Source organism: Hyalella azteca, unplaced genomic scaffold, assembly GCF_000764305.2.
Source record: "Hyalella azteca isolate HAZT.00-mixed unplaced genomic scaffold, Hazt_2.0.2 contig12764, whole genome shotgun sequence".
NCBI classification, from domain to species: Eukaryota; Metazoa; Arthropoda; class Malacostraca; order Amphipoda; family Hyalellidae; genus Hyalella; species Hyalella azteca.
The window spans coordinates 73,202-145,290 of NW_025942712.1; the positions used below are offsets into that span (position 1 = coordinate 73,202).

A 72,089-nucleotide genomic window follows, 5' to 3' on the forward strand; every position below is an offset into this window, starting at 1 on the left:
AACCCTTCTCTGCAAGGAAAGTCTTCATTTTATTGGACATGTGGCAGGGAGCCTTGTCATGCATGAAAATTGATGTTCCATGAATTTCATAGGGCAACAGCAAATGATCCTTTAAACACTCGATGTAGTGAACACCATTCATTGTGGCGTTTTTTGGGAGGAAATACAAACCCCCTCTAACCATAAGGCCACTGAAACAGCCCCAAACCATGACAGATTCAGGATGTTTCACAGTTTTAGATGTGTACTTGGGGCAAAAGGGTCAGAGCCACTAGGCCTACGGACCCTTTCTCTTCGGTTGGAAAACATCTGAAACGTGCTCTCGTCGCTCCACATCCCTTTTAACCATTGCTCAGGTCTCCAATGAAGATAACGACGGGACAGATTCCATTCTTTGCTTCACCATACACCATTGAGAAGGGGTTTACGTGCCGCGACCCTGCAAGGTAGGCCTAGGTCTTTTTGCAGGCGATGCTGCACAGTACGGACAGACACCTGCTGAAGCAACATCGGATGATAATCGCCGAGTGACTGGCAACACTCATCAGGGTCTCCGTAATTGCCAGAACCCTCCTTTAGTAGATTGCGATATTTACAGCAGCTTAAACGCAAATGAAATTGACCGCGCTAAAACAGTGAAAATGGATGGAAGGGTGCCAGTTTTTATTGCGCTATCTGTAGACCTGTATTTTGCATGTTTCAATTTAAGTTTAACTTATCTAGTGAAAAAATGGCATCATTTTGAAAAAAAAGTTGTCAAAGTTACCCCATTTTACGGTACCTGAGATATGCATTCATGCTAAAATTATCTGAATCAGTAATTTTACTAATGCCCATTTTTCATTTTCCAAATTATTATGCTTATAAAATTTAGTAGAAATACCTAATAGTTAGTAGACTTGATAAAAACCTATGCAACTATTTTGCCCCCACTGTGCAAAATGAACTCTGATTTTTTTTATTACCGGTATGCTGCAAGATTATTTCATTAAAATTTTTATCACATTATGCTGCACTCTCTGTTACTGCTCTGTTGAAAGGTTTCCACTCACTCTCTGTAGGAAGGTTTTCAAGGACACTGTTATTTTGAATGGGTCATTTTACTGTACCAGAAAAATGTGTTCAGTGTATTTGACTCAGTCCAATTCTGTAAAATTATTTTTTAATGCAGAAGCTTGTCAAAAGCTAGTTCATGCCTTGTACTAAGCCAAGTGTCCTCATATCGACTATTATGCACTATAGGTATTATGCACTATTCAATCACTTGAGTGCAATTTCATGTGTCTTTGCTTCCTGCAGACGACTAAATAATAATATTTTCTCTTTTCAGATTGACTATATTCAGTGTATTTAGTAACTAAATTACCATGCACTCTCATTTTTCTTTTATCAGGTGCAATTGTCTATAGCTCAGTTCCAATTGAAGAGTTTCTCTAACTATGCCTGTTGGTGCAGATGGCTTCAGATTGCCTACAGTCACAGAAGAGGCATCCAAACCTAAGATAGAAGTGGTGAGTGGCAATAAAAATGGGAAATATAATCCTCCTGGGTTAATTAAATGAACAAACAATAACTATGGAACTATGGTACTATTGTTATTATATTAATCTTGTCCATTGTAAGCATTCTTAATGCTCACCCATAGTACCAGTACCAATTTTTGGCTAATTCCAAGAATGCTAACATCAAAGAATTGTCTATCATGTGTGCCAAATAAAAAGTTGACACATTATATAATAATATAATAATCATTATATAATTGATGATTCTGATAATTTTTCTTGACATTAATTTGGTATAGCAAAAGCTATGAGAGCAAAAGGTTTTGCTATTATTACATGAGCTTCAAGCTCACAGGTTTTGTGTGGTTGATTTTAGCCATCTTGCTTTATAGTTCTAGAATGTTTTTTTACTTCATATGTTTTGTTAACTAATTTTATAACCTACATAGGTATATGTGCAACATAACCTGAACTTTATATTTTTCATGTCTGTATTATCTTGCAGTAAGATTGATATGGAATCATATGGTTTATTTATATATATAGTTATATATACTGCTGTTGAAGGCATTAACACAAAAATAGACAATTATTAGCATAAATTCATAATTATTGGCATGAAATTGTGAAAATTTTATAATAATAATGAAAGTTTTTAGTCTTCACTATTAATTGTGAGCCATGTGTAATTTACCACTTACTGAATACCCTGGTATTCTTGATAAATTTAGCATAAGGTAATTAATTTTATTGAACATTGAATTAGATGAGTCAGCATTTCATAGTGAAATGTGTAGTTCTGTACCTAATATAATTTCGTACCTAATATAATATAATTTTATTAGGTATATAATAATATAATATAATAATAATATAATAATTAATAATATAATATTAATAATAATATATAATAATAATAATATAATTTCATTGTGCAGCTTGCTGGCCCGAGTCAGTGTGATACTTTTCAAACATTTGTCATCCAAGATGAGGATCACACACTAGGCAATGCTCTGAAGCACATCCTTCTTGAAGAGTGAGTTTATTTTTAGCCTTAATTCTTTCTTATTTATAGTTTAGTTTGTTTCATTGTCAACCACAATAGTATGTCTACGTAATAGCAAACCAAACTGTCTCCTAAAATTTTTCTTTTAAAGTTATAGTCATAGATATACTATTGTTTTCTTTTGAAAAGTATCTTGTGCTCATGAATTATTGGTTACATTATATTGAATGGATTACTGAATTGGCTCCAATAGTAAACACAAAAATCCCAACTGATTCAGTCTATGTTATGATGGCTATTAATTTTTGAACATTTCTTACTCTATGGCTGACATATACTTTTATTTTTCGAAATTGTAATTTCCATGTTAGTCTTATGATGCATGATTAAGATGTAGCATAGAATTTAAATTTTTGTCTAAGACAGTCTATATATGTGACCGGCCAAACCAACCCACCCGCAATGCAGAGAAAATTTATTAATGAAATATGATGATTGATCAAGATCATTAGTTAGGATAAGTCTTTTCTAATTCAACTCCCAGAACCTCGACAACAAATGGTTGAATGAAATGTGATTTATTTTCATCATAACAATTTGTCTGGCAATTTACTTGTTCCATTTGTATACCTAGGCATTCATCAGAGACTTGTAGTGCTCTCTTAAGAACCTTTCCTGAACCACTCACTGTAATAAAAGTACAAATTTAGGGTTAGAACGAAGGTAATAACTCAATCGGGTTCCTCACCAAGCCAGTTTAATAACAGTTTTCTTCGGAGTATTAATGAAGACTTGTTCCCACAAGCATTTATTCAAATACAGTTTATTTACAGCACAGATGAATAATAGGTTGAAATTGGCATACGGGACACGCATCTGAATAGGCAGGAGGCTAACTAACCCGTTGCACACACTACCACCTTCGAGGTAACCTTCGGTCTTGACACTACATTATGGAAAACCCGCTATTTTGTTAGAAATAGTACTTACAACGAAACACTGATATCATTTTCAACTTATACTGCAAACCAAACCGAGTTCACATCAAGTAAACAAAATTAAAATTAGTGGAATAGAAATGGGGAACCGAAAAATATGAATCAAAAGTGGAACATAACTTTTTATCACTAAACTACCTATTTCCCTAGATAAATGCTAACCCAAAGCACTATTCCGTACAGAGGCACTGTTCCCATGCCGTGACGTATCAAAGACGGACGTTCTTTGACTGTCCTGATGAAGTCGCTCGGTCTTCTTCATAACTGTACTTCCGTCTTACTCCAAGAGATATCTCACGCATAACTGTACTTCCGCCTCACTCCAAAAATTTCTCACGTCCCGCATGCTCCTACATCTACTAAGAGCCTTAATTTGGAATAGTTGTAATGGGCTCTACTCTGATGACGTTGCACCCATCTTTTTGCCGTATCTCTGCAACTATGACTGTCCTTTTTCCAGACGGAGAATTGTTAATCGGTGCCCGTTGATTGAATGATCTGATGGTTGGCTTTATAATCGCTGGATGTCTTATAACGTCTTGTGTTGCCCCGCGGCTCAGCCACGGCAGGCGAGGTGGATGCCTTGATGCTGATTGTACATAAATGTAGCTAAGTTGCCATTGACATCTGTGAGTTGTTGTTCTAAAGCAGGAGTCAAATCAACGATTTGAAATTTCTGCGGCTAATAATGTTCGAAACCAGGTAGCTATTGGCCGTAGCCGTCACTGAAGTCTACTAAGTTTGATATCGTATGTGGGTGATGGGTACCATATAACTCCAAGAACCTCCCCGACGCGCATTTTAAATCTTTAATTAGGCAGTCGTCGCGTCTACTTAAGCCTAGCCTTAGCTACAATTATCCTTGCACTGCATGCGGCTGATGGAAACAAACTCGCTCCCACGCTACGTTGTTCCTATCTTTGGGTCTCTCAACCATGCTTGACTTCAAATTTCACACAAATCCATGCTTAGTAGTATCATAATATTAAATGAAATCAGAATTAACAAATTCTGCAAATATACTACCTATGTATAATATTCTCTAACAAAATATTTCGGCTGTGGACTATTAGTAGTCATTTTCTATCCATTTGAACTGGTAGCTTAGTAATGAAGGGTGCTTTAGTTGGCTTTTTGTGTCCGTAGTACGAGTAATTTTAAATTTACTTTGTTCATAACCATTGTATTCAAATTGTGATTTACATTATTTTGAGTATTTTTCATAATAAGTACACAACGGATTTTTAGGAACCTCTCTGATATGGTAGCACACCATTTTAAAGTCTGTTTAGGCTATAAATGCCATGTACACTGTTGCAATGTTTATTGAGCTTGCAAGAAAGTTTTATACACGGCATGTAATGTGTGCATTTCTGTTGCCATGTACACTGTTGCAAGCTTGCAAGAAAGTTTTATACACGGCATGTATAATGTGTGGGCATTTCTGTTGCCATGTACACTGTTGCAATGCTTATTGAGCTTGCAAGAAAGCTTTGTACACGGCATGTAAGGTGTGGGCATTTCTGGTGCCATGTACACTGTTGCAATGTTTATTGAGCTTGCAAGAAAGTTTTATAGACGACATGTAATGTGTGGAAATTTCTGGTGAGCAGCCCGGCCGTGTTGTTTGGAGGCTACGTGGTCCCTCATCCCATGGAGCGACGCATACAAGTCAGGATCCAAACCGTTGCCGGCGAGTCGGCAGTCAGCGTTCTCAAGCGATCCCTTCTTAAACTCAAGCAGCAGAATCTCGCCGTCAAGAAAATGATTCAGGTTAGGAAAATAAGCAATTGTTAATGAATTGGTGTGTTGACCAAAGTCTGAAATAAAAACGTGTCAGGGTGTAATCAAATCTACAGTAATTGTCTGAAGGAATCCCAAGTACTCGTCCCTAAACGCAATATGTATGCTGAAGCTAATATAATGCGATTATTGATGTTTGGATCGTCAAGTAATTCAACATTCAAATTGAAGAATTCCTCAACTTAACTGTATTTAAAATCTATTAACTTGAAAACTTGACGATGCAAGTTCTTAAGCTTGGCAAATACCGTATTGATTTCTTTAACTCATCATTATTTAGTATTCTTGCACCCTATTCTCCCTCAAGTTTCAACTCAAAGTTTCAGGTTATTTTTTGTGTCCTAACGAACTTTATTTTTTTTCGCGCTATTTAATTTAATTTTTTGAATGCAGCAGTATGGGAAGATTATGTTATCATGCGCTTTATTATAAACCAGCAAAGGGTGGCAAATGTCACCTCAGTTGCTTGTAAATATAGTCCTTAATGGTATATGTCTTCAATGATTACCTATGTTTTAGCTTCCAATGCATATATTTGAATACGATGAACTTCCACACTTATTTGTTAAGGTTGAAGTGCACAATATGATGCTAATTTTTGATCGACAGTATTATGATAATGTGCTTTTAGTTGTGACCTTCAATTGCTCGAAGTATTTTTTTTAGATTATACGCCAACCTTATTTAATCTCAATGTAAAACCTTATTTGTCCCCAGGAGGAAGTGGAGCGCTACAAGGCAGCTCATCCCGACCACGTTCAATAAATTATTTTTGTTTGCATGAGTTTCATTTTGTTGCTTCCTTGTCGGGACCTGCTTGTTGATGCCCGAGCCTGCTCATCTGTATTGGCTGACGCTGACCTCTCCTGCATGCCAGTAGTTAATCTCATCAGTGCAGATTTGCTTCTCCCTCTTATCAGTTTGCTACCACTCAAGATTCTTGTATTTCACAGGAAATACTTTTTCTGAATGTTCTCGAGTTACGCCTGTGGGCATTTCGTTCGTTCAACTCTTAGCTTTTTCACATATTTTATTCCTGAAGATAAACGTTCAACCTATTTCCAGTTAGACGCCCTGCATGCCAGCATCTATACAATCAAATTAATTCGATAAGGCCCAGTTTAACTAGTCGTTTGATGTGCATAGATAATATTTTTGAAGATTTTAATCGACATTGTTAGCAAAGTTTAACTTCCATCCTGCTCCGTCTATTGTAGCTCCGATTTATTTCTCGGTCTGTTGTCTTCCCTCCTCTAATAAGAAATGAATTCGAAACTTCTCTCCAAAATAGTCATAGCGACACTAGTCGTTGTTGCACTTGTGACAAGTAATCACTGCGATGCTCTTGAGGAACGTAACGTGGACGTCGGGGCGCTGTGTTCGAGCACCAGCGACTGCGGCAGCGACTTGCTGTATTGCTCCTCGGAGGGCGTGTGTTTGTGCGACGCACAGCGCGCCAATTTTGTTTATGAGTACCGCCAGCACTTCACGATACGCGAGCCCAAGTGCGAGGTGTTGCCTTGCACCATCGCCAAGGAGGAGGAGAGGAATGAGTGTAATTTACGTCACGCGCGCTGCTTGCGGCATCCTGATGGCGACGAGTTGACGGGCTTCTGTAAGTGTCCTGGTCAGCAAGTGGGAGCGCGCAGAGGTAGCGCCTTCACCCTCAGTCACTGCAAAGACGTCATTAACTCGAATGTAGGAGAGAAATGTATCTCGAACCTCTACATTTGCGAGGTCAGTAAGAAGCTCAAGTGTAGAGATGGTAGTTGCGAGTGCTATGATGGTCACTTGTTCAGTTTCGAAGAAAACATGTGTATAAGAGAAGAAGAATACGTCCAAAAATACGGCTACGACCGACTGGGTAGTTACGGTCAGTATTGCAGCAGGTCTTCGGACTGCATGAGTGGAATGTTCTGCCAGAACAAACGTTGCGACTGTCCCTTATTTTGCCGCAGTGGCGAATACATTAAAACTCCAGAAGTTTGCTACTGCGCCTTCGACATGACGCGCCTGGCATACATCATCCCATGTATCGTGATCACCATCCTGTTCATCCTTTTCTTCTCGGGATTGTGCTACTTTAATCGCAAATACAACGAATCTCTCCGAGCTCAGAGCAATCTAGTTCTAGTGCATGGACGCGGCGGCAATACATGTCGGGGATCTCCACAGTTCATCTACGGTGACTTGGCCAACGAAGTTAGGCGATCACCAATGAGGTCTCCGCTGCGGTCGCCGCTACGTTCGCCTATGATGTCCCCCATGCGATCTCCGTGCATAGCTCGCCCCTCCCGGCCCTACTCTCTCCTGTCTGCACAGGCCAACGCGCAGCAACGTCCGCTGCATGAGGAACCCGTGTGGGATAATACGAACACCGCTTCTCCTTCCGAGTCTCCGGAACAGACGGTCCCGGGTGTGAACATAGATGTCCAGCAGCTGAGCGTGGGTAATTTTAACTCCTTTTACCCACCTCCTCCATATCAGCTGAACGAACTCGTTGCCGCAGGTGTGGTTGAAGCTCAAATGCGACAGCCAAGTCCTGTTCTGTCTCAGTACCGCGACCGTGACTAATAACACAGACGCTTTAATTGTGGTCATGAGTTAGTTTGTTCGGACCCTCGTCGGTGCAATTGAATGTAGTGAAATATAAATGTTACATACAAAGGTCTCAGGCGCAGAGGGTTCCGTGATCGCGAATCTACGAATTGGAAATTGTTGATTGCTGAATCTAAGAACTATTCATGTGAATATGTCTGGCTCAAGCTTTGACAATTGTGCATCTTCCTCTATGCTTGAACAATTTAAGATTTCGACATGTGGAGTTGTTTTTCATTCGGTGCGTCGCTGAAATCCATTTTCAAAATATCGTTTATTTTATCGGATTTTCTCATGGCTTACTGCATTTGATATCTGTATTGGACGATAATCTTGTAGAGCAGTGTTTGCTATTTAATCGTAAGCTTCTACCATCGTTATGGTGTCCTCGAGCTGAAGCTTGGCTTTTTTAGGGTAGTATGTGCGTGATCCTGTAGCTGTTATCAATAACTGGAGGGAAGTGACATTTTTTCGGTCGGTATATTTTTGACGGTACGAGGTTAGCAGGTTTTTTACTTAGATATAGAAGAAAGATTTCAGTAGATAGATGGGAGTTAATTAAGGTACACTGGTCTTCTTCCGACTGCAAATAACATTTTCAATATGCTGTGTCTGAGTAAGAATTATTATTTGGTATCATTTATTTATGGAATAGTAATATAATGTTAACTTTGTAACGAAAAGTTGACAATTTTTTGTTGAATTTTCATCGAACTTACAGATATAGAAGTTGTTTTCTCGTACTGGATCTCAAACCATCCAATAACAAACGTCGGCTACGTTAAAAGTTGCTAATTACGATGATATTTAGCGATTACCAGCAAATTTGTTGAACACCTTTATTATTTAAATTGTGCAATAGGAATGCAAACGCGGTTATAATTTTTTATGTTTACTGGTAGTGCATTATTTATTTACGACAGGTGTTTGTTTCCTTGATTTATAAGTTGAGGTGCTATCGGTTTTTATGTTACCTATCTGTATTGGTAGCACGATAACGGTCACCACGAATGCTCCGGAAGACAAACAAAGAAAAAGCAATGGTTTTTATGTTACCGGTAGATTGTTTGCTATCGGTTTTTGTTGAGTTGAGGTGCTATCGGTTTTTATGTTACCTATCTGTATTGGTAGCACGATAACGGTCACCACGAATGCTCCGGAAGCACACCATGTTACATTTATAGATCAATTGTTTAGTTGCATAGATTTTGACGAGGGTTTTTGTGTCTGTTTCAAATTTATATCAAAACAATATGTAGTATCTTCAAGAAGCATGTTGTGTAACATTTTTACGAACGGTGTTCTCGGCTGTTGCCACCGATACTGCGTCTCTCACACAAATCAAACAGAATCTTTCACTTCTATCATGTTACTACGTTTCAGTATCTATAACTAATTACCTGACTTGAATGCTTACATTGTATTATTAATATTATTATTAGCGCTACTCACGGTACAAAGATATGTTTGCGTATTGAAACTCGCAATAATTATCTATAAAGAGCAGATTATCCATCACCATAACTCGCGCTGTGAGGATGGAGGCTAATTTTCTGTATGTAATTAATTTCTGTATGAAAAAAATGCGCATGACAAATTTCTGGGTGGGTGGCGAGGGATGGTGAATTTGTCCATTTCGACGTTACTTTTGTGTACGCGGTTTTAGATTCAGAGAGAAAATGTCTTGTCGGAGTTTCTTATAGTGGCAAGTAGAAGATTTTTTTTGAGCTTCTTAGAAAAAATTCAGTTGTTCAATCGCCTGTAAGAAGGATGATCACTTACGGTATACTAGTAATAACTCGACTAAAAACTCAAGAAGCTCAACAATGCGACAATAGTTATTCATTATTTTGACGTAAACGTTGATCGTGTTTACTCTTAGTCCTGAGTTCGAGTTCGTACTCATTAGTGATTAGTTTAACGGTCTCAATACGCTTATACCTTCTAGAGTAGCTCTGTTTTGGAGAGTTCTATGCTTGTTGACGATGTGCTTTACGGCATCAGTTTAGACTTGTGGTTATTGTCGTTGCATGGTATAATGTTCTTATATTATCTATATTAGGCCTCTATAGTTCTTCTTAAGGTCTTGTAGTTTTAAGTCTATTGCCTAAGTCGATACACGCCATTTCCGTGCTGCCCGGGAGCTCGTTTCTTTGTGAAATCTTCATTTGCATTTAAAATTTTAATGAAATTAGTGACCGAGGGAAATATTGAAAGACGTTCAACTGTTCAATTTGACACAATCATTTGTAGCAATCCAATGTACAATGATTACAATAATAATAACTTTCATTGCAAATCAATTTATTAAAAGAGTTTGGGTTATCCGAGTTTATGAAAATTGTGCAGCCTACAGATACTTCTTGGCAGAGTTTAGACCCTTCTGAAAGGTCTGCTAAGACTACTTAGCAGACCCTTCTTTTGGAGCTACAAATTGGACCTCTAACTGAGTCATGTGTCCATTATTAATGATTTGGCATTTTTTCTCGATTTTTTCACTATTCCAAAGGTCACATTGGTTAAATGTCGTATGAACTGCTAACAGGCATCACTTCTGAATTTCCAGAAATCGGCACTGGTGATCGGTTCGGGGATTTTCGATGCAGCCGTTGTAGGAGAACATGCCGAACTCTCCTCTTACTGAACTTAGAAGCTCATATGTTACAAAGTCTCGTGTGTGCCAAGTTAAGGGCGAGAATTAAGGTAGTGTGTAGCTTTATCCTGTGCAATTTGCTCATCGTAATTTTACAAAACACACCGGGAGCTAGATACTCTAATGTTATTACTGTGCTTTAAGCTGCTTGATCTCTCGCGTCTTCGTTCGATGGATTTGATTTAAAATTTGCATGGTTAGATGCTTCTCATAGGAGTAATTATTTATGAGTATCTTACTATTATATATCTTGTCATGTTCCTTGTGGTCAACCTAATTTTCAACTTAACAGAGCTACCTCTCTCTATGTTGAACTTGCAACATAGTCTGCGTCAGGCCGTTTGCAGGCCATTGCTATCAGTTTACTATTCAACCCACGCACACATTTCAAAGAATTATTCCGTGAGATGTACCCCGTATTCATCATCTTAACTAAATACTGTGAAAATTATATATATGAGATAGGTAAATGTGAGGTTTTTCGATATCTTAAATAGTTGAGAAATAGCGTAGAGATCGTGATGTGGCATCTTGCTGTTTCGTGTAAATATTTATTGTTGGCATCATAAAGCGGAATTTCTTTCCTGTGACCTTGATTTAACTAGAGTTATAAAAATCTACATTGATTTTTTTGCCACTGAAAGCTCCGTTTGGGTGCGGCGGGCGGCGAAGAAAAGCTTTGTCAGTCCTTTCTCTAACTAAAATATTATCCAATCGAGTTTTTTCCATTATTATAGTTGCTCTAAAGTATCATTCACTATCACGTGTTTTTTGTGAACATAGTGCTTTCTTTTTTCCGCTCCTCTTTACTATTACTTATGCAACTTCAAGATTGCATTCATCACACGCGTTTCTGCTGGCTTGCAATTTAACTGATCGACATACGCGTAGCAAACATAAGGAATTCGAGGCGAACATGAGAGGGCTCCTATTTATTATTTACCGCGCATCTTTTACACTGGCATTTAAGAGTTGACTAGTAGTACTAAGGTTATATCTTACCTCCTATTCACGATGTATAATGACTCGATGGATTAGTTCACAGGACTCGAACGGTTCTACGGTGACTCATGTTTTTCTTTTTAATTTACTAAAAGATCAATTACTAAATGCACAACTTTGCAAAAAAAATGTGCCAACTCTGTAGCAAGGAACTAAATTTACTTTTGAAATAAGTCGTATGAATATTTATCGTTGTGTTTTTGACGTTGAGAACTCCCTTCCCTGTTTGCATTGCGAATATTCACCGGGCAAATGTTGTACATGCCGCCATTACAAGACGCGTAAAATATTCAGAAACATCACCGCAGCTCGAGTGGTAATGTGATGATGGGGGCTAAGGAAGCTCTTTCTATTATTTAAGACGGAATTCCTATATGAAGAAAACTACATGATAGTTTCCCGCACGAAGCTCACGGAGTGTTACGAACGATGACCGTAGCGGCGGTTCGGATACAATCATTGCAATTAAGCTCCTGCATATTCTGTAAAAAATCTACGAGTTTCATCCGCAAGCCAACAATTATAATTAATTACAGAAAGTATAATAATGACTGGTAACATACATAGACCTGTTGTCAGTTTCATCATCTTCTGGTCGTATTGAAGTGTACTTGATTGTTGCATGGGATATTTTGGCGTACATTTAGACATGTTTTACTCGTGTAAAGTTGGACTCAAATCAGAGGATATTATATGGTGATAGCATTGTGGTGCTGCGTATAGTGTGAAGTGTATTGCCATCACTATTATCCTCCAGTGAATAATGCAGTGCATCCCGCACTCACGATCAGTCGACCTAACATGATTTGCATCAGGCTTTGGTGTGTGCATTGTCAGTGCAATCTTCTGAATAGAAGAAGACGTGAATAGAAAGGATAATAATTTGTTTATGTGTAAACTCGTCATGTTATAGACTTTAAGTCGCCTTTCCGGTTGTTATTGTAATTATTACGAGTCCATGGCTCTGGACGAGCAGCATATGAATTATTACGTAAACATTCGAGTTTATTTTTTGTTACCGCGGACTCTGCACAGTTATAGTTCAAGAAAAAACAACGGTCAGTTCATTCATTGATATGTTATTTTTTACCTATGAATACTGAGCTCTATTTAATTATTTGAATATTTTAAAATATTCCCTATCTTGTTGTATTTAATTAATTTTACCATGTACTTGAAGTATCCAATTTCAAGGATACATTTTACGCTTGAAGTTAGCTGCCGACTTGCAGTTGGGCTGAGCTTGGCATGGATCGTCTTTTGGAGTTCAGTTGAGTTGAGAGCTGCAAGCATTTACGTCTCATCGTCCGAGTCGGAAAAAAATTGTGGGTTGTGATCGTTCCTGAATTTAACCATTTTAGAAATCGTGTAGAGATAATATCATTCTCCCTAACTCGGCATTCCAGCTGTTAGGACCGGTGCGTTCTGCAGCAGAAAATACGCGTGGTACTCTTGTCTAAGTTAGTTGACCGCTTGTTAGTTAATTTCCCTATGTACGGACGATCCAATTATTTGGACTCGAGTTGTAAAGTATAGGGCATAAATTCAAGATACTTGTCTCCACCATGCTTCACATTAAAAGCTTTTTCAAAGTTAAATATTAAAATGTAAAAACGATTGCGGTGCACCGACGCTCTTTACGAACGATATGATAGTGTCAGTTTGTGTGCATTCATTACGGTTGTTTGACTTGCGACTTACGATGATGCAGTTGCTTATTGAGATTTCAGCGCAAGCTAAATTAGGAACGCTGCTCAGGTTAACGAGCAGAAAGCTCTCAACGACAGGGTACGCGCTTTGGTAACCGTGCTTCGCTAGCAGCTTCGTATGTGCTTCCTGTCTCCCTCTACTCTTTAAGGCAGCTTCCGGTCTGAGCTTTCACTGACAATCTAATTTGCGAGTTATTAGAACATTGGCGCAATCTTCGTCTCTTCAATGTCATGATGGGTGTTCTAGATTCAAGATCACTCGGGTCGTGGTAACTGTTTCAATCAAGTGAGATCGTAATGAAGGCCACGTTTTTAGTGATCCAAAAGCTTAAATCAATCTCATCTTGTCCATCTCCGCTCATATTCGTGGCAGTAGACGTTTATCCGTGTCATGTTGATCTCTGATTCCCGATGAAGAATAAGTGACAGGATATTGCAAGCTTTGATAAATGAAAACTAAGTTAATCCATTTCTATCCAGTTTTGGTCGCCAATAATTTGCGCTACATTAGATTAGTTGACGTAAATCAAATCAAAGTAATTGTGTAGATGCACAAAATTGTAAAGCGACGTTAATTTCTTCTGCCCGTGCGACATGATCGCCTGCAATTTCGTAAGTGCTGTTATATATTTCTAATCTACATGTTTGAACACCTCAATTATTTTCGGCATCATAACTCTCGGAGATACGCAACCCCATCAAGTTCTCATGGATTTTGCTGACACATTCGTAATAGAATTTCTGCATTGCTTACACCCTTACAGTAATGAAACTGTTTTTCATATCACATATATTAAGTACATCACGGTATAGACTTCCAATAACAATATACACAGGACATAAATCACTGTAGTGTACAATTCTCGACATCTATAAACCCGTCGTTATTCGTATCGATTGCACTCGGCTCTCAAGCGACATGGCATAGTGGGCTTACGATAATTACGGGGTCTCTCTTACATATTCTGTTACTTGCGAAGTGTAACATTTTGTTGCGTCCGCTAACTCAAGTTATATTATCTAAATATCTTAGGATGTTTAACCTTCATTTTGCATTCAATGGATTAGTAAGCCAACCTTCGCTGCCAATAAACCGTACAAAAAATGTTTTTCATTATCCGTTCCTTGTTCTGCGGAGCTTATCAGAATATCCGTGAAAAAAACTCAAATTGTGCACAGAATTCAATAACGAGCAACAAAAGCCATATTCTAGGTACCTATTACTTGCTAGGTTACATAAAATTCATGTGTTACTGGAGCAGTAGTAATCCATTTCCTTCATTTGCAACAAATGTAGTTCAAAGTATTTCTGCCAAAAAAAGGTATCTTTGGAGTGTCTCAGAGTATCATATTAGTTGCGGCAACATTGAAACAGTAGGCTGATCATTGTGTGTGATATGACCTTATTACTGAGCACACGCTCAAATTTAAGCAAGTCAATGGCAATACATGCATTCATCAGCAGAGTTGGGGCAGCCTTGGGGATGGTTTGCTGAGAACCAACAAGGACGCTGGCGTTTCTCGAACTCCGCAACTCTCCCTGGTGCCTGAGAATATGCAAATATAATAGCAATTATTCACAAAGAAAAAATTCAAACCATCTCAGGGAGAAGGAAAACGAGGCATTTCGGCATTCCTCTTTTGGTGTAAGAAAATGTGCAAGGGATCAAATGTGTAATTATAATTTGTCATAAGATACAAGTACACCTCTATTTCAAGAGCACCTAAATCGGATGAAATTTTTCGTGCCTCGACTGATTCCGTGATAAACTTTTTAGAAAGGATCAAATCTTTACTGAAGCTTGAGACTGAAAAATTAAAATTCTAAAAACTATTGTATGTTACACTATTACGAACCCTGAGTTGGACTTGGCTTCCTTGTAGTAAGAAGATGTGCCTGTGGTTCTTGAGGAGCGTCTTGAGGCCGCCACACTCCTGCTTCATTTGCCGCAGCTGTTCTGCAGTCAGAGAAGCAGCAGCGTCACGAAGCTCGATGCTGCCTCCCGCCCACCATTCCTCCTTCTGAACACAGAAACTTAATAAATATTTTTTTTAGTAGAGGAAACTAAAATGTTATAATATTGATCTACAATGTTGAGAGAGCCACACCATCGTTGGATTATCTATTCGCTTTTGGCTAGAATTTTTTGTAGCTAATTTAAATTTTTTTCAAAATTAAATACTTCTAGATGAGATACATTATTTCTTGGAACAACTTCATTGCATGCTGCATATGAGTAAGATAATAATTTCAATACTGTAAGGAATTAGTAGAGTTAATTACTCAGGCATGATGATCTACCTTGTCACCGTCGCCCAACAAAAGTCTGACCACGCACTGCACGAGGTCTTCTTTGACGCCCCTGGCGAGTTGTGTGCAGTTACGCACGCGCTGTTCTTTGGGACGAGCTACAAAATCGCCGGATCTTTTCAAGTCAGTACCACGACCCAAATTGGACACGTTGGCAGCAACTCTGGAGTCGATGAACTCTTGAATAGACGTCAACACCGAAGGCCTCTCTTGCTCCGTGTGCAATTTCGAGCGCCCCACGAAGCACTCGCGTTTCGTCGAAGGAATCTTGAGACGATCTCGCTCTACATTGAAGCCACACACGCGGCCTATGACTTCGACGTAGTCCAAGTAGTCGCCGTATTGACTCTTCTTGGTGTTGCGTCTCAGGAATCTGACGGAGTAATATATCGTAATTGTTGATATGGTCTCAGCCAAACGAACTTAAAAGTATAAAATCATTAATTAATACGACACGCAAATGTTACAATTGAGATGAAAAAATTAATAAATTTTGTTCACTTGACTCTTAATTATATTATTTAACATGGTTAGGTGAAAGTCATCAAGTTACCGCTACTCCAGTTGGGGGTTATTAATGGTTCAATGTTTCGATTAATTCAATAAACCAAATCCATATTATTCAGTGGCAGACTTACACTTTCAGAATAATCATCAAAACGTATCATAAATGAAAAGTTATGAAGCCAATATGTGAAACAAATGATGGATAAATATCTCAAGACCCGAAGGGAATAATTCAATTGCAACAAACTGCCAGCTCACATTCATGACACTAAGATTAAGCCTAACAACAAATAGCAAGGGAGTATCTTCAGTGTGATGACCAACTGTAAAGTTTGCATAGCTATTGCAAGCAACGAATAGAGATAAATATCAGACGAGTTCGGACTTCTTGTAGATACAATTTTAATTATCTCAGGAAAAAACATGAATGCTTCGACAGCTATGAGCAAACGCAGGTTGAATGCATTGAAATCAGCGCGACATTAAGGGATATCAGATACAGTGGAAATAATTTCCCAAGTGCAACAGGCAATAAAGATTGCGGATGCTTGAGCTAGCAGCACAGACTTGGTGGTAAAGTCATGAGGGCAGCAAGGCAGGAGGAAGAAGGAGCAGAAGTGTGAGGTGCGGGCAGCCATGACAGGCAGCCAAGGCGTGAGCTCGTCTGAGTGGTTACCGATGAGCCAGTCCACGTCTGCGCTAAAACTTGTCGTGTTTGGTGTCACTTCCAGCTCCTGCAAATACAATTCATTAAAAATAATTTAGTTGTGCTGATTATATCAACTGCAATTCAGTGATATGCGCTACAGAGCACTCAAACTTTCTAAAAAGTGAAATGGTGTAAAAACTCTCCAAAAGTCAAACGTTAGAAAATTGGGAGTGATAACGCTTAGTAGTGGCTCATCAAGATGTCAAACCAAGTAACCATCATATTAAAATCAACAATTTTGTAAGTAAAGTAAGACGAGCTAGTGAGAAATCCAGTAATAATCCTTGAGTAATAATTGTGAACTTGTATTTCATGATAAGGCAGGCTATTACTTATACTAAATGAAACGTTGTGAACCTGCAAATCAATATCAGAGAAACGCTCGAGCCAAATATTGCGACTCTTGATGTCGTAGCCCGTGCCACAGTGGCCCTCCTTTGTCAGGATGTACACGAGCAGGCCGTTGCCACAGCCCAGGTCTATGAAGCGCTGAGGGCGGCTATGCTGTGACCACAGCAGCAGCAGGTACGTCGCGATGCCGATGTCTTCGTGTACAAACTTCTTGGGGTCAGTTCGCTCAGACCACGACTGTGGGAAAATCTGAAGTCTAGCATACACATTGTATGACTTGTTTCGAGTTATTATGAAGGATGAAGAAGGGAATAATGACATGTATGAAAAAATTCAAACAGCAATTTATTTTTATAAATATCTCACAATAATTATCTCAAAAAAATTGCTAAGACCTTGATGCCCCGAGGCTGAACACATGCAGTTACTCCGACATCTTCACAATGCAGTTAATTATAAGTACAGTTCTATGGTGTTGTAAAGTAAAGTTGAAATTTATTTTTCAATAATGAATAATAATTTCATCAATGAGGAGCACCGCAAACTAATCAAGATAAACAAACTAATAATGTAATACCTGAATGAGATGATTGGCATACTTGGTCTTGAGGTTGTGGTAGAGAAGACCATAGGACTGGAGATTGATGAGCTGCAGAGACCTGATGGCAGTTTCCTGAGATACTCGCTGTTGATGTATGGAACATTTACTTGCAGACTCATGCTTAAAGAAATATTAAGTGAATTTATTGGCAACAACTGCACCCATGATAACGTTTACCGTAAATGTCCCCTGTCCCAATGAAGTTATGGTATTAATTCATATGCTAAGCAGTCATAAAAAATAAATACATGAATAAAAATCTGATGAAAAGACACAAATGACTATTATTCCGGTCACCACAACATTTTTTCGTTCTCTTTTTTCAAAATGCCGTCTTTTAAGTTAGAATCATCTCATTTTAAATTAAGGAAATTAATCAAATAAAGCATTTTTAACTATCTTGTCTTTTCTGAATGCTGATTAAAGAAATGTGTAATCGAAATTTAATTGCATAGCTCAACTATTGCCACACATTCTCATTCTCTTTACAATCAATGAAGAAAATATCCAACTATTAAAATAAATTACAAGTGTCAAGAACCAGAGTCAATGTATAGAACGGACGACAACAATGTATAGAACAGACGACAACAATGTATAGAACAGACGACAACAATGTATAGAACAGACGACAACAATGTATAGAACAGACGACAACAATGTATAGAACAGGCGACGACTCACGGGCTTAGCCCACTTGTGCAGACGAGGCAAGACTGTGCCTTGTAGCCAGGCTCTGCCGTCGCCTGTAGGCCCGCCTTCTGCCGTCACTGTGACAAAACAGGAAGCATTATATATTGCAGCTGATAGCAAGGAAAAGGAACCTTTCATTATTAATTCGATCAATTACTGAGAGGACTCGAACAAAAGAAAAATCCTTAGCAAATTTAAACTGCAAGTCCATTTATGAGCTTAATGAATTGCTCTTAACAATAGAAGCGCTTCTGGAATTGAAGCCTCTCCGTCTACAGTGCCTATGAAGACTCTCTGTCTACCGTGTATTTAAGCTAATTAAAAAAAATGTAACACAGTACTCACGGCAGTGAGTGACAGAGAGCGCATTTTCTCGTGCATAAATCAGTTTTCATTGCGATTAGTACAGTGCATTAGAGCTAGAGATGTCGTATCTTTGATACAGGCATGCCCGCTTCTTAAAATCGACGAAAACGTGAAGTCACGGACGGACAGACGGACATGGCGAGCACAATAGTGCATTTTTTCTATTAAGAGAAAATGCGCTAAAAATTGATGTGCATTTAGAAAAGAGAAGCAGGTTAAACTGTTCAATGAAAACCAGTTAACAAATTAATGACTTGACTTACGTTGAGGAACACCGGCAAGATAGGTGCTCTTAAAGAGGCCACAGACAGCGATCGTCTCGCCCTCAACAGCAGCTCCAGCAGAAGTGATGAGGCTTATCATGTATGGTCTTGCTGGCAGTAGCGGCGGGAGCGCGGTGCTGTTCAGAAAAATACAGCAGTCGTTCGCGCCATCTGTGTTTTGGATGGAGTTTTTGTGATTTCATTCTGTTAATTGCATATGTCTATATACAATATAGCTTTTCATGATTGTAATGGACATAATTTAATCACAAGAAATTATAACATGTACAGAGTTTAGTGAACACTTTAACAAATTAATTTTGAAAACAAGTGTTCCATGCCTATCAGAGGGCTCACAGCGCTGGCAAAGACTCTTAAGGATCAAGTGATGCTAATTACAAGTCGAGAAAGTATTAATGGCTTTTGGGCTAGATTAATTCATATCTTGAGTACTAAAAATGATCTTGATGACTGACCCAAAACGATGACTTCAAGAACAGTGGCGTAGCGTTCTTGTAGTTTAGGAAGAACCTTTCTCACCACCACGCAACAACTGCATTTCTCCAGTGACAACCAGGCTTCCGCTAACGCTTCTGCAAGCAGAATTTAAAGCCCTTTATAGTTTATTTTGTTACGTGCACCGTGATACATTACAGTATGGTAAGCTCATTACATGCAACATGACACGTCATAGCAAAGTTCTAGTGCCTTGCACTAGAAAAGTTTATTTCAGAATACATTCATATGCCATTTAGCCTGTTATTTAAAAGATGAATCATAATAATGTTGAAAAATAAGTATTTTCACCTTTTGAGGTGAATTCTTTGAACCCAATTTCTGTAAGCTTTCTAGTCACTTTTGTCTGCAGCTGCATCATCTTTGATTTCGTGCTACACAGTGAAGAATTAGCTGCAAAGGGTTCGCCAGGACTCTCATTAAGGTCTTCAACTTGGCTTGCTGAATTGAGAACTTGCCAAATAGAAGCTAAATCCGACAGATGTAAGTTCCGAGAATTGGGGGAAAATTCATAATCAATTATTGTTGAGCTTTTGGTATTTTGGTATCCAGGTATTTTATTCACTTCAACTTGTAAATCAAGTTTATTATTTTTTTCTGATTTGCCAGTTGCATCCGAAATCACTTGTGTGGGAAAATTATTACAAAGAATGCCCCACCAAATGTCGACTGCGCCGCACAAGCGTCTGTTGAGTATATGAGGTCGTTCAACGTGGACTTTGAGTGCTTCCCAGAACGCTTGCCGGTCTGAAAATGATCCTGGTAATCCAGGTGATGTATATGCGTCATTGCTCTCCAGACAACAGCAGCCAGACGACACATCAATCAAGTTGTTTAAGGGTATTTCATTAGACATAACAGCAGGTGCTTCCACAATTTTGGCTTTCTTGCTAAGTGTAGGGGTGGCCCCGTCCTCAGAATCGTGGTCCATATTATGCTTCTCCATGATAAGATGGTGAAGATTTTACTCTATCTTTTTGTACTGAAACAAATTGTAAATATAGAAAATATGAAAACACAGGCAAAAATTGGTTGATAGATAATAGCTTGCTTGTGATATTTTAAACAAATTCACTGCCATTAGTCTGATAAGTTAAATTATTAATTATTAATATTATTTAATTTTAATAATTTAATTATTAATATTATTAATAATTAAATTAAATTATTAAATAAATTGGCATCATGGTTATAGAACTTCTGCAAGTTAGTATTTTTAAAGGTACACCTAAGAGAACATGATGTTTTAACTGCATAGTTAAAGGATTGTACCACCAGATGGAAAGTAGGGCCCTAAGCTTCATTTGGATACAAAATTATGGTCAAACTAGTTAGCATATATTCACCAAATTATCCTCAGTGAACAATACCATCAAAATTTATAAGTGTTCACATGGTCCAGGTTGTATTTTAGAAAATATAAATTCTGACATTAATTGATGCCCAAAGCTTGTCATTGTGTAGAATGTTTTTGCACCAAAAATTCAACCAAATACATTTGAATTTCTAAAATTGTTTAGGCAGGGGAACACTTCAACTGAAAGTGCTGCTGAAAATTTTGATCATCTCAAGATCTGATGGGTACATTGTACAGAACACAAACTAAATGATGCTGGGAATTACTCTACACAAATAATACCTAGCTAGAAGATTACAAAAACTTTGATGATAATTGGTCCTAATTATTCCAAATACTGTAACATATGAAGCAAACCATCATATGATTAATTTGATTCATGATTTCACACATTATAAATATGTACCTACCTTAGATAACACCCAGTCAGCATCTGTTATAGTTCGCTGAATTATACGATTTATTCTCTCAGGATCATCTTCTTCCGAGTGTTGTCTGAAGCCCTGCACACAAATAAACTTGGTTATAAATTGCATAGTTTCTAAATGAACCCTAAACTATAAACATGATTCAGAAGTACTCATCACCACAATCTGTTGCAAAAATCAACACGTCACAAGTCTGTGGAAGTACAAAAATTAGATCAAATCACCTAACCCTTGAGATGATTTCATAGGCCCCAAATTACAGCCTGGACCAGAACACAATGCAATTGCTGCAACTGCACTCCATGCAATCAATCTTGCAACTTGTTTTTAAGCAAAAATGGATACGGTATATCATAGAAGAGAGAAATCTGGGTCAAATTTTGGGTTTCATTTCATTGAGATGGGTCTTAACTGGAGTGAGATAGAGCACCTAGTCATAATTATACATAATATGTATTATATGCATTTTAACCCCCAAATTGAAGTGGGGTTTCAAGAAGATATCACTTATAAGCTCATATGTGCATTGGAATTTTAGAATTGAATTGTTCTTGGATCAAACATTAAGAATCAGATAGAATCATTCCAGTATCTGTGACTGTTAAGTTAGAGACAAATGAGAAGAAGTGATTAGTCATAAATTAATATTTAGCTTTGGTTTCAATTGATAAAGCCAAAAAATTTCATCAAAAGGAAGCACACTAGATTATTAGTCTTGTTATGAAAGATTTATGTGGCTATTTTACTCATTGTAAACTCCAACTTTGCTGTCCCATTTATGACCAAGTTACTACAGGAGTAAATCAGATTACAGAGAAGAGCTTTCATGATGAAGAAATTTAAATCTTTATGGGTGTTAATAGCATAGATTGACTTTGAACAAATACACAAAGAATATCATGCACTCAAAACACGCTTCAAATGATTGATTAGTAAGCAAGAATAATGATTGGGGGAACAGTTGACATTGAAATAGGCCTAAATTCCGACTCAGGTAGTATGGAAATCAGTCAAAAGCTCTTACCTTGTGGCATTCAATAAATGATAGAATGGTGATGCTCTATTGGCAAATGTCACCTTTGCTAATGAAATGATTAAAAAATTGAAAAATATTGGCAAAAGTAAAAAAAAAACATAAAAATCAATAATACAAACAAGTTTTTTTTAAAACTAGCAAGTCATCTCAAAGACCTGCCACTAATAGTACAATCAGAGACTCACTTGTCGAACTGCATGTTTGTAATGATCACATGGGTCTGTAGGAAGTTTTTCACATGCTCTCATGAGATACTTGTACAATCTTTTAGGAGTTCTTATAGCTGTGGCAGGCTCAGTAAACTTACATAAAAGTGTAGGAAATAGCATTCTCACACTCAACTGTTTGATTTTGGTAATGTTGCAGAATTTATTATAATTGAGATTTCAACTAAATTACTGTAAAGTTAACTTCCTGTAATGAAAATGATTTCTCATAGGTAAAATAGGGATGACTGAAATAGCCCAGGCTGCCCAGCATTGCCCAATACCAGAATAATTTTCATACTTCACCCCGTGCGTGACAGCATGAGCATGCTGCAGAGCAAATTAGCCAACATGATTACTTGCTGAAAGCCACAGGGACTAAATCCCTTCATGGATGTAAACCAGCAAGCCAATGACCTGCAAGCTTCCTAAACAATGGTCGTAACCCACACACTAAACCCCACAATGTTTCTATTCCATGCAGCCTAGCCCCATTGTTTTGATAAAGAATGCCCTGCGCCACAGAGCTATCAGTACAAGTGCTGCTACCTCTTCAGCCTGTCCATTCTTCTAAAGGCTATTCCCCTACCTGTCCATTCTTCTGGAGGCTAAACCTCCATGCTTACCCCCTGCTCCCCCTCCTTTCAGTACCAGCTTGCAGAATAATTCTAACCTAACCCTTTCGCAGAAAGGTGGAGAGAAGGGGGTAAGTGTGGAGGAAGAAGATGTTGGTGAACGCCAGGCATAGTGGCAAAGCAGAGTTTTTTTAGACTCTCCTTCAAGTTCATTTTTGAGTCCTATAAGTAGACGGTAGACCAGAAAAGTATCATGGAGGTACTGTAAAATGGGGTAACTTAGACCAGCGGGGTAACTTAGACCACTTTGCGTTTTTTTAACAAAAACCCTCACAACTCAAAAACTATTTGACATAGAAAAATTTTGTCAATGGGCATTAAAGGCATGTTTCACCCTCAATTTAATGTAGCTAATGATATTGAATGGCATTATTCATACAAATCTGTATCTATTAAACTTTTACATTTTAAGATCTGATGGAAGTGGTGAGTGTCCCTAATAATACGAGGATGTATATAAAAACATTAATGATCTAGAAGCGGGCTTCAAAAAATAAACATTTCAACATGGCTTGGCTCTAAATAAATAAAGATCATTACTTGTAGTTTAATAAACATGAAGTCTCCCTTTTAAAAAGTTATATTTCGCTGGTCATCAAAGATCAAAGTTTATATCAACTATGTGAGTCGAACTAACAATAATAAAATGTAAGACATGTCCGGGTTACTTCTGACTCTTCCGCTTCTTGGATACAGAATATATGGTAATCGTAAACTGCGGCTATGATGATGATGATATCATCATCATCATAGCCGCAGTTTACGATTACCATATATTCTGTATCCAAGAAGCGGAAGAGTCAGAAGTAACCCGGACATGTCTTACATTTTATTATTGTTAGTTCGACTCACATAGTTGATATAAACTTTGATCTTTGATGACCAGCGAAATATAACTTTTTAAAAGGGAGACTTCATGTTTATTAAACTACAAGTAATGATCTTTATTTATTTAGAGCCAAGCCATGTTGAAATGTTTATTTTTTGAAGCCCGCTTCTAGATCATTAATGTTTTTATATACATCCTCGTATTATTAGGGACACTCACCACTTCCATCAGATCTTAAAATGTAAAAGTTTAATAGATACAGATTTGTATGAATAATGCCATTCAATATCATTAGCTACATTAAATTGAGGGTGAAACACAGGAATGGCAATGACTTTACAAAATTAGCGTCAAACAAGCAAACGGATGTCATGTTAACCGGAACTCGAACACCACAGCAGAGAGTATATATATATATTCTATGCAGCTAATGAATTTCACAAACTTTGCTGGAAGAGAGATTATTGAATTTTAGAAAAAGGCGGGATACTTCAATGAAGGGGGTATTACTTTAGATTAAGTGCATCCAAAAAAAGGGTGTTTTTTTAATTATGTTTTTTGGGGTGTAGATTAGGAATCTGAAATCCGTTTTTGGCGGTCGGCATCAGAAAACCAATTTTTTCTGATTTTTTATATATTTTTTATAGAAAACAACAATGGGGGACCTGTGGGAACTGAAGGTTTTGGGGGGGGCAGGGACACGCCCGAGGCTCTAATTTGTCGAAAAAATTGCAAAAATTGGCAAAATTGGCAAAAAATAGGATAAATCGAAAAATATTTTTTAACTGGAAATGATCTATATCAATCTGGGAATGACTGTAAACCTATGTAAAACCCAAAAATCACGCTAGGTTAGGTTAGGTGCGGGCTGGGTGGTGTGGAATAGCAGGTCGTTAAAATGACAAAATAAATTCCCACGTACCTGGCACATCTTCCCGACCATGGGGTTAGGTTAGGTTTTTCTGCCAATTTCGCCTGTTTTTTTTTGGCGAATTAGAGCTTCGGGGAAAAAAAATTTGGTTTTCCGATGCCGACCGACAAAAACGGATTTCAGATTCTTTATCTACACACCAAAAAACATTTAGTTAAAAAAACACCCTTTTTTTGGATGCACTTAATCTAAAGTATTACCATCATGGATACCAGCATTATCATATTTAATAAATTGGTTAAAATCTTGAGTGAATTGGGAAATTTAAAATGAACTGATTCTAAAAAATCTCTGGTTTGTCACTACTCACTATGAGTCTATGACTATGAGTCTATGACCCCAGGGCTGGGCTTATGCCTGCGGCCTGCGAAGTGCCAAAGTGGGCAAGGTGATGTGACAGTCCGGTGCAGGGCCGTTCCCATTTACAGCAGTCTGGTGCGGTCTGCGGACCCTGTGGCTTAAGGCATTTCTAAGAAGTGATGGTATGGGCTTAAGTCATTGGTGTAGGACTAGGAGCTATTGGGCATAATCTGTTTGTAGTATCAGCTTGTGGGCTGAGGCATTACTTGTTTCAAGCTGGTGTGGCGAGATGAGGTTATTGAGGCATGTATGAACAGCTGCATAGGTGCTAGGCTGACTATTTCTATTGCATGTACCTAGACATTGTAGAGGGTTGGCATTGGCTCTTGGGCTGATTTAAGGGAAGAGTCTGGCCCGGTCTGGGTCAAAATAAAAAATTTCGACTTTTTTGGTTTTTATACTCATCTTAAAGCTTAGCCTACATTCTGACGCATCTAACGGTACCAAAAACCATCTCTGTACGTTGATTTATGCGTTCATGACAGATTGCGAAAGGGTTAGGGGTTTTGGAGTTCCTTAACATTTAAATATAGGCCTAAATTACTGGTAGCACACTTAAATAGCTAGTCTGAACACGCTGTACTTCAGTTATCCGCCTGCAGTCATATGGGATGGTTCTTGTGCCGTCGTTTGCAGCATCCTTGACAGAAATTGAGCTCCAATATCATGTAGTCTTACAACCTTGCACCCTTGAATGTCTTTTTCGAGGCGCGCGCAACTTTGTTGGGCGTCGGGCCCTACTGAAAAGTTAACTTATAGTCACTGCAAACCTATCTCCTCCTAGAGTTTTGAAGCTAAAACCATTTGATTTGGAAAAAAAAGATCTACAACAGTGCGTAATTAATTCATAGTGGCAAAGCAGAGACTTTTTAAAGAATCAGTTCATTTTTAAATTCCTCATTTGTTCAAGATATAAACCAATTTCTTATCATTATGTATGATGATGCAGTTGATGCTGGTATTGGTATGATAATGGTATCCAATCCATGATACTTTACTGGTCTACTAATAAGACTCAAAAATGAACTTGAGGGAGAGTCTAAAAAAATTCTCTGCTTTGTCACTATGGACTGTGTGTGTGTATGCGTTTTTCTAATTTCGTTATAGTTTAGATTTTATTCTGCAAAAAGGAGGAGGCAGGGGGCAAAATCAAAAAATTTCTGAAAACTTTACAATATATGCTCCCACACCCACATAAATGAGAATTTCAAAAAACGCATACACACTTCTTTAGATATGGTCTTTATATATGCATCGAATGATAGGGACGACTGAAATAACCCAGCATTGCCTAATACCAGCATACTTTTCATACTTCACCCCGTGCGCAAGCATGCTGCAAAGCAAATTAGCCAACATGATTACTTGCTGAAAGCCACAGGGACTAAATCCCTTCATGGATGTAAACAAGCAAGCCAATGACCTGCAAGCCGCCAAAATAATGGTCGTAACCCACACGCTAAACCCCAAAATATTTCTATTCCATGCAGCCTAGCCCCTTCCCCACTTTTGATATAGAATGCCCTGCGCCACAGTGCTATCAGTACACTGCTACTTCTCCAGCCTGTCCGTTCTTCTGGAGGCTAAACCTCCACGCTTACGCCAAGTTGCCAACACTGGGACAAATTATATCCCTTTACCATATGGCATATAGTACATATCCTATATACTGATATTATTATAGTGATATAGGCCTTATAGGGTTTAGGTAGGTAGACAAAATAAGGGAAACATATGAGAAATCTACAAAAAAAATTATATTATAGTATTGTGTAGGCCTAGATCCACTTTTTGTGACAAATACAGCCTAGATTTTCCAATATATTGAATATTAATTCATAGAAATTGTGAACAGTTCCTAATGATTTTAACCTATTTTTACAACACTTCTCTTCAACTTCACTTCTTGTTTATCCGTTTGTCTGTCTGCTACAAATCTTGTAATCGAAATCTAACATACTTCTACAGTTCTACTTATCCTATCCATCTGAAATTTTGCATACTTGTTTAAAGTTGGAGACAATGCATGAATCAAATGTCAGAATAAATGATTTTAAAAATGAAAAAAATATTTTTTTTAATATTAAAAAATTGAAAAAAATAATTTTGTCAGCTACAAATCTTATAACTGATATTTGACACACCTTTACGTGTCTAATTGATCTGAAACTTTGCACACTTGTGTGAAATCAGAGGCAATGCATGAATGATGAATCAATTAACAGAATAAATAATTTTGAAAAAAATTTATATACTAAAAAATTTATATGTATTAAAAATTGAAAAGTTAATTTTTTTAATTTTTGAAAATTAGATGAGAAATTCATTGTACCGTAAAATGGGGTTACTTTGACCGGCGGGGCAACTTTGACCACTTTTCGTTTTTTCAACAAAAACCCCCAAAACTCAAAAACAATTTGACATAGAAAAATTTTGTCAATGGCCATCAAAGGCCTAATACTGAGGCTACGTAACACAGTGTGGAATTCTAGAGGGATATTAAATTAACCAGTACACATGGCATATTGGAAAGCAGGACCTGAAAGCTTGGAAAGGCCAGGAACTTTCCACTTTCAGTCCATTTACTCCATTATATTATATACATAACCTATCACTTTCCAGCTTTGATTGGTTGATGGGATTGTGATTTTAGCCCCTTCCAACTTTCCAGCTGAGATTGGTTAATGGGGATGCTTTCAAGCTGTGATTGGTTAATGGGGATGCTTTCAAGCTGTGATTGGTTGTGCCCATAAGCCCCGCCCCCAAATATGGTATATGTACAACAGTACTGGTTAACTAAATACTTAACAAACTTGATCAATACAAACAAAAAGCCTGGATAATTTTCAAAAAATCCATTAAATAAAAGAAAAATAGAAAATATCTATCAAACAATTTTATAACAAATCTGAGATACTATACAGATAATACAATTGAAACAGTTTGTCCACTTTTGATCCTCCTTTCCATTTATAGTCAGTCACATGGCAGAGCACTGTATCAAAGGAAAGCATTTCACCTTGGTTGGAAAGCTTTTTTATAAGTGAACTTCCATTCCTAGAATTCCACCCTGACGTAACACAATAGAAAGATTTAAAAAGTTTGCATATCTAATAGGTTAAAAAATTATAATGTGACCCACGAAAAAGAGCTATTATTTAAAGCCTGTCGGAGTACCCCCTCCAATTGTTTTATTTTTTGGTAAAATAATTCCAGGTTTTGATGCATTGTAGTAGAACTCTTCTAGACTTCTTTTTACATATGCAAAAGACAAATTTTAGGAAAGTGTCATAGTTTGCAAATGGGGGGCGCCGCCCCCCATGGGGGAACTTTGACCACCTAATGGCAGCCGTGACAGGGTAACATTGACCGGCTTGGAAATTAAGTAAAATTACCATAGGTAGGGTAAACGCGGTATATTCCGACACATTAAGGACGCATCAAGAAATGAAAAACTATAAAAAAACTACTGTATGCGTTATGTAACTTCTGTTGGCTTCACGTGACTCACAAATCACCGGACTACGCGTCAGCAACGATGAAACGTCACAAAATGTTGCCATATTTATCAAAAAGCCTTTAGAATGGAAACCTACTAAATCCCTATATTCCGTCACTGTGTGTGGCAATATTCGACATGTGGTGAGTCGTATTGCGATCACAGACGTATTTAAAAGTCTCAAACCATAATATTCTTTCTATAAAAACAGTTATTCACTATTTGGTAGAGCCATGTCAACTGTCAAATTTGACACTTTTTTCGATGATCTCACTGGGTAGTGTGCATTGTCTCTCTTTGGATCTCAATATTTTCCCGCTAGATGGCCAAGACCTAGTGTTTTGGCATTAGTTCGATCATCGATGCACAAATGTATGACGTCACCATTTCAACCATCAACGAACGCATGGAACTAAACAAAGCTTAATATAAAGGAAAAACTAGAGAGGTGACGCAATTACCCACAATGTCGGAATATACCGCATTTACCCTACCAATATAACATTTTATGTTTGATACACCTATTAATGTTTTTTTCTTTATGTTTCAGACTCTACAGTCTTGTATATGGTAATTTTAGCTTAATTTCCAAACCGGTCAATGTTACCCCGTCACGGCTGCCATTAGGTGGTCACATTTTGCCCATTGGGCTTGGGGGGTGGTGCCTTCCATTTGCAAACTACCATGGTCAGGAAGATGTGTCAGGTGCGCGGGAATTTATTTTGTCATTTTAACGACCTGCGCGGTGCGCCGTACTACGTTGGTAAAAAAATGCGCCGTGCGCCGTACACGCGAGTATATTGACTACGCGAGTCGAACTGACAATAATAAAATGTAAGACATGTCCGGGTTACTTCTGACTCTTCCGGTTGTCCGCCTTGTCGGATACGGAACGTACGGTAATCGTAAACTGCGGCTGTTATACATACGAAATGTAAACAGTCGGTGTTCAGTGTTGCCATATGACTTTGGAGAAAATTTCTTCTAAAATAAAGATGGCCGGGATTGCGCGAACACTTGTACGAAGAGAATCAATTTTCATTACATTGCGCCAAACTGCCAACTGTGCACTGTGCACAGCAATAGCTTAAAAAAAGTGAAAATGCGCGGGAAAATTCACCGAAAACATACATCATCCTGACTCCTGAGTGTGGGCAAACTATGACACTCTCCTAAAATTTGTCTTTTGCATATGTAGGTAGGCCTAACTAGAAGACAAGAGTTCTACTACAATGCAGTGAATGCACCACAACCTGGAGAGGCTGGAGTTATTTGGAGTCATAGTGGCAAACCAGAGCTTTTTTAGAATCAGTTCATTTTTAATTTCCTCATTTACTCAAGATTTGAACCAATTTCTCAAGTATGATAATGCTGGTATCCATGATACTTTACTGGTCTACTTATAGGACTCAAAAGTGAACTTGAGGGAGAGTCTAAAAAAACTCTCTGCTTTGTCACTATGTTTGGAGTTAATCTACTAAAAAATAAAATTGATTTTACCACCCGGTCAAAGAAACCCCAAGAGCTGGGGTAACAAAGACCATCACTCTTTTTGAAATTAGGTACATCAAAACTATGAGAGGCAGGAGCCAGCAATTTATGGTCAGTAAAGCTTGAGTATAGACCTGTATTTTGCATGTTTCAATTTAAGTTCAACTTATCTAGTAAAAAAATAGCATCATTAAAAAAAAGTGGTCAAAGTTACCATATTTTACGGTAGGCCTACATCAGTAAGATTGGATTCTGGAGATACCTACTGGATTCTTTGGAACTTGGAAGTGTCTTTAAAAAGTAATTTTTAAATTTATATTATTTCAGTAGCCTATGTTCACTGTTCAGATCAGTTAAAACTCCTCCAGTTTTAGTTCTACCTCAGTCACTTCACAGTTCACGGTTCACACTTGTAGACAGAGACGGGGCACCAAGCTCCTCTCTTCGATCAGAGATTTGCCATACTCCGCCAGGCTGGAAGCGTTGCGTCTCCCCTGTCTTGAGCATAGGCGCCTGCGGGGTGACCTTATCGATACGTACAACTGTACAAGTACGTACATGGACTGTACAGGGTGTTAAAAACTTTGACTTGACTTTGACTTTGACAATGCGATTTAAGGTCCCTGACGGTCCTGTTTATCGGTCGACAACAATTTTTATCAGCACCGCGCCCGTCGCAGTGTCTGTTCCAAGATGATCAAAGCCTCATCACTCGTAGCATGAAGGGCTGTACAGGGCCGGGTTGTCCCTCCAGAAACTGTCAAACCTGCTCTTGAAGCTGTTTACAGATGGTGCTGTTACGACTGACTCTGGCAGACTATTCCATGAGTTAATTACTCGCTGTGAAAAGAAGTTGCTCCTTACGCTGAGTCGGCATCTGCCTTTTGCGAGCTTCAGAGAGTGGCCTCTAGCATAGTGACAAACCAGAGATTTTTTAGAATCAGTTCATTTTTAATTCCCTCATTTACTCAAGATTTAAACCAATTTCCTATGTATGATAAGTCTGGTATCCAGGATACTTTACTGGTCTACTTATAGGAGTCAAAAATGAACTTGAGGGAGAGTCTAAAAAAGTCTCTGCTTTGCCACTATATGTCTATGGTAGGTACCTAGCTAGTCATCTCTTCTGCATAAACTATAAAGGTAAAACCGTAAAAGAGATGCATAGACAGGATGAAAATTTTCATCACGTAGTTGTTTGTAGTAGAATTTTATCATCAAGTATATTAGTGAAGCTCTAATGTTGTTAGTTATATGAGGGATTAACTTTCATTAAGATGACACAAGTTGCCACTTGCCACCGGGCCACCCTATTCCTAATTACACTTTGTCACTGGCATGCTAAGTTCACATTAGTATCAGCTGATAACTGCATTTGAACAGGTGGCTCACACACTGGCAGTGATAATGATAAGATTTTAACAAGACTCCATGGAACTGTCAAAATTTTCCTCGTCAGTTGTGTACCGATTGACCTTGAGGATGGCTTGTATTGGTTCCTTATTCATATTTTTCAAGATTCTCTCAGGGTACTTCATTTATTCTAGTGAAGCTGTTAACCCATCATTGCCTTTAGTTATCAACACTTGGCACTTCACAAACGCAACAGCTCGAGGTGAGTTAAAGTAGCTAACTTAGGGAATAAAGGAATATGGTTTCCCGCTTTCCCCAGATAATTGTTAGATACTTAGTGGACACGTTAATTTATCGCAAAACTATGAATTAATTGTCCACCAGCTGGCCCTTCCCTTTAGTTAGGTTTTAAACGGGAAAAATAAAAATGTACCGGTACATCAATACGTTTGTAAGAGCTGACGTCTATGTTTTATCGCAATCAGTCAATGAACCGATACCCAGTAGCCTTATTTTGGACATAAAAAGTAAACAGACAAACTCGGGAAAAGATAAAGAAAACAATGATTTAATGTATATGAACAATTTATTTTATCACAGTCTGTGCTTTCTTGTAGCGAATGGAAGTTTCACAGAAAACTCTAGTACCTACCGGCAAGTGGAGGGAATACTCATTTTGTTGAAACCTATACTATACTATAGTAATACCTATATAGGTTTATACTATACTTGTATAGTATAGTATTGTATATAGTATAGTATACTATACTAGTATAGGTTTATACTATACTATAGTATAAACCTATACTATCAATGGCTAGAGTCTATAGCCATTGATTAGCCCCTTCTTCAACAACTGAAAATTCAGGATTTCACGTTTATTTTAGACTTACGATACAGCAATGAAATAACTTAAATCAGATATATGTGATTTTTTTGTATTTAGAATCAATTCAGCTTTGACAGTAAATTTTTTCTCATAAGCGGAATGAATTTCAATTCAATAGTCCTGACCTTGAGCTGCTGAGCTGGGTAGTGGGTAGTAGAACTTAGAATGCTGCATCATTAAAACTTATTTTTGCACCTGCGGGAAGTGCAACTTTCGACTATATTTGTCGCTTTATTGCGCCAAGATAGGTTATTGCTACGACTTATTCTTATATTTTCATAACATAACATAGTGATGTCGGCGCTGAAGTGTAGGCCTGATGTGGCCTGTCGCCGATTCTTTTCCTTTTCGTGCCTTGTTCATAGATCTAAACTCGTGTCATTTGACCGGATCTTTTCATGACTGGCGATAGTTTGAAGTAGCTACTAGACTTCCACCGGGTTCGATAAGGAGCTAGGCATTTCAAATCTGAACATATATTTTTCCATAGCTTTATCTAGTCTGTTCTTGAACGCGTTCATACTTGGAGCGCCAACGATGTCATCCTCATCGAGGAGGCTGTTCCACATGTCGGTGATTCGAAGCGAGAAAAAATTTTGTCGCGTGGAGAATACTTTTGAATGATGAAACTATAAGTAACAAACAGCATAAAACAATAGAAAATTGGGCACGAAAAAAATATCAAGACTGCCCACCTTTAAACAGCCACGAGTCGTAAGCCGGTATAAGAATCACTATCTGTATTTATTTCACCATCTAGGTACAAATTCTAGGTTTAAAGAGACTCGAAAGATAAAATCTGATACGATTCCTTAAATTTTCCCTCTAAGAGCACGTCTTGCGGGGTCCGTTCACTATAATTAACTTTTTGGGCTTTATTAGCGATGCGATTTTTGGTCAAACTTTTTTATAGACATTCGATAAATTATACATTTAATGTCACACATCTTATCTCTCAATTCCAGCCCGATTTCCTCCCTGGAAAAATTTAGAGTGATCAGGCAGATTAATTTGTTGAAACTTTGGAAACGAAAAATTTGATTGAAAAAGAAAAACGAAAAGAGCGTTGATTGTCAGTCGATGTCCCGACCAGAAAAACGAACTTTAAAACGTTTCGAAAATACTAGCTAGGGGTTTTTGATTCGACAGCAAAGGAATACGCTTTATCACGTGGAAGGACTGCAGGAGCAAGAGAGGATTAATTTCGTAATTTCTCTCCAGCATGGGCACTTTTGAGCGAGGAAGGAGGCAGTGTTCTGGACGCAGTGGAGCAAGGATGCGCAGTATGTGAGCGAGAGCAATGCGACTTCACCGTGGGCTATGGCGGCAGCCCGGACGAAAATGGGGAAACTACGCTTGACGCTCTCATTATGGATGGGTACAACATGATGAAATGGCTCTAAATATAGAGAATATATAATAGATGACTTTTCAAGTTATCATATGTTCTGTGATCGATGAAGCTACGAGATTTAATTATAGAGTTCGTGTGTTATGAGTTCCCATGAAAATACACTTCAGTAATTATGAAATAAATTCTTCATTGGGTCATGAAATATTTACTTTATTCTGATAATTGGCAGCGAGAAGGGACAGGATATGCAAAATAATAGAATTCAATTTTCGCCGCTTAAATATTTTTCTGACTATTGCTAATTTCAGGTAGGTACTGACAAATTGTTAGTGAATTGTGAATGTCCGAACATTCAGTTTTGGCAAAAACCAACTGTGACTGTTCCGTTTCTTTTTAAAAGTCTAATTAAGTACGTTTAAACTTTTTTACAAGCATCGTAATAAGTTTATCGTTCAACAGCAAAAACAGTCCGGACTCGCAATATTCCTGCCAAACTCTTGTATAATTAAACTTTTAAATTACTGAAGAGTTCAGCTAAAGCTTGCTCGTAATTTAATACGTAAGATAATTTAAAGCCAATTTGATTTTGCATATTTTGCAGAGCTACCCACGACGTGGGGGCGGTTGCAGCTCTACGACAAGTGAAGGACGCTATATCAGTGGCCAGACACGTTCTTCAGTATACTGAACACACGCTGCTTGTGGGCAGTCAAGCGACTGAGTTCGCTGTCTCCATGGGCTTTAAACTGGAAAATTTGACTACGCCCAAGTCACAGGAGATGCACAGGTCCTGGAAAGAGCAAAACTGCCAGCCTAATTTCTGGAAGAATGTTGTCCCTGATCCCAGCACTTCTTGTGGGCCGTACGCGCCTGTTTCGTCAATGGCAAGCGGCTGGACTAATGACCAACGAGCTTCTTTTGATCGTTATAATCACGACACCATAGGCATGATAGCCATTGATAAAGACGGCAAAATTTCATGTGGAACATCCACAAACGGGGCTCGGAATAAGATTCCTGGACGAGTCGGAGATTCGCCAATTCCAGGCAGCGGTTGTTACGTCGATAGGAACGTAGGAGGCGCCGCAGCCACCGGGGATGGTGATGTTATGATGAGACTCCTGCCTGCTCTGATATCCGTTGAGAAGATGCGTGATGGATATTCACCAGAAGAAGCTTCAAGAATGTCCCTTCAAAGAATCATTGATTACTATCCCAATTTCGAAGGTGCCATAGTATCCGCCTCTTTGGACGGGCGGCATGGAGGAGCTTGTAATGGCTTCACAACTTTCCAGTACAGTTTGGCGGACTCAGAAAATGGAGTCACAACGGTTGATGTTTCTTGCTCATGAATGATTTACTATTTATATAGTTAGTGCGTGATGACTATTTTACTATTCATGCTCGTTATGTAATAAATAAATAGAATTTAATGACGTTAGAAGTCGAGTTTACATACGACTATTTCTCCTTTTACTACAATTAATTTCTTCACCACCGCGATGTTTTATGAATATAGTAATTTTATTATTAGGGGTTTGACACCGTGTTATTTACAGGTTTCATTTCAAATTAAATGCATCAGTTGAGTTATATCAGTTTCTTCAACCCTGTCAAACTAACGTGTGATAAAAATTTAAAAGTTCTGAAAATTGATATTTGTAATTACCCTGGTATTAAAGACACAATTTTAAACATAGATATTTAATCTTGAAGCATGACTTTATTTCGTATTTTCTTGCAGGTTCGTACTCTTTACGTTCGTACGTTCGTACTCTTTTTTTTCGTACTCTTTAAAATCAACAACTCGTGACATTTGGAACATTTGATTGGAATTTTCTTACCGTTTAATCTCAATGAAATCTTTGGGACACGAAGGTTAAAAATTTTGATCGGTCAACCGTGATATTTATATCCCAAATGCAAGTCTTGAGCTTCATTAAAATCTTCCACAAAAACACCACCTGGAGCTCGGCCAGCAATTATCGGAAAACATCAGAGCTGTGATAAATAAGCAAGACGCAGCTCCAGCCATCCAAACGCTTGGCCTCAATAACACACCAGAGGCCATACTTTCAAAATTCGCTAAGTGGACTTTAGTACTTATACGCTCTTTTTTCTTGTCTGTGATTGGTGGATTTTGCTTGTAAGGCCGTCAATGATTGGCTGATGAACTTACGATCTCTTAACTTTTTTTGAAAGTATAGGCCCTCAGAACATCACAATATACCGAATTTCGTTACTAATTCTCCAACTAAAGAAATGCGTGTAGAAGGGCCGTTAAAAGCTAAATTTCACATAAAAATTCGTCTCTTCTCCAGTTTCGAAGTTTGATTACTTTTTTGCCAATATGATACGTACTGAATAAAATAAAACAACGTAAATAAGTATTCCATATACAACATGTTTGGCAATGCCTCGTCATGATTACCCAACTTAGAATAAAATTTCAGATCAAGTTGGTCGCACATCACAATACAGTCACAAAAAGTTTTGGGAATACGCGCTTGAAAAGCCGTACATATTTTTACTGCGACTGCCCTTGAGCACTCAAAGAAGTAACTAGTCACAAAAATTTGGACGACATGTTTATGACTATAGATTGGGTTTAAGAATGAACCCGATGGCAAAGGCATAGCAAATATAAAAACTACACAACGCTCCTTATGCACTTTTAGCTTCTTTGGCACGGTTTAGGCAACACAATCAGTAAGTTTTTTTTTTTTAAACTTGCCTTCTATATATATCATAACATAACATAACATAGTGATGTCGGCGCTGCAGTGTAGGCCTGATGTGGCCTGTCGCCGATTCTTATTTTTCGTGCCTTGTTCACAGAAGATCTAAAATCGTGTCATTTGACCGGATCTTTTCATGACTGACGATAGTTTGAAGTAGCTACTAGACTTCCACCGCGTTCGATAAGGAGCTAGGCATTTCAAATCTGAACATATATTTTTCCATAGCTTTATCTAGTCTGTTCTTGAACGCGTTCATACTTGGAGCGCCAACGATGTCATCGGGGAGGCTGTTCCACATGTCGGTGATTCGAAGCGAGAAAAATTTTGTCGCGTGGAGAAGTTGCAGCGCAATTTTTTTAGCTTATAGCCGTGGCCCCTGGTGTTGGTTCTTGTTTCAAATTCTAGTAACCCTTCAGGGACCTTGTATAGACCATGAGTATAACGAACTAATCCTGATTGATTAGACCATTGCTGAAAGCTCTTGCTTCGATCTGGCAGTACATTGGAGCGTATATACATACAAAATCTAGTGCATATAATTGTTTTCTTAACAGAAGCATCTGCTTTGCGCTTGCATAAAAAAACACTGTGAACGGAACGCCATGAATTGTATGTTAACATTCGAGCCTTCTATTTCATAATTACTCTCCGTATGATAAACTATATATTAACACCTGAGCATTTATCTTTGAATGTCTGAAACGAATTTATGGAAATGGATTTTGAGCCTGTAACTTGAATGCGCAGTTAATTGAATTGCTCACTATATATATATAGGAATGTAACCGATATTTAAAAAATAGATTAACAGTTGGCAGTATTCACATGAGCGGTCCTGTACTTGGTAAAACCAAATATTTCCTGAGCCATAACCCAAGGTAATATTATTCTGCCATGCAAATGCGCGTCCAACAGAAATTGTGCTTGTGCAAAACACGGGATTCAGTAATTGCCTGGGCAGTCAAATCAAGTCCGGAGCGCATGCAATTCATATTGAAAACATTGAAATTTATCTTTTGTAACGCGTACCAAATATGTGTTTGCATTCGAGGTAATTTTAGAAGAATAGAAGCCAACCGCATACTTGCGTCCATAGCTTCACTGATAATGAAGCTTTTCTCTTAAAAAATAAGTTCAAGATGAACGATTGCTAAAGTTTCAAGAGAATGCGAGACTTACATGTTAATTTTGAAGCTTGGGCAGCGACATTTGCATGGTAATTTCGAACGCCTCATCACAAATATAGACCAGATGTCAGCTCTGAGCTGCTCTTTCCTGATAAAAACGAAGCTCTCAAGACAAGTCGCACCCATCACAGGGCCCTCATCGGTGAATCCAAGCCGTTGAATCACAATCGAGTGGGAGTGCCGCGCAGCATTGGCATATTAGAATAGAATAGAAGTGTCGGCATTGAAGAAATAGGCCCATGGCCTGTTGCCGATTCTTGAACTTTTCGTGACTTGATTCACAAGGGATCCGGCCTTTGGAACCCGATCTTTCCATAACTGACGATTGATTCAGATAGCTGCTGGACTTATTGCCTGGTCCGTAATTTGCTAGGCATTTTAAGACTGAACATATGCCAGAAGAGCTGAGCTCAAACCAAGCACATCTGACGCGGTGCATATGCTTAGGCGACGGTCGGTTGAAGGCGGACCAGGAAATGTATATGTTCAGTCTCTGGCAGTGGCCCAAAACACGAACAACTCAGGCCACGTCCCGCTCGCGTCGGAATTTTCAGCGTGTATCCCAATAAAGTTTTGGAAACTTTTTGTCGTCCTTATCTTCGCTCACCCTTTCAAAAGTTTGATGGCGAGAATAATCAGCTGTTTTTTACGTTGACATCCTGTCCTAATGTTCCTTTCTGGAACTCCAAAGAGAGACTGCCAGCTAGGGCTGTTTAAATGCTCAAATACTAAAAACAATTCAAAAACTGAGTAAAAATAATTCAATAGTGCAAGTGTAAAATAGGACTGGCGCCTTAAAATTTTCTGAATAACTTCAAAGCTACTTATGTCATTAGTCTTCTTAAATCGCGATTTCAAGATACTTGGTGGCATTTCTGGTGGTTCAGATTTCCAGGATTCTAGAATTGCTGAATATTTTTGAACGGAAACCGTGTCACAACAACATATACAATATTATTGTACATTGTGCAGATCGTATCATCCTGCAATTTTTAAAGCGATAAATTTTTATTTTCTGCGTACGTTTTCTGTTCTTTTAGCTTTTAAATTTTTTTGTGTATATGAGAATTTTCACAGCTGATTGTACATGAATTCTCTGAACTTTTTTTTCAACTGATGATGGAGCTAATCTCCAATACTTTTTCATGCATATATAACCATTATATTTGGTGTTTTCTTTGCTTTTAATTTACTGTTCAAATTAAGCCACCTTTAGCTTTGTGCGTCTGCCACGTAGATAAAAGTAATACAGTATTAAAATTATTTCGATACGTATACACCGCCTTCAAGTAGTAAACAAGAAGAACATCATGTTTACAAAACCAGTATACGAGTCATAAATATTCGAGAACTAACTTACATAGAAAATCTTACGATGAAGACGTCCGCCCTCGAGTGCTCTGTGGGTCCGTTACGTCGAGGGCAGATTTTTAACCGCAGGCTCTAATCTAATTGCCACGGAAATTTGTTTTAATAAAGAGGCAATTACGGAAGCTCTCATCTAATCGGAACAAATGACTGACTCGAGAAGCCGTTCATTTGCTGGCAGAGGAACGAGCTGCTAACTCACTTAACTGAAGAACTGGGAGTTTTATGCAAGAAAAATGTTACCACAAACAGAGGAACTTAAATTCATATTCTTCGTGAATTCAAAATTTAATTCATATGCATCGTGAATTCAAAAGCATAAATCCAATCGCACCGAAACATGTGGGAGGCTCAGAATACTTGAAAAAATACAACAAAACTATCAGGTGTATTTCTCGGTGACTATAATACAGGAAACAAAGAAGATACAAAATGTTTATAATCGTTAAATTATATCGGTCATCATGGCTCACTTGAGTGAGTTAATTTAATTTTAGCTGGTTTCGACAGATGAATGTGGCTCTTTAACCCAATTCATGAATAATGCATTATTTGCCAAATTTGAAGATTAATGCACCTACAGAATGAACTGAACTTGAGCGAACATAAAATATCTTTAGGAAACCTGGCCTGACCGTCGGAGAAGCTGGCAAAAATTCGATATAATAATAATAATATAATAATAATAATAATAATAATAATAATAAAGAGTTAGTAGCATAAACTTTAATCGATAAAGGACCACATTGAGCATCTTTAGCTTGGTATATATACATATACTCTAATTTTAGAGTCACATTTTGCCTAATGTGAACTGGTACGACCAAGTCAACACGTCTACATTAATTATTGTCCGAAAATAAACGAACTCTTTTGACAGACTTGGTATTTTTGGGTTACCTTGACTAAGCCCTGACTCACTATAGTACGGGTCGTCACCAGCCTAACGCACAGCCGTGACTCACTTAAGTGAGTTATGTCATGAAGAATCACAAAAAAGCAAATGCGTCAGAAAGTGCGTTAAATTCAAGACAAATAAAAGACAAAAAAAATATCAAATAAAAATGACCGTTAAATTCAAGACCCTAATGGGTCATTGCGACCCATTAATTGTGCCGCATGTGCATAGCGTTAACCATCACAGACAAGTCTCGACCGCACAAGCGTTCAGATTTCTAGTTATTGTAGCCACAGAAAACTGTATTTAATTAATTACATTTTGACTTGAAATTTTTTTCCATTATTTACATTTTTTAACAATTGGAAAGTAATAAATAATATTCATATTCTTAATGCTAATATTAAGCAACTCGAAAGGTAATCACCTATCATGCCATGTTACCGCGCCGAAATACCCACAGCTACACTCATAACTGTGATGCTAGCGCGTCACACACTGTGAGCACGAGCGAGAAAACCCTTCACAATATCCTTCCTTTTTGGGATAAGCGAAGCTCAACAGAACTTTATGAGCAGACGTTAAGAACTTTAATTCCAGTGCAAGTCGAGAGCCTCAATTACTTGAAGTGGCTTGATTTTCACGCACCTGGGCCTATACTTTCAAAACTCGTTAAGTGAACGTAAGTACTTACGCTCTATTTTCTTGTCTGTGATTGGTGGATTTTGCTTGAAAGGCCATCAATGATTGGCCGATGAACTTACGATCTCTTAACTTTTTTTGAAAGTATAGGCCCAGGAAAGCAAAATGAATGAGGGGTACAGATAAATTATGATCAAAATTATTAATATAAACTAGGGTACAAATACAGTATAACGCCCGTGAAAACATACTCTCATATATGTTAACCACATACAGTAGGAGCTCGGTAATGTTCGTAATAATTCGCCCTGTGTAAATGAATTCGTTATTTCTACCTTTGAATCAACATAATTGTAATTTCTATCATTTTTTATTTTTTCAATATACCTTCAGGTAAACATTTGTCCGGAACAATCGAACGCCGACTCGCCTTTCACAATACGAGGGCGAATGTGTATCCATATTCACCGCAGCTGAACTAAATAAAATATTACTCAGTACTCACTGCAGTGAGTGACATAGAGCGCATTTTCTCGTCGACGAAAACGTGAAGTCACGGACGGACAGATGGACAGACGGACAGACAGACAGACAGACAGACAGACGGACGGACATGACGAGCACAATAGTGCATTTTTTTCATAAATGAGAAAATGCGCTAAAAAGGTACGATATCAACCTGGACAAATCCCGGGACGATATCCTCACAATCATTTCTCCAAGAGTTCGTCCACTTATAACTCAAAGTTTACTGGTACGGCAAAGGCTCCGATGACTCGTATGCGATCACGATCATATAACAACTTCCCTTGGTTTTCACATGTACACAACATCTAATTTAAATTTTTTTGAGATAATAATTCAGCCAATCATCTTGTGAGTAATAGTTAAACGCAGCAACAAATCACACATGCTGCGGTTCACAGGCAAATGGGGCCATTCCACCACTCATGCTGCGGTCCACAGGAAAATAGGGCCTTTCGACCACTCATGCTGCGGTTCACAGGGAAATGGGGTCATTCGACCACTCATGCTGCGGTTCACAGAGAAATTGGGCCATTTAACCACTCATGCTGCGGTTCACAGGCAAATGGGGCCATTCGACCACTCATGCTGCGGTTCACAGGCAAATGGGGCCATTCGACCACTCATGCTGCGGTTCACAAGAAAATGGGGCCATTCCAACACTCATGCTGCGTTTCACAGGAAAATGGGGCCATTCGACCACTCATGCTGCGGTTCACAGGCAAATGGGGCCATTTCACCACTCATGCTGCGGTTCACAGGAAAATAGGGCCATTCCAACACTCATGCTGCGGTTCACAGGCAAATGGGGCCATTCCACCACTCATGCTGCGGTTCACAGGCAAATGGGGTTATTCCACCACTCATGCTGCGGTTCACAGGAAAATAGGGCCATTTCACCACTCATGCTGCGGTTCACAGGAAAATAGGGCCATCAAACCACCCATGCTGAAGCTCAGAGTTAAGCACGACTACTTCCGTCGCTCCAAGTTTACAGACACGATCTCTCCAGCCTCGACATGCAAGCAAACAGGCTCTGAAGTCACCCATGCATGAAATAGTGCTGGCGTCACCCATCCAATGTGACAGCGAACACTGGAATCGTGTTCACCAACACGCCGCGCAATACCGGGTGAGTGTTCGCAACAGGTTCTTTGCCCACCACCACGGACGTGTTTTCTAATGAGCAGTGGGAACATTCTTTCCTGGGTTCTTCGCCGAATATGCAACAGCGACAATGACGAGCTTCACATGACGAGCGTTCACGCAAATCAGACCATATGATGTTAATGAACAGGAGCTCCATAGCTGGGCGAGCAACGAGACAGGAATTATGGTTTATTGCTTGCCCTCTCATGGTTGGAGGGCTACGTTTTCTGAACCTGTGCTAGGGACTACTTCAACTAACGCTAAATATGTCCTACGGCTTTACAGAGCCGTGTACGAGTATGACATCTGCTGTAGTTTAACTGATAAATACGATTCTTTCGGATAGTCCGTTGATGTAATAAATATATGTGAGTCAAATAAAACTTCAAATTTGGCCACCGATGAAGAAATTGCAAAATCTTGGTATAGCTTTAAACAAAAAATGTTGCATGATAATTGTTCCCATTGGCGATTTCTATTAAACTATGAGGCAACTGCAATATCTGACATATAATACAGATAAACTCAAAACTAGCAGAATGATGACCATATGATGTGCAGGTAGACGCGATTGCCGCTGATATGAACTGCAGTGTATTTGAATCTATCCCTTGCAGACGATTAGTGTTAGCAAACCTCCTAAAAAAATATATTCAACCTTTATTTCAAATCAAAAGCTTATATATTTCACTTCTATACATTGAATACTGAAAATATCGCAGCGTCAAAAATACCATTGAAATTTAAAAATCAGGTAATTGTTGTATTAAAATTCATACGAAAGATATTTTGCGTCCGGTCTGCAGTTAACTATGCAAAAATGTTGAACGTGTGCAAGGTCTCGCAGTTGACTTTATTTTGTGCAGAATTGGCCTACCAACGACAAAGCAATAATCGAGACATTTATTCTTCACTGTCGCGAAGACAATCGCAAGTTTCAGGAACCGCAGGAAATGTCGCTATTTTCCAGTGCATTTGGATGCGCTTACTCTGACGCTAAGCTGGAAAATCGTTGGAAATAAATGCGTGGAATTCAAGAAATTGCGTCTGAATCAAAGTATGATGGCAAGGAAATTTTTCAAACTCCGAAATATATGGGTTATATAATTTATTCGTTTTTTTAACAAGAAGTTTGTTTGTTCAAATTATTGAAAAATAACGAATTAAGAATACTTGAGCTTCAGCCGGCTTTTTTGCCAAGAGCTTAACGTCCCTCCACTTTACTAGTGTTTACATTGTAGGATTAATTTAAAAATATTCAACCGAAAATACTTCGACTTAATAGCTGTGCTCCTAATTGACAACTTTGTTGCAAGTTTTACTTTTCGTAGATGCATTATTATTAATATACCAGTTGAAGAGTTATAGTTCATTTTACTTACCGTTCAAAAATCAATTATTATGTAAAAGTCGATTTCTCATTAAGGAGCCTTCTATGAAATCTATTTTATTTATATTCCATCAGAGCAAGTTTTGAAAATAGGACCCGGCCTGGTTACCTTGAGAATGAATAAAATTATTAAGGATAATAAATTAAATAAGGATAATAAAATTTGTTTAATTCATAGGATATTAGAATTTATTTTATTCCCAGGATATTACAATTTATTTAGTTCCCAGGATATTAAAATTTATCTAATTCCCAGGATATTAAAATTTATTTAGTTCCCTGGATATTAAAATTTATCTACTTCCCAGAATATTAAAATTTATTTACTTCCCAGGATTTTAAAATTTATTTAGTTCCAGGATATTAAAATTTATCTAGTTCCCAGGATATTAAAATTTATCTAGTTCCCAGGATATTAAAATTTATTTACTTCCCAGGATATTAAAATTTATTTAATTCCCAGGATATTAAAATTTATTTAGTTCCCAGGATATTGAAATTTATCTAATTCCCAGGATATTAAAATTTATTTAGTTCCCAGGATATTAAAATTTATCTAATTCCCAGCTTTAATATTCACCTTTCACTCGCCAACCGGTGACGACAGACGTGCCTAGCTGCGTTATTTAAAACCTTCACTGGGAATTCGCTGAAAACCCTTATTAAAACCTTCACTGGGAATTCGCTGAAAACCCTTAGTTATAACCTGCATGAAACATGTATACGGTTACATAATAAGTCGTGCGTTTCACGACTTGGAGTTCTAGATCGATTTACTGTATTATAGGTTGATTAGCAAATAAAATGGCTTCATTGTTCTTCTGTCATGAACATATAACGAGGCATGTAGAAATGTAGACTTTTTTGTTTGCTTCTTAAGGATATGGAGTCGTTTCTCCATCCATGCTATAGTACGTCAAAACGGTAAAGTGAATATATTTTAGCTACTTACGGGTCTTAATATATTTCGTCAACAATATTTGTGTCATCGTCAAGAGATTTACTGAGCTGCATTAGTTTTAATCAAACAGACATCAAATTACAGAAATTGGATAGTTAAATTTCAAAACAAAAATAATATAAAGCGCAAATTATAAAAAAACATGGCGATGCTCCTCAGAGAATCGAAATTCTTTGAGAACGGAATTATGTAAGCGCTGTTGCTAAGGAGAACTTACCGCAATTTTACCTCAAAAATAACGCGAAAGGTTTCTTACACTTTTCAAAAAAAATGAAACTTGATCGCTGAACTTAACAATTTCAAATTTATATTCTTACTGAATATCATCATCGGTTTATTGCAAGATAAGCGATTCTGGACGGCTAACGACAGTATTGATAGCGTAGCTAAGATTAATTTTAATAGCGTTTTTGAAAAAAATTATTGATAGCTTTGCTAAGGACAGTCGTAATAGCGTCGCTAAGGACAGTATTAATGGCATGGCATGAGACAGCATATGTCGATGGCGTAACTATTAACTGTGTGAATAAACTGGTCAGAGACAGTGTTATTTACACATTACGAGATTGCGAGCGCTGAGGCTGAGTGACTGTCACTATAGCCCTCATTAGTGCGTCACAGTGACCGCCTCTAAAGGCCGCAGATTGACCGCCACAATTTAATGCAGTGCCCGCCACTAGTGGCCGCAGAAGCCGCTACTAGCGTCGGCAGTGTCCACAGTGGCCGCTACTAGTGTCCACAATTATCTCTACATTAGTGTCCACAGTGGCCGCTACTAGTGTCCACAATAATCTCTACATTAGTGTCCGCAGTGGCCGCCGCTAGTGTCCGCAGTGGCCGCCGCTAGTGTCCGCAGTGGCCGCCGCTAGTGTCCGCAGTGGCCGCCGCTAGTGTCCGCAGTGGCCGCCGCTAGTAGCAGCGTCAGGGCCCTCGGAGCCGCGACCTTTGCGGGGGTGAAGGTAATCAGCGATCGCACGTTACTAGTGTCCACAATTATCTCTACATTAGTGTCCACAGTGGCCGCTACTAGTGTCCACAATAATCTCTACATTAGTGTCCGCAGTGGCCGCCGCTAGTGTCCGCAGTGGCCGCCGCTAGTGTCCGCAGTGGCCGCCGCTAGTGTCCGCAGTGGCGGCCACTAGTAGCAGCGTCAGGGCCCTCGGAGCCGCGACCTTTGCGGGGGTGAAGGTAATCAGCGATCGCACGTTATAATTAAACGCAGTGTTCAGGAGCTGGCCACGCAAGCTCATAAATAATGTCAGCACTAATGTATACCAGACGATCGCTGCGCGGTCTTAATCCTTTGGTCTTCCGATGCCTCGAGTATATCGTGGATAAAAGCCCGGCTAATAGAGTTGATACTAGGACTGGTTACTAGAATTACTACTAGGAGTGGCAACTGGAGTTACTACTAGTCACGGCAAGAAGAGTTACTAGTTACTAGGAGTGGCAACTAGAGTTACGTGCCAGGATTGTTTACTAGAGTTACGGTCACTAGACAAATTTTGAACTAATACGGCAGTTACTGACACGGAAAATTACTTAATCTTCATAGAAGAGTTTAAGTTCAATTTGGCTATAACTGCAAATATAACTCCGAGTACTCGCAGACTTATTGAGTTATGGTAAGTTATGCGGCTATCATCAATTCACATTGTTTTACCGCAATTAACGCGTTTAGTTCAATTGCAGACATCTGGCTCTATAAAAAAAATTTCTATGTGGTGATCGTAAATAAAACCATTATCTATATTTTTCATTCTTATTTGTAATTTACTAAAATTTGTGTTAGATTGTTCACCAATCAGTTAAATATAATATGCAGTCTCGGTATATAACATACCGCTCATATATATATAATACAACACTCATATATAAATATAACGCTCATGTAAATCACAAAATTGTGAACAAATCACGGTGAGCCAGCTAAAAACAAATCATGGTGAGCCTGCATGTAAAATTATCGGTAATTAAGGTTACAACAACGACAAAAAGCGATATGAAGGAGACATATGTTAAAAAATATCGCATTTAAATGCATGCATGCAAACTTATTAGGTATCAGAGAATTTTGTGCCCACATTTTTTCATAATGGAATATTTTTGCGTATAATTAGATTATGAGAACATTTATAGCTCACTTTAAAAGAATATTTTGCTCAATGAGTTTTTATAACAGTCTTTGCTTGTTCAGACTTATGTTAAAGCAACAGGATTGAAAAATTGCAGTTCTGTCCCATACAACATAGAAAACAATTTTACACTGTTCTTAATAATTTTTCATCTCATTAATCAATCATCAGTCTGAACAAGTGTTAATTTATTGGATAGGGTTGATCCCGTACAATTATTTTGTCCAATGGTGCAGTTCTGGGCCCATACTTTCAAAACTCGCTAAGTGAACGTAAGTACTTACGCTCTATTTTCTTGTCTATGATTGGTGGATTTTGCTTGAAAGGCCGTCAATGATTGGCTGATGAACTTACGATCTCTTAACTTTTTTTGAAGGAAAAGGCCCTGGACGTAACAGACCCAGGCCGCTGTGCATTCTGTGCGCAATACGTAAGTGAACTACTGCTCAATTTTTTACGTCTTGATTATATTGTGTTCACAGTGTTCAGCTACAGCCTTAATAAGTCACGAATCAAGCCAAGGAGCAAATGTCTATAATTTTTTAATTGGTAAATTTAGCGTGAAAAAAGGTGAGAAGGTTAATGTCGTAATTCAAATGACCGATGTAGAAGCTATGAAATAAAAGTGAAGTTTGAATTTATAATATAATAATCTCATAACTATGGGTTATGTAAGCGAAAGAATCCTGTTTTGAAAGAGAATTTCTTCATTGATGAATTTGTTGAAGTGAGCGTTATAGGAGTAAGCAGCGGCAGTTCCTTATATAGAATGATTGAGCCACCCATCGAGCTGCGTTAGATGCGAGGTAATGGGGCTTGTAAACCATTAGATAGACCTTATAATGTACCATGCAGTCAGAGCAGCCCATTATCCTCGAGACAACAAAGACTGACGCTTTTAAGTAAATATACTTGCTGATCAGGGCAGCAAGATGCGTGACGTCTTCTGAAGCCTGAAGAAATGGCTCCGAGCTTCCACACACGGTTCTCTCTTGGATTTAATTGCGACTAATTATCGAGTATTTTGTGCCTCAGAAAAGAATGAGCATCCTTTGAAGGATATTTAACAAAAGGAACTATTCAGGTATTTTTTGGGTGCATCAAGGAAGAGGGGAATGGTTTCCAGCAAGGCAAGAAATCCAGCATTTACGTCAGGGCAAAAAAATTATCCAGAATTATTTCATTTCCTCCCAGAGATCTTGGAAGAGAGCTTTGTTTTCTGCTTCAAGGTTAGATCTCGTGAAAAACATTACCGCTTGATGCTAATGCCTTCCTCGATATTTCCTGCACTTTGTAAACCGATTCAAAAATTCCGCGAAAGCGTTTAGTTAAGAATGCAAAAAGTTAGATAGAGGTTCTAGCACTTCTCAAGTTTAAGAAATCGAGGACAGATTTCGTCTGAACATTACTTGAAGAAGTTAAAGCTAAAGAAAAATTAACGATTCCAAGTCTAATGATAATGGCAACGTCCTTCATATTCATTTAAATTTACTTTAATCTATTCTGGTAACGCGGTATAAAAATTTCGATGAATGTGTTAAAGTTAAACCATTGAAAAATGTTTTCTTCTCCCACCATTCATCTCGTGTGAACGCAAACAATCAATTCTGCAATCGTAGGCAAAAAATTAAATTCAGTCTGAAAATAAACCTTCTGATTGCAGATGCAACCTACTTCAATCACATATACTCCGTTCATTCAACTTGTGTACCTAAATATTTTTTTGTTCCTTTATTTATCAAGTTAAAGGAAACTCATTAGCATTACTGGGCTGCAGTTCTTAATTATCTGAGAGCTAAGCACACCTTAATTTAAGGTAAAAAAAATGTAAGGTAATGTTGTTCAGCAAAATTTGTTAAGGCTGGAGGCGAGGTTTGCGAAAAATGTCAAATTAAACCTTAGGCTTAGAAATGACTATTTTCGGATACGAAAGGATCTTCATATTTGTCTGCCTTGCTTATATGGACGAGGGTTTAGTTCGTTCATTGCCGGGACAACAAAAATTATGAGATTTTAATCAAGAATGGGAAGAAGCGTGCAGCTAGAATGGTCTTAAATTATTCAATAACTTCAAATTGTTGTTCAAACTTTGTTCAAATTCATATCTTAAAAGAAATATATAAAGCAGTTCGAAGAGTTTGACCTCACTGAAAAACACTGCATTCGTTGATATCTTACGCGCTTCTCAATAGCTTTGTGTATTTAAGAGACAAATTTCTTTTGAAGGAATCTATTCGAAGCTAGAATGTAACGTGTCGGGCGGAGGACCACCCTATGGATGCATGGTCGTTCTAATTGAGTCGACCACAGAGAAGCAAAGCTTCATGGCCATTCGTGTAGATCGTTAATACGTTTCATGTTCTTTATACAGGTTCGTCTGTTTACAACAAAAGGCGTTTTATGATACCTAGAGTCGTAAGAAACGTATAAAAGTCTGATAAGTAGCGTGACGTTACTGACGTTTACGCTTGTTGTGCGACCAAAGGTGAGGTACGGACAAGAGGGCTAACCATGGTAATCCCAAATCTGCGTTGTCTTGTGTCCAGACGAATGGTTATATATAGAGATAAAATAAGAGGGGTCGGTGACACCTGGATACCGTTTGTACCGACAAAATTATAACGGTGCTCCTACGAGGCTAAATAATTTTTAAATTTGCGTATACAACGCTTGAAGTTCTGAATATTCCTGAGAAGCCTCCATCTGTTTGGCACAATATTAATAAAATCTATGTTAAATGTAAGCCGCCAACCAACAGATAGCGATAGCTTGTCTGGTAGGTGAAACGAAACATAGTACGAGATATTTTAATGTAAACCCTAGAGACAATAAATATTATACCAACGTAAAACCCAAATTAAGAATTTAAAACGTAAATATAAGAATTTAATCTTCAAACTTTTACAATTAAGAAGATCAGGACACCTACGTCCATCCCAACAATAAGTCTTTCATGACCATAAATATATTAGCGACTCCTAAAGTCCTGCCCCCAGTTTTCATCGAGCACAATGAGAGAATTGTACTCCTACTTTGTTCGTGCCCGCGCACGATGATGCCCCGCCAGAGCCTCATGCCCATTGTATTCAGTAGCCGAGCCCTGAAATCGGCCAGGCAGTTACTTCAAATGCCGAGCGTTGTTATGTGCCCCCGGCGGTGACTCAAAAAGCGGTCCTAAAACTTTCTCTGGACGTAATATTAACATCGGTCACAACACTTAATTGTAATGACGATACGGTAATGGCACGATATTTTAAAATAACTGGCGACGGTGTCTGAGCAGTCATTGAAGCTTTGAATTTAGACAATGAATAAATCGAAAAATGTTTATCTGTGGCTTGGACCTCAAAAACGATGGAGTTCATGGCGATTGGGACCAACCAAACTCAAATGTTTAATTGATGAACTTGAGAGCTTGAACTTTATGGCTCATAAAAAGCAATTGTTGAGTGCATTCTCGGGACAGTCTGATAACAGTATAGCTGGTATCAGTCGTAATGAATTTAAGTTTTCGTGGTGTGGCGTGGTCCCCGAGAGGGGCCAGAGCTTTGAGTGAGTGGGTGTAACAGACCCACGCCTTGGCTTGCTCGGAGTTCGTTGCTTTAAGTGCGAATGGAAACGTACTTAGCTTCGCTTTAATCACTTAATGCGAATCTATTGCTAGAATCACAGGGGTAAATTCGGCGTGAGGAGAAAATCGCAGTCAAGTGTTGCATTTCAGAGTTATGTGACTTTTGTGTACGCTCGATTTTCCTATCGACCTTAGAGCAGAATGTATAATTTTTTTTCAAAAATGAACCTAATTCCCCTTGGTGAGGAGATATTTTGCAATAATTGCTCCATTCGTTAATTAATTCAAGAAACAGGAGGTATTACATCAATAAATCATCACTCATCTATTAAATATTTGAATAATTGAGTAGATTTTACAAAATCAACGACTCAATAAATACAGCCTACCTTTATTTACAAACTAGAAATGACGTGAAGCCTTTCAATTCGCATAATTTAAACGCGGTCAATGACAGCTGTGTAGGTACCATTGTTTAGATTAAAAGGAGAACAAAGGCCGAACTCCGACAAGCTTTAACAATAAACAAGTAAGAGGAGGTTTTATTGGTGGTAATTCCACGAGACGTAAAAATAGTGTCGGAATTCGAAGCAATTACGAAGTCAATCTCATCAAGTCAGGTTAAACTTTACGTTATGCGGTCGATCTTTACATTATGCAGGAGCATTGGATTAAAGAACCTAGCTTACGTCTACATGGTAAACAGTAATGCTTTCACTTCATACAATGATTCATTCCACCCCTACACACAAGAACGATAATAAAATGAATTGATGAATATATAAAATGGATTGGTTATTCATACTTAAAATGTGAAAGCAACGATACATGATTTGAACTATAGCTGCATTGTATGAATGTGTCACTTCCAGAACAAACAGGAAAAACAACAAGGATCACTCAGAGAAATGCTGAGATTTTGTCCAAATGGCAATGCACTTGTAGCGCTGCTGCTTATAATGCAGACAAAATTTTACCCAGAAAAGTGCGTATCATTACTACGTGTAGAAAAGATGTCACTATTTGGACACAATTACCAATTAAATATTGAGTGCATACGTTAAATATTATATAAAACAATCAAACAAAAGAAAATTCAATGAGCATATTACTTTCGTTTTCACTTATGGGGAGAAGAGAATAAAATGCCAACAATTCAATATTTTACCAATATTTAATATGCAAAGAGTATACACAGATAATTAAAAAATCATTTTCATTTAAAATAAAACTTATCTAATAATGATCATTATTGAAAAATCAACGAGTTTATTGCTTAATATGAACTGCAATATATAAGAAGACAAGTTAATAATATAAATACTCGGAATTGGGTCGAGATGACAGCACATGTTATAAGAGCATGGAACGCAAGTAAACAGTTCATAACAGTAGAAACAGTAGAATATTTCTATAAAAAATGTAATAAATTTTTGTTGCGAATGTCGGCTGCTCATTTGCTTCTTCTGAAGAAAGTGAGTCATGAATAAATATGAATAAGTGAAATGTCTTGAATGAACAGTTCCCAGTTATGAGCTGTATGCTCTTCGAATATTTATGGATTCAAATGAAAACCTTCGTGTATACTGTTTCTAAAGACGTTATTTATTCCTCTGCTTACTGCCTTTAGTGCAACAGAGGTAAGATCATAGATGTAGGCTATTTTGAACGGATAAACAAAATGAAAAATATCTATCGATCTTCATGACACGTCGTCCGCTGTAATAAAACTGTGACCAATTCCACTAAGATAATCGTAGCTTATTTTTTGCACTGCTTGCAAGCATATATTTCCGGCCAAGATACTCTATAGCCTCTCTGGCCCAAATACGCCGACCCAGGAAACTCAAGGGCCACCAGCTCAGACAATCCAGATCCAACACCCCAGATACTCCAGGTCCACCGACTCATGCTGATACTCGAGCCTCACTGGCCCAGATAATCCAGCCTCACCGACCAAGGATACTCCAGGTCCACCAGCCCAGATACTCTAGCTTCACCCGCCCAAATACCCCAGGTCCACCAGCCCAGATACCCCAGGTCCACCAGCCCAGATACCCCAGGTCCACCAGCCCAGATACTCCAGGTTAAACAGCCAGCCCAGATACTCCAGGTCCACCAGCCCAGATACCCCAGGTTCAACAGCCCAGATACTCCAGGTCCACCAGCCCAGATACTCCAGGTCCACCAGCCCAGATACTCCAGCTCTATCTCTGGACACACAAGGAGGAGGAGTTGTGTACGATGTCTGCGTCATGTGCGCTAAACGCATCGTTATTTTCTGTTGTCTGGGGCGCATATTCAGCTGGAGAATTTTTCTCGAAGGACGTCTTTGTTTGGTAATGGATTTTCTCCATCAGATTCATTGAAGTCGTTTAGGGCGCCAACAAAAGCCCATTGTAAAATAGACGCTCCGCGAGCCACGCCCTCTGGCACAGCCCTATAAACACGTGCATAAAAACTCCGTGGCTGATTTTGCTATCTTTGAAATTTGTTATCATATTCCACGGCTAAAACAAGTAACAGGTTAGTACGCATCTCATGTTGTGAAAAAGAAATAAATTGAATCCGATATGGAGGACATGCTCGTCTCTGTCGTGGATAATGTGGTTTCAAATTTCCAAGTGAAATAAAAGATCTTGCACAAATCAGGGGCGTTTTGTATTCATCAACAGTTCCTTTGGTTTAATTACTAAAAAATATAGTAACATTTTACATCAATTATATTGAATTGAAATAAAGAAATTTAAAAACATGACTGGATAAAACATTAAATCTGTAAAGTAGCTTTGATCTCATTGAACCAAATAGCAATACTTAAAAGGATCCCATATATCATAGATCAATTGGAGATCACATCAGATCGGGATATGCGATCTGAAATCTTATTCCCATATCAGTGCAAGGAGACAGAAAAACACCCATTGTGGTCTGCTCCAGGGATTACTCTCGCTGTGTTGCTGGTCATGACATCAATGGGTCAAAGTGGATGGGTAAACATTGCATTAAAGGCAGTACGAAGATGCATGCGTTGCGAGGATGCCTCTTTTGGGCACTGGTGTGGGTAAGATAAAATCGCGAACACGACCAGCAAGTCTGCCGCAATGACCGGTCAACTGACGCTGAATGTTTTCCTTTATCAATCCTAATATAATCCCCTGTAGAACTGCTGGACTTTCCGCCCTAATGCTGTGTGGGCTGAATTCTGAACTTCTAAACAGTATAGTGTACAGAAATTTAATAAGAAACCAATGATGATATACATCGAATCTGTTAAAAAAATTCGGTGCTTGCACTCGATATTTCAGCATAGTAAAGCGGCCATCGGGCTATCTACATTATATAGCTATATTATACACTATTTCAAACATAATAATTGTATATCATTATATATATTATGTATAATATTATATACGGATCATTTGGGGGATCGATGAATGAATGTTCTAATGTCGGCAGCTGATGGTGTGCTACAAGATCAAAATAAATGAGCTGGCCATCAATGATTGCCAACATTTTTAAATGTGGTTTTTGCTTGCAAGTAGATCTGTAACTATGTAAGCAAAATTTCGCGCTATTGGAACTTTAATTACTACTTTTCCCTCGCTACTGGTTAATTAAGTAGCGAGGTACGCAACCTTAGTTCAATGGTCTATGAGACATCAGTGATAGGAAAAATCAATGCAATAGCATTACACAGGCAATAAAAATATAAAGCAAATGATTGCAATTGAGAAAAATTAAAGCACTTTTTTCACCACAAAATTCAGAAATTAAAGTTTACACTAGAGTGAAATAGGGTAGATAAAATAATTTCCATTATTTTATTTCGCTAACGCAGCAATTAAATTCACCAAATAATTCTAGGAATGTAGAGCGCTTCGACAGACTTCCTGCGCAAGTAAACGTGTGAATTTTAGTTTAGCTATTATGGGCTAAAGCCTTGTAGCGGCAACATTCAACTGCATGGCCTAGTCTGAAGAATGTGCAGTAATTTTTCTCGTGTTGTATTTCGCTCAGACTGAGAAGACGATCTCGGAAAAACATAAGGCGCTTACCTTCAAGTGAAAATTTGCCACGCAACTCGACAAGACACACATTAATTCAGTGAATGAATGACAGACAAGTTCACATTTACAATAAGACATTTATACGCGAGTTGACAGCACGTCGTAGCTTAGTTTACTCAATAAAAAGACTTCTTTTTGCTCATGAATCTCTGCGATTGCGCAGCTGTTCAAGCACAGGCTGATTGATGCGTTGCTAGAGGCTGTGCTAATCGCTGGCTTACTTGGCTAAATTACTTGTTCTAATGCTGCAAACAATACCAGCATGGAACAACTCAACTTGAACACTAGGGAATAGCACAATGGGAAAATTGCGAAAATTGTAAATTTCACGATAAATTGTACCAAGTAAAACTATTTGCGCACAGGCATATGCATTAGAATATTCGGCACTAACGTTCGTTTTTGCATGCTGCTCATTGCTCTCTGCTGTCTTTGCCATCTAATAATAACTTGCCGTATCCCATATTGCATTCATACTTGAATCGAGATATTTATCTGACAGCATATGTATTTGAAATTGAGACGTCTCACCGTGTGGAATTTGCCAGTAACTTTCTTCTGGATCGCACAACAATTCGCAATTTCCAAAAAAAGCCTCTTTTATTAACGTTTTCAGCATCAACAAGTACCAAGAGATGGCAGTGCTCTCTGAATAATTCCGATTGAATGGGGCAGTGCATCCCAAGGCTGATCGATATCATGAGCCGTATGCTCATAGGCGTAACTGTTGATTGATAGCGTCTTCAGAGATGGATGTGTTTGTTTGCCATCCACCCGCCCATGGCTGCTCTCTTACTGTGCGTAGGTCCCTGCATCGGGCGCTGTTTTCTTGTCTATGATTGGTGGATTTTGCTTGAAAGGCCGTCAATGATTGGCTGATGAACTTACGTTCTCTTAACTTTTTTTTGAAAGTATAGGCTCAGGTAAAAAAAGGCATCGTGGGAATTTAAAGGCTAGTGAATGTACCATGTACTTGTAGTACTACTTGTACTGCATTCATACTGCGGTAGTCTGGATATCACTTCAGCTAATTACAAAAATATAATCAGGAATGAAAATTTATTAAAAATGCAATATAATAAGGCAGTGACTAATATTTTTCACTGCCATTGCTGTTATGCAAGTCAATAGTTGACCATTGTTTGAATTTCCTTACTTGAACAGAAACCAAGCATGCGAGGACTATTCCAGAACTAATAATATATTTGTGCAAACGCCGATCATTCAACGGAGAATTTAAACCTTATTCAACCAAGAATGTTTGTGCATGAGAGAAAAGAGACAATGATGGGGGAATACAAACCAAAAACTCGACTATATTTGCTAATAATTTTGACAAAAGTTAGTCAATACATGCACTTCGACGAAGACTACAAGCATAATCCCACCACAATCGGCAGAGCAGCAAAGAAGTCGATGAGAATTAAGTCAACCTTAACCTTCACAGCAGCGGACGCTCTATACAGAAGGCAATCATGACCGGCAGATCAGCGAAAAATTTAGGTACAAGTTAATTTTTGCCGACAAATCAGAGGAGACTTTAAACACAAATCAACCATAACCGGAACAGCAGTAGAGAATTTGAGCAGAAGATAACCTTAACCGGCCAAAACAGTGAAGACTTAAAGCATACGTCATACAAGACTAGAAGAAGAAGCATAACAAAGCACCAGAAAGAGCCAGTCGCTTGAAGATCACTTGCCTAGAAGCCCACGCGAGATGTGCATTACCGCGATTGTAGTGGTGATTGCGGCCGGATTAGGTTTTTGCTAACGTGTTCTTACCACAGGATAATGGCGCTCTGGCCCAGTTCTTAGACTAAAGCTCCTTCACACGAGACATGTCAAAAAATAACTTGGCTGAATTACACCGAGCTGCTGAAACCTCCACTTGCCTAAGATTTGTGTTGTGATTTGCGCTTAAAATTGTTCGCTGGTTCGCTTTTCTTGATTGTGCGTTTGTCAGAACAATTCACGAGCGAAATGTTCATTTGCTTCAGCGACTCGCGGGTATGTTTGGTAAGGAGTACTTCGAAATTATGCGAGTATTTCGCAGTATCAAAGTAAGTATCCAAAACCGCGGATAGCGATAGTTCAAATTTGAAGATGGTACTTTACCTCTTTAAATAACCGATACTAAAGGTAGCAGTTTGTATAACATTTTAATGAGAATAATGACATCAAATGTAATTTTTTTTAAGCTGCACAAATTTAAATTTTTGCATTAAAGTTCCGAATTACTGATAAACGAGAATCATCACGAATTTAAACTGACCAAAAGGGGTTGATTAATCTAGCATGGCAACGGGAAAAAATAAATGTAGAAACCCGCTACAAATGTTTCCGTTTTCTGGCTTTAATCAGTTAAAGAATGTTAATTTATTTGCGCAACTGAACTCATTCTGGCAATCATACATTTAAATAGAAAAGAAACACACAGAAAATTCCAAATTTACCAGCAAAATATTTAGTTATAGTTAACATGAATATTGATAAGTAGCAATAAATTCTAATTTACAACTAATTCATAGCGTTACGTAAACGCGTTCAACTTACGCAGATGGAGGTGCCCAGCTTCAAATCTCCTCAGGTACGAATCGAGCACTTATTTCACTCTCTCAAAAATGACGATAAAATTTTATTAAAATAGTGAAACGATATTTAACTATGACCACAATGATAAATGTAAAACAAATGCAAAACCTTGCTCTTCACAAATTCCGTTTAATATTAGCGCAGATGATACGCTACTACTCACAGCTACGTGAGATAATAGCCAATGACCGCTGCTTCGTAACACGTTTCCGTCCGAGCTAAAGGGACCGGAAGAAAACTTCACGTCACACCCGCACTGGAATTGACAAACTATTTTTGGAAATAAACTATTTCGTGTATTTCAAATTAAATTTGGAGCGGCCGATTCAAGTATTGAATATCTATTTTTGATCTAATCCTCTCTTCATAGTTTTGCAATGTGATACTATTATCCCAAATAATATAATTTCAAAACCCAGATATTTCCAAGTCCATTGTTTATTATTTATCTTGTGCGTCATTGTCTGAACTTATTATATTGGGTTAAGCTTGTAAACGTCAATATTGCAGGTTGTTGGGTAGGTAGCTAGTGAAAACCTTGGAATGAGACACGTCGCTCTGAATTCATGGTCTGATTTTTTACAGTATCTCTGATCTGGGATCTTGAGCCTTGTTAAAAGTTATCACCAACAGACTTGCGACAAATAGCTGTGCAGTATAAATTCCTGAATCCAAAATCCCTAGTCATAAACAAACATCATAGTTATTAATCTCTGTCAAGTTGTGTCATTCTGTGTCAACAAGCTTCTTCAATAAATCTCTAATATGGGAACATCTACAATTCTACATGTTCGCATTAGACGGCAGAATTTTATTGTTGGCACGCGTAAGAATAGTGACCAGAGAATGCATTATATTCCAATTATATAATTCTACATATGCACTCTGAGGAACTTTTTAGTTCTAGGTTCTCATATTCAGTCAACGCAGGTACGAAAGATCACTTCTGGGGCCATACTTTCAAAACTCGCTAAGTGAACGTAAGTACTTACGCTCTATTTTCTTGTCTATGATTGGTGGATTTTGCTTGAAAGGCCGTCAATGATTGGCTGATGAACTTACGATCTCTTAACTTTTTTTGAAAGTATAGCCCCTGGTCTTGGGGCACCTCTGCTGATGAGGCATCTGGCACGCCGTACATCTCGACATGATAAGGAATAAAGTATCATGGATACGTGCCCCCTGTAAATTTGCCGCACAACATATTTCAACTTCAAGCCCACAAATTTTGACAATTAACTGATGGATTAATGACAAACTATTTATATAATAATTATATGCCTATTATTTATATTTATATGAATCATTTTATTAAAGATACAAATTTAAATACCTAGGTAATTATATATTTTCATTATAGCTTTCATAAGTGAATAGAATATTGCAAATGTTTAAGCACTGCCAATAAGTTTGCTGGTAAAATCAGTTTTCATTTCTTACCTTCAACCTTTATTAGCCGAGGGATGAAATACATTCGACAGAAAAAATCGATAAATCTTTGGGCATCATTCATTCTGTCATTAAAGTGAAGTTGGGGGGTAACTAATGTCATTTTAGTGTCAACGATGAACCTTGCTAATTGATAAGACTTTGAAATATTGGTTCAAATGACGAATTGGTTTGTCTGTTGCTCAGCCATCTCTAATGGACGCTTTTATTTACAGAAAAATTTGCACGCGGCTACAGGCAGACGAGGAATAACCGACAGGCGGAAGACGGCAGCTGTTGCTTTTCGGCAGAGTTCTTGTTCTAATCCACAGTAACCTGAGTTCTGAAGCCTGAGAACCGTTCGCGTAGGATGTCAATTCGTACGCAATAAAATTCAGCTGCATACACGCAAATAGCAGCGCATACCTTTCGTTCAATGCATAAATGCTGGTATAAATTATTTTATATTGACGTGTAACACCATGTTTTATTTGAAATATAAGAGCCTAATCGGCATCGAGATGTCGATGAATCACGGTTAACGGTCGATGTCACGGTTAATATTAAGGTGTTGATATTAAGGTGTCGATCTCACGGTTAATATGAATATTGAACATCAAGATTATTGACCGCGTCAACTTAGCGTGCAAATCAAGGGTTAAATTGAAAGTAGAAAAAAGTAACGCCTATGCTTGTACTCATTTATGGGCTATTTACTGACATTGTTCAAGGAGTTCTGGTTGAAGGAGAGGTCAGGACGGAAGAGAAGGTGTGGGACGTACTGGGTAGCTTCAAATTACACCCAAAACGGGGAGTGTTCTGCCTCGCCTGAACTTCCAGTCCTGCAGAGTGTTGATATAGTACATATAACACAGATACAGTTACATCGAGTGTACATGAGTTACGGTGAGTTACGTAGGCTTGAAACGAATCGTACAGATACACTTATAAAGAATGTGTACATATAAGCTACGTTGAATTACGTAGGCTCGAAACGTATCGTACAGATACACTTATAAAGAATGTGTACAGGAGCTACGTTGAATTACGTAGGCTTGAAACGTATCGTACAGATACACTTATAAAGTATGTGTACATCGCAAAATTGAGGAGGTATAAGCGCGAATATTTTTTTAAGCTCACTTCTTAAACTCGGTGTCCCGGGCGTTGACAAGCGAGTCTCACATTATTGACAAGCCCAAACATGCTTCCGTTAAACGATCTACAGCAATTGTGGAACAGAGCAGGTAATTACAACTGGATAAATTGAGTCCTGAAAAAATGGATAAATTAAGATTGATAATAATTATTAACCAGACGAATTTCAACAAATTCCGAGTATATAACAATTTTTAATGGAAATAGAAGCCCAAACATGCTTCCGTTAAACGATCTACAGCAATTGTGGAACAGAACAGGTAACTACAACTGGATAAATTAAGTCCTGAAAAAATGGATAAATTAAGATCGATAATAATTATTAACCAGACGAATTTCAACAAATTCCGAGTATATAACAATTTTTAATGGAAATAGAAGCCCAAACATGCTTCTGTTAAGCGATCTCCAGCAATTGTGGAACAGAGCAGGTAATTACAACTGGCTGGCAGCGGCCACCGAGCAAAACAGGTTATTTTCTGAGGTGGTCCTCGACTTGTAATTGGACGGCCAGGTTTGAGGTCGCCGGTTAATTGAACGGCTGCGTCGTCAGCTGAAAGCTACGATGTCGGTGAAATATGCTGCAAAATTGAGATGTGGAGCTAGGGTATAGCCAGGAATATTATGAACGCAAACAGATTAACGCTGAACTTATTCAGAATACGATACGCAACGGTTGCACTGAAGCGTGATTGCTAAACAGAGAATATTATTTTGGTTCCGCAAAAGCACATTTTATTCAGCTGTAAAAATCAGTTGAATAACATCGATATTTTTTGTTCACTCATATTCCCACTTGCGCTAAACTGAAACTATTTATTGAATTTTTTATTCTCTCTTTTTCCCACTTGCGCTAAACCAAAACTATTTATTGACTAAGACTAAAGAAGTGCAATTTTGATTGACCAACAAAAGCGAGTGTCAGGAAAGAGTCTAAACCAGATCCACGACGAAGTGACCAATTCGTTCCTTGGTTCCCGGCAATCAAGACTGGATTCAAAACATCGTAAATATTCAAATAGGAAGAACGGGCAATCTGCAAGCACTACACTAAGCCAAATGGAACACGACTCAGCTCTGCTCTCACCAAATAGAAACATAAAGATAAATTCTAAGAAATCTAACCGTTCAAAAATGTTTGCTGGGCGAGTGTAGATAAAAAAGATAGTCTTTTGAACGGTGGCTTGCTTAATAGTCTGCAATTACATAAACACTAGACTAAATTATCATTTTTGCGTGGCTCTGACGAGTCATTGCTAGTTGGATTGAATAACCGTGAGTAGATCGCAAATGAATGCAGCAGTTTTACATATTATTTATTCGTGGTCCTTTGGCTAGCTCTGGTGGCAATTGAAAGATTTATTTCATTATTGGAATTTTCATGTAAAATTGTTTAAAGTAGTTATTTGAGACTTACAGGAATGCGAGCAGCGTGAATATTTGAATGAGACTATATATAGAACTTTTGATATTTGTTCACTAGTATTTCCTGCATGACGGTGAATGAATAATTGAAGACAAGTTATTGATACACGTTATTCTCCAGGCAGTTGTGAATTTTACGGCTGTTAATTATTACAAATATTATACAAACAAATGAATTCCTGCACAATAGGTAGAACGTCACTGCATTGGAAACATATTCACTAATGATGCAGGTAAATGTCTAGGTGACCACATCATACAGTGTGCGAAATACTGTGAATGGAATGGTTGTGGAAAGAGACCACCACTGCAGCAGGGCTGACATGAATGATGTGCAGAGACTGCCACAGCATCAGGGCTGACATAAATGATGTACAGAGACCATCACAGCATCAAGGCTGACATGAATGATGTACAGATATACCACAGCATCAGGGCTGACATGAATGATGTACAGATACCGCCACAGCATCAGGGCTGACATGAATGATGTACAGATACCGCCACAGCATCAGGGCTGACATGAATGATGTGCAGATACCGCCACAGCATCAGGCTGACATGTTTCATATTCTTTCGGTGTTTTTGCGTCGAAGGATTGATTCTCCGATACTGCAGTGGCCCTCGCGATCAATCATACTGGACGCTGAATGCGACTAAACGGTACTATAAAGCAACAGAAATCTATATCTAAATGCATCACTAATTCCTCGGTGGTCATGTAGCTTAACGTCGAGTCAATTATTTTTGTTTATGTTGACGTAGAATGGAATAAAAAACATTCGTGATTCACTACATATTAAAGTGGTTGAAGCGTGTCTACACAGCATTCACAGCGTGCTGTGCCGGCGAAAGGATTGCAATTTTAATAGCTTGAAATCGTCCAAATAAAAGTTAAAACAATTTTTAGATGAACTTTCATGAAACGTGAGAATGTAATACTTTTCAATCAACATTCATTATGTTCTATTGAGAAATAATTTCACTTTGGTCAATGTTAACAAACAGTTTTCAATACTGAAGAAGCATTTTCTGCGGCTACTGCCCACATGATTTAGGTTCTGAATAAAGCCAATTAAGTCGCTGCGTGATTTACGTCGAGTCTGTTAGTTTCTGAAGTTGTAATTGGTTCTAACAATTTTGATATTGTACAATAATAGTTTTCGGTCAAGTGAACCCGGAGAAAATGTCTGATTGGACTTCGGTAGATAAATGCAAATTATTTGCGACGTTTAAAACAAATGAGGCTTAGCTGTCTCCATCAAATAGTAACTGTCACTCAGGAATCAAGGGAATGTGCATGAGGAATCATTTCTTCGGGAATAACAATTGTAACTTTAAATTATCTTGCCAATCGTATTTTCTTTTCGCCGGTGAAAACAGTTCAAGAATTTATTTGATTTTATCAGACTTGAGTAACAATCCTAATTATTTTTTTAAGTTATAACTTTATGTTTCAGTTAAGCCCACTTACTGAGGGTACAATTTGCACCTTGTCACAAGTCTCCGTCGTCGCAAAAGCTTCTAAAAATCCTTCACAGATTCTGAGGGTTGAATGAGATACAAGTTATTTCTGGTCAGCAATAAATCAGCAACACTTCTATGGTTAACTTACCTCATTCTCAAATACGGCATACCTTTCTATGAATTTCAGGATTGCTTGCAAGCATTAATTTTAGTCAGTACTTCATCTTTTTCCTAGAAGCTAATTCGAAAGTTAATGGAATAAACTACAGCTCTCGGTTTGGTAATTGTAACCCACTCAGGACATAGCAGTGAATCGCTATTTGAACAGCTTGGTACTCATTTTTTTGTGGGTGATACATTTGGGAAAAAATACTCAAACAAAAAATATTTAGAGTTGAAGCGCCGTGTGGCTCAGTCGGTCGCATGTGCGTAAATTCACGAGTTCGTAAATATTCTGTGTTGGCGTACATATGTGTACGTAAATATTATTTGTTTACGTTGAGCTGAGCAGTAGAGGGCTCAGTGCTAAACACTGACGACCTCCCGGCCATGTGGAGCGCGCACGCGCCAACAAAAGCTGCTCGAAAGTGGGTCTCTGTGACTCATGTTTACGGAAGCGCTGCTATGGCATTATTAAACAGACAAATTCAGTAAAACTCAACTCATAGCAGTCTAATATTATTGAAATAAGCTAGGAATAATATACTTGTGCTATTGTTTCGCTGCTCTTTCATTGGCTGAATATTTAATAAATTCACGATCATATTGTTGTACTTCGTTTTAAAAAGGCAAAAAGTTTATTATAAATATTTGTTTATGAACAGTATGAAACGAGTTTTATGCATTTTTAACCCCATGATTGATCACTCATAAATAAAATTTGAGATTGTGTTGTTTAAAGAAAATTAGATGACAATGCGCAATCATGCAATTATCGTCAACCAAAACTAGAGTTTCGAAGAATTTCAATCGTCGTCAGTTAATTGCAAACCAAATTTTCAAAGCAAGAGCGAACGTCACCACAATTCCGAACGTTCAGCGAACGTCACCACAATTCCGGCCAAATCTTTTCAAAAGTACAATTAAAAGGATTAGGCGCTTTCTGCTTGGAATTTGTGGGAGCAACGTTGAGTAGGGTTTCGCGAGTACATTACAAAGCTTTTATAATCGCTTAGAAGCATTGATAACGAACAAACTTGTAAATTTGCACTAGGAAATCACTTGTATAGCATGTGGTCTATTCTACTAATTTTTTCGAACTGAACTTAGGTGTTAAAGAGGCAGCACTCTGTGACACGAGTGAGACTTTCTCTAGCAGATAACCAGTTTTATCTTCGAACGTGTGAGTCATCCTCACCCAGTTTAGTTCGCATCAGAGTTACGTGCAGAAAGTGTGTCATTATATGGACAATATAACCCAATAATTTTTATGAGTGTAACGTAAGAGCGTTACTCCCAGAAAGTCTGTCATAATTTTTACAATATGATCCTTTAATTTTGTTGAGTGTAACAAAAGATCTTATAAGCGTTACTCCCAGAAAGTCTGTCATAATTTTTACAATAAGATCCTCTAATTTTGTTGAGTGTAACAAAAGAGCTTATAAGTGTTACTCCCAGAAAGTCTGTCATAATTTTTACAATAAGATCCTCTAATTTTGTTGAGTGTAACAAAAGGATCGCTAGTTCGTATGGCGCGATATCGATGTCACTGAGAGCGCCAGCGATCTGTCTACAGAGAGACGACATACCACGCAGTCACGCTCGCAGACATGCACCCCACGCGTTACGCATTGTTTGCATCAACCCCACGCGTTACGCATGGTTCACATTAATCTTCAAAAGACATGTGGCGCATGCGCCGTATCACGCGTATCTTGAGAACCATGCTTATAAATTTCTGTTACCATGAATGGAAGTAACCGTACGCGTCTCGTTGTCACGACTGTAAAATGTATCAGATAAACATGGAGAAAAACATTTGTATTCACAAATGTTCATTTGAAAAAGACAATTTCTTCACGAGTTTGAAATTTCTAAGTGAAATGATATTTATCAGATGATGCATGACCAGTTTTGAATGAGAAATATTTGTTTTTCGCTATCGTTGAATAAATTTGGTTTTGGAGGAAACCTATCAATCCTATAAAGCATGATTCGTAACAGGCATGTATATAAGAGAAGTAATAGAAAACTTCTGGAAACTATTAAATTCAGATAGTAAAAGGAGGTCAAATCACGACAGATTATGACAGAATTATTTGAAAAGAACAGTTTTATGAAATTTTTCAGTTGTACATTGAACCGAATTTAAGGCATTGAACAAAGGAATTTAATACTTCGTTCATAAGTTCTACAAGCACACAAGCGCATTGAATCCAGCCAACAGGCACGAACATTTTCTGTGCTCTATATTTGATGCATTGCGCCAAAAGTTTGTTCGCTTTCATTCATGTGTCAGAATTAAAATTATCCAATAACCCTCACTGGATATCACAAAACTCGTACATGGAATGCCAAACCTTCAAGGAAATCCGACATTCCCATGGGAGTCCCGGAGCAGAGACAATGGTGCGCTCACCATCACGACTGATCTAAAATAATAGCATGATTTGCTCACCTTCATGGCCACTCTACGTATTAATAAGACGACATGGAGAGACAAAATTCTACACTACGATGAGCCTATGGCGAAGAACTGTTATTTATTGCTGATATAAGGACGGATAGCTGCGAGGTCTGATCGACCGCGTGTGATTACAGCAGAATAAAGCGATCGATGGACGAACATCTGCGGAGTGACTCCAATGAAACTTGTTCTGTTGTCTTTTTGTTATATCGCGTCATTTTCTTCCTCACTTATTCAAAAAATCTTTTGGAAAGCGCTCATTTTTCATTTAATCGAAAGGCTTGAAAGATTGATTTCCTGACTTGGAACTCTTTTTGACTCACGGGAAAATTTCAATGTTACAAATTACTTGTATCGAAACATGAATGTAACACACATTAACACATCACGTCATTCAATTGTCATATAAATAACCATAAGGGGTTATAAATTTTTTTAGGTTCATTTAGATCGAACTTGAAGAATAGGAAAATTTGAAGAATTTTCTGATATATTTGGCCTCGATATTGCATGATTAATATAGTTAGCGACCTAAGAGAGGTCTCAGTTTGCCAAACTGCTAAATATATGGAACAATGATTAATTCCTATATTTAATAAATAAATAAGTCCACCGAACTCGAAAGCGTGCAGTCTGTAAGATCAAACCTCCTCGAAAATTTCAAGCTGTTTTATCACGCGATCTAGAGGTTGCTGGAAAGTTCCAGTCACCGTGTTGACACGCTTGCGTACAAGCTTATCGTCCGTGTGCACAATGTTTGGCTCTGAAGCCTTAACCAGAGAATTTTAGGCGTCGCGCATTACTGATCCCGGACTGATGAAACAGGCCAACAGAGCTGAATGTCCTGCCGCTGCCATTCATTTAAGGGGGACTCTGATAAAGACCCACAGCTAACACGTTAGAATTCTGCACACGTCCGTCGGCTTGCTTTCTCGCTTCGTCGCTCGGCTTCTCGTCTTGTATATTAAAAAGCCGCCCAGTGTCCTCACGTATGGAAACTAAGATTTTTTATTCATTCAGGCGCCTGGAACTTGACAATTATTTTTTTTTCGATTGAGTCACCGGCAATACGAGGAGATCTGTAACCCAGTACATATTTGCTGGGAAAGAGAATTTATGATTCATATTTTGAATTACTTGGTCATTTTAAAGCTAGAATATAAAAATAATCCCAGTGCTTTTTATCAGAGTAGCTTGACGTTTTGCACTGTTTGACTTGTAGCACTGATTGACGTGTAGCACTGATTGGCGTGTAACACTGATTGACGTGTTGCATTGATTGACGGGTTGCATTGATTGACGTGTTGCATTGATTGACGTGTTGCATTGATTGACGTGTTGCATTGATTGACGTGTTGCATTGATTGACGTGTTGCATTGATTGACGTGTTGCACTGATTGACGTGTAGCACTGATTGACGTGTAGCACTGATTGACGTGTTGCATTGATTGACGAGTTGCATTGATTGACGTGTTGCATTGATTGACGTGTTGCACTGATTGACGTGTAGCACTGATTGACGTGTAGCACTGATTAACGTGTTACATTGATTGACGTGTTTCATTGATTGGCGTGTTGCATTGATTGACGTGTTGCATTGATTGGCGTGTTGCATTGATTGGCGTGTTGCATTGATTGGCGTGTTGCATTGATTGACGTGTTGTGTGCCTTGACGTGTTGTGTGCCTTGACGTGTTGTGTGCCTTGACGTGTTGTGTGTCTTGACGTGTTGTGTGTCTTGACGTGTTGTGTGTCTTGACGTGTTGTGTGTCTTGACGTGTTGTGTGTCTTGACGTGTTGTGTGGCTTGACGTGTTGTGTGGCTTGACGTGTTGTGTGGCTTGACGTGTTGTGTGGCTTGACGAGTTGTGTGGCTTGACGTGTTGCGAGGCTTGACGTGTTGTGTGGCTTGACGTGTTGCGTGGCTTGACGTGTTGTGCAGATCGACGTGTAATGTGGATTGACGTGTTCTGTGGATTGACGTGTTGCATGCCTTGACGTGTTGCGTGGATTGACGTGTTGTGCAGATCGACGTGTTTTTTACTTTAGCATGCATATATTAAACTCTTTGATGTTCTCCCTCGAAGCCTGTCTGATTATTTTCGTTCATTAAGAAGAGTCTTTATAGCAAAATGCACTGGAAAATTGTTGCGTAATGTCTTTGATGGAAAATTTATTGCCTACACCAAGTAAATAAAATATCAACATGTGAGGTTCATCAAAAATTCAAAACCCATTTTCAATAAATAAATTCTAAAATAATAGAACCTATTTGGGACTCCGTGGTCCGAGCTTCAAAATTGAAATAATGGACGATTGAAAATAGCTTGGTCATGCATGGTGTAGGTTAATGGACTTGCTGCACGGAAAGAACCCATGATAATCTATATAATAATTACGCTTGTCAAGACATGATGCCTCGTGCAACGCTGCGTTCAGGTTGCAGACGACGTTATCGTTATTGGCATCGCGCTGCGGTTGAACAGCTGTGCAAACTCGACCTTATAATCCGCTCAATTTTACTAGCCCATAAATATAGGAAATTGTAGAGGAAATAGGTTAAATTATATTTTTGTAAGTATAAATTATAGTAATATGTATTAGAATTTAGAAGGTTTATTTGGTTGAATTTTACTAGCCCATAAATATAGGGAATTGTAGAGGAAATAGGTTAAATTATATTTTTGTAGGTATAAATTATTAGTAGATATGTATTAGAATTTAGAAGGTTTATTTGGTTCAATTTTACTAGCCCATAAATATAGGGAATTGTAGAGGAAATAGGTTAAATTATATTTTTGTAGATATAAATTATTAGTAGATATGTATTAGAATTTAGAGGACTTATTTGTAATATTGAGTTTTTTATTTCTATACCTTTGATGTGACCTCCAGTAATATTTAGTTTTTTCTCACCTTTGTAATGACCTCAATAATCAGATGAAATTATATTTAATCGTACATGCAATCGAGGGTTTGTTTTCTAATTTTTTTCACCATTACTGAACCGTTTTTATATTTTCACAAATACAATTCTGTGAACAAAATTTATTCGGGAATATTTCAAAGACAATGAAACTTACGTTCGTTGACATAAATCCTTATGCAATTTGGTTAATCTTTGCAATACCGCCAATTTTTTTAATAAGCATAATTTTAATATGCATTTATTTGCAAATAAATGCTTGTGAAATTTTGGGTAAGTTCACAAAAAATTAATTTCAGGACTATTCTTAGAATTGAACGCATGCGGATAATGGCCATTTTTAAAGCGAGATCTTAAGACGAAAAGAAAATTTAAAAAATCCATGGTTTCATTGAATCGGAGTCTCCAATATCATTCAAAACAGAAAAAAGCAAATCCGATTGGATAAATTTTTCGCGAAAACACTAAAAAAAATCTTAGTACAAGTAAATGAGTTTTAAAACATTATTCTACGTATTGTATTCTTTCAACAATACCGCAAAGAAGAAGTTAATGGTTTATAACGCCTTATCATCATGAGCCGTAACTTGATAGAAGTAAATTTCTAAGAGAAGGCCGTATCCGTAACGTAAAAACATTCGGAAGACGTATATTTTATTTTTAAAGCGACTAGATATTTATTTATGTCAATGTAAAAAGAGAGAACCATAACTTTCAACATTTACTTCGTAACGTGTAATACAAGTAAATTAACTTAATTATGAGTTATTTAATTGAGACACGCATTTCATCTCATGAGTTTCAAAATTGTCGCGCTCTAATAGTGTAAATATCTCAAAATTGTCGCGCTCTAATAGTGTAAATATCTCAAAATTGTCGCGCTCTAAATTCGTACTCTGCACCTAGCGACGCCTAAGGTTCAGGCAGGGTTGAGGCACCGAACAAACGTGTTCCTAACCAAACCAAACGTTGTAACGCCTGTTACTGCTTTCGAACATATGTGTTCGGTACATCCATGTGCCGAACTCCATATCTTGGAGCCGCATGTTCAACTCAGAGGAAAGGAATTGAAGTGACAGGATTCTTCGAAATTAAATTGTTGAAATGTTCTTGAACACGACGCGGGAATGGTGTTTGCCCCATCCCTAAAAAATGGACGAAGAGGAAAAACGTTCAATTTTTATTGTTTTTTTTTTTTGCATTGATTTTTGACTACTTCAAGGAAACTCGCTGGATGTAACTGTGAAATTGTTTTAACAGTTATTAGTTAGGCATTGGAAAATTATTAATTATTATTAGTACGAAAACCTTATCATAAAATGTGATATATTAAATCTATGAATAAGCTTAAAATTTATTGAATTTGGAATTAGCAGGAACTGGTATCAATAAGAAAAACAATATATTCAAACGCCATCGATAGGCACTATGGACTATAATGTACTTTCATCATGAATTTATTTCATTGAAAGGAAACTGTAAGTGAGCGTCATAAAAGATTCACTATTATATTTCCAACCTCTCGTTTAAATCAAATATGATTTAGTAGAGACTGCGTTCACCGTTTCGTGGTGTGAGCAATGGCTGCTTGGTCACGGTAAAATTGATTCTTCGTCTCATTACTCCGGCCAGTCATTGACAAACGAGGTGCCTGACAAGCCAACTGCTGCGTGATGGGCCTAGAAAACCTTCCGTTAGCAATCTAAGTAAAAGATAACAGATGACGGCAATATTTGTTCACCAAAGTAAGTCCATCTATCATCACTACTTTTATTTGGTTTTGCTGAAACCCACTTTAATGTTAATTTAACGAGTAAAGTGAGTGGAGTTGCAAAATGGAGTTCGTTAAAGTGTTACTCAGTTCAAGCGCGGCATCCGTTATTCAGCGGCATGGCACTGGAAGTTGAAGACGAAACTGAAAGTCTAAGGTGGAACAATCCTAGCCATGGCACGCATCGATGTAAGAGATAGCAATTTTTGCGTGGATATAGTAATAACAGTAAAATAAAATATAGTAAAAATAAAATATAATTTTCCTGCAACATCCGGCGGTTTTATCGCCAGATGTTTTAGGAAACTGTGTGATGTTGTAGGAATGTGTGTTGACACACTATTGCATGTGTCAAATAGTAAATAACAGTAAAATAAAATATAGTAAAAATAAAATATAATTTTCCTTCAACATCTGGCGCCAAACGAGAAGTTGTAGGAAAAGGGCAGGAAGTATTTCCTATAAAAGACAAAGTCATGAAGTTTTATGTCCCTCCTAGTCAGTTGCCAATATGCATTGGACAAGTGAGCAGCGTGCGTTTGCTGTCGAGGCGTAATTTCTGATGACCGTTCCATTATCGCTACTCAATAAATGAAAATTCAAAATCAAAAGGAAAATGTACATATGTATATTCATTTACTTATTGACGTGAAATATGCTACAGTTTTCTGTTTTAAGAACCACGTAGGGCTCATAAGATGGGTAAATACTGTGGTTAGGGAAGTATAAGTAGAAGAAATTTAATGAGTGCCCCAGACCAATAGACATGATACAGCACGTTGTTAAATTTTTGTATTTTGTTTGAATTAGATTAGCCTTCAAAAAGCAGCTGATGTAAGCCCATAAAATGTTTAGACACGCTTAAATGAGATAATTTCATACGCATAATATATTAAAAATTCCCTGTTCGCGCTTGGATGCAGATGTGCTATAGTATGAAGTTTCCGGCAGTTTATAGAACATAGGGTAGGTAATCTTGAGACCTGCAAGGCTGAATAACACTCATAATATTGCGTATACAACATCAGGTGTATGATATACATACGCTGCGACTTTATCGAGACAGCAACAAGTCCGGGACCGAGCTTATCACCGCTGGCGAGATTTTGCAACAATGCCAGTCGCAGGACCAAAGCTGTTGCCTCTGTTGCGCCCAGTCTTGCATTAATGGCAACACATGGGCGCGCTCATATCATATGTTCTCTTACTGATGGGTGCAAACAATGAATGTCTCGGTGATAATGCATGTCTTTGTTTCACATTCAACTAGGGGGGATACGTATGCGTTGCGCTTAGTCACCATACTTAATTTAATAATGTGGGGTTATCCAATAATATTAGGTGATATCGATCGATTCAGGAATACCTCAACTTATCATATCGCACTTAAAAATTGTTGCTTAAATAAATTCAAAGGATAAAGAATTTTTTTTTACCATGGCACCTGATGACGTTTTCATTTTAAATCAACGAAATATTGCTTAATTATTTGCATAGCTGTTTGTTAATTTATTTACGGCTGTAATAAGGTCGTCTATTTATCGTTAGAAATAAATGTAAAGTTAAAACTTATATATATAAGAAGAAGAACTCTGGTCGCGTGCATGTGACGTTTGTACACTTAATTTTTTTGTTTATTTTAATGGTATTCAACATTCTGTCGCTGCGGTGAATTTGAAGACATTTTTTAAATGAACCGACATATAATAAATTCGTTGTCATTTCGAAAATTCAAGTTTGGTGCATCTGTGAAAAACTAATTTGGACAATAGCTTAATTAACAGTTGTTGCAACAATAGCTTAACAGTTATAATGATGTTATCACCCTTACTTGTAATAGCTATGCATATTTAATCCGTAGCATGCCGATACGCAATTTAAAGAATAAAAACATTAGAGGATATTAGAGTTGGGGTAAACTTTTTCAGCTTTTGAAAGGCGTGATACTAAGGCACATAAATTAATCTAGGCTATCATCTTCCGAGATGAGCTTTTGCATTCATTCGGACTAGAGAGTCACCGCGGGAAATAATTAATTAACATAATAATCATTTGCTTGATTTAAATAGACCATAGACTGATTTCTTGATCCGGTGCCGCGT

The 72,089-nt window shown here is 38.0% G+C and overlaps 3 protein-coding genes across 4 annotated transcripts; 2 read left to right on the top strand and 1 right to left on the bottom strand.

Moving 5' to 3' along the window:
• Positions 1–1,298: 1,298 nt before the first annotated feature.
• LOC108682758 (DNA-directed RNA polymerases I and III subunit RPAC2) lies at positions 1,299–6,087 on the top strand. The gene is made up of 4 exons (XM_018171995.2): positions 1,299–1,511; positions 2,441–2,538; positions 5,120–5,279; positions 6,027–6,087. The coding sequence occupies exons 1-4, from the start codon at positions 1,440–1,442 to the stop codon at positions 6,072–6,074; spliced, it is 378 nt and encodes a 125-aa protein (XP_018027484.1). The 5' UTR covers positions 1,299–1,439; the 3' UTR covers positions 6,075–6,087.
• A 7,827-nt stretch (positions 6,088–13,914) lies between these two features.
• LOC108682755 (probable tRNA (uracil-O(2)-)-methyltransferase) lies at positions 13,915–57,364 on the bottom strand. 2 transcript variants are annotated; one of them, XM_018171992.2, is made up of 12 exons: positions 57,149–57,364; positions 21,356–21,448; positions 19,880–20,570; positions 19,549–19,665; positions 19,073–19,243; positions 18,435–18,520; positions 17,727–17,834; positions 17,156–17,386; positions 16,657–16,823; positions 15,574–15,955; positions 15,129–15,293; positions 13,915–14,818 (listed from the first exon to the last, which is right to left on the bottom strand). In XM_018171992.2, the coding sequence occupies exons 3-12, from the start codon at positions 20,532–20,534 to the stop codon at positions 14,708–14,710; spliced, it is 2,193 nt and encodes a 730-aa protein (XP_018027481.1). In that variant the 5' UTR covers positions 20,535–20,570; positions 21,356–21,448; positions 57,149–57,364; the 3' UTR covers positions 13,915–14,707. The 2 variants fall into 2 exon arrangements, with proteins under 2 accessions (XP_018027481.1, XP_018027480.1); XM_018171991.2 differs by lacking the exon at positions 57,149–57,364 and adding an exon at positions 22,595–22,823.
• LOC108682757 (N(4)-(Beta-N-acetylglucosaminyl)-L-asparaginase) lies at positions 31,730–35,598 on the top strand. Its single transcript, XM_018171994.2, has 3 exons — positions 31,730–31,975; positions 33,824–33,980; positions 34,558–35,598. The coding sequence occupies exons 1-3, from the start codon at positions 31,792–31,794 to the stop codon at positions 35,306–35,308; spliced, it is 1,092 nt and encodes a 363-aa protein (XP_018027483.1). The 5' UTR covers positions 31,730–31,791; the 3' UTR covers positions 35,309–35,598.
• Positions 57,365–72,089: the final 14,725 nt, after the last annotated feature.

Excerpts from the sequence above, each read along its gene's own strand:
- LOC108682758 (XM_018171995.2), top strand. The coding sequence starts at position 1,440 with ATGCCTGTTGGTGCAGATGGCTTCAGATTGCCTACAGTCACAGAAGAG. Across the intron at positions 1,512-2,440 it reads CCAAACCTAAGATAGAAGTG|CTTGCTGGCCCGAGTCAGTG; the intron begins GTGAGTGGCAAT and ends TTCATTGTGCAG. Across the intron at positions 2,539-5,119 it reads AAGCACATCCTTCTTGAAGA|CCCGGCCGTGTTGTTTGGAG; the intron begins GTGAGTTTATTT and ends TCTGGTGAGCAG.
- LOC108682755 (XM_018171992.2), bottom strand. The coding sequence starts at position 20,534 with ATGGAGAAGCATAATATGGACCACGATTCTGAGGACGGGGCCACCCCT. Across the intron at positions 15,956-16,656 it reads CCTCATGACTTTACCACCAA|ATTCCTGAGACGCAACACCA; the intron begins GTCTGTGCTGCT and ends TTACTCCGTCAG. Across the intron at positions 14,819-15,128 it reads GAAGCCAAGTCCAACTCAGG|GCACCAGGGAGAGTTGCGGA; the intron begins GTTCGTAATAGT and ends GCATATTCTCAG.
- LOC108682757 (XM_018171994.2), top strand. The coding sequence starts at position 31,792 with ATGGAACTGTCAAAATTTTCCTCGTCAGTTGTGTACCGATTGACCTTG. Across the intron at positions 31,976-33,823 it reads CACAAACGCAACAGCTCGAG|CATGGGCACTTTTGAGCGAG; the intron begins GTGAGTTAAAGT and ends ATTTCTCTCCAG. Across the intron at positions 33,981-34,557 it reads GACGCTCTCATTATGGATGG|AGCTACCCACGACGTGGGGG; the intron begins GTACAACATGAT and ends CATATTTTGCAG.